The sequence below is a fragment of the Varroa jacobsoni genome, unplaced genomic scaffold (assembly GCF_002532875.2).
Source record: "Varroa jacobsoni isolate VJ856 unplaced genomic scaffold, vjacob_1.0 scaffold_1063, whole genome shotgun sequence".
Classification (NCBI taxonomy): Eukaryota; Metazoa; Arthropoda; class Arachnida; order Mesostigmata; family Varroidae; genus Varroa; species Varroa jacobsoni.
This window is the reverse complement of record NW_019213965.1, coordinates 776,623-848,711: the sequence shown is the minus strand read 5'-3', so window position 1 is coordinate 848,711 and position 72,089 is coordinate 776,623. Positions and strand designations below refer to the sequence as shown.

Genomic DNA, 72,089 nt, shown 5'->3' with positions numbered 1-72,089 from the left:
CGTAACTGGACAGATGACCATAGACAGAGTAAGGGCAGTTGCGTTCACAAAAGCGATTATCACGGTGACATGCCAGTCACACGTCATTGAGGGGTTTGCAGGAATAGAAAGAAAGAAATGATATTATTTAACCGTACTTATATCGTGGTAATATCATGGGCAGTTCTGTAGTCGAGTGCATTGATTATAATGGTTTCCTAATATAGAGTGTTTATTAAAATTCAATCACGATCATACGTACACGCACACATACGCAAAGCTAGATCTACATAGAAAATCCCACTAATATTTATTTCACGATTGCTCAGTATAATCCGCTTGGTTCATCCACGACAATCCAGCATCCTTTCAGGGACGGACAGCGCTCGGACACGTTGATATTGCCTCACAAAGGTAAGGCGTACCCAAGTGCGAGACAAGCGTATCAACAAAGCAAGTCATCTGCATTTAAATTTATACGACCCCAGCTGCTAACATCCGCTGCCTGCCGTCACAAAAGTCCGCCGGATGCACCTGATACATCACTCTTAGGTCGACTTAAGCGCCCTGTTGTGCAGGCGTTATTTCATCTATTCGTTATTATCAAGTAGATTTACTGGGGAAAGTTAGATTTGATCGAGTACAACAATTGTACGATGAGCGGCAAAGGAGGCTGAAATACAATTGAGAAGAAAAATTGCGGGAAAACTGTTTAAAACTCGAGATTGTTACAGGCAGCTCGTGAAACAGAGTTTATATGAGTATACATTAACTTCATAGTTTTTTGGATTTATTGTCATCATTAGGTTTCTGCAAAATGTTTTCAGCATCATCATCACTGCTTAAACAGGGTGCCGATGATGTGTACCCGCCACGGATTAACGTTTGGCTTGAAGTTGTTCGTTATTAGCATGCCATAAGCTTCGTCACAGGATATCTAGTGCTGTATATTAAAGGCGAAGTAAATGGATTTATGTGTAAATGTGTGCATATTTGGGTGCGATATGAGTTCCTATAGTTGTCCCTGCTATAATATGGTACATATGTACCTAATATGTACACTATAGGATCAATACTTGGGGTGGATGAGGTGAAACGAAAATCAAACACGTCTTTCAGGCTCCCATGCTGGAAGTCGCCTTTTCGGACACGAATGATGATACCAACAGGCTCCGGACAGACAGGCATCATTGTGGCCTATAGCCATGAGCACCATAATGGCATCGTCATCATTTTACAGAAGAGCGCACTGTCAATACTGTTGTCCCATAATATCACAGGTGGTGAATCAATCATCTTACAGCGAGTTTTGATGCTGATCTTAAACAGGATTTTGTTTAATGAGTTATAGTTGGTTCAAGTTGAATGATATTGGTTGGCTGGCAATTTTAGGCGCTGCTTGTCACGCGTCTGCCATTTGTGTATAACAAACTTTCTAGCAACATCCAGTATTTATATAGGGGCGTCAAACAACGCGGAAATAAAAGAGCATCGCGAGCACTTTCCCACATGATCTGTCTTCCTGTCCTCCTTTTCTTTCCGTATGTTAAGTACTGCCATTATAGACTCCTTTCATACCCAGCACAATTTAATTGTAAAGGAGCACGATGCTTCAGTTGTTCGATTGTGCCGTGCCTGTTAATTATTGTGTTCTTATTAACCATTATATCAATGATAGCTACGCATGCTGATCGATTTGGATTCGTTTACGGTCATTACGTACTCTTTTAATGGCTCCATGTTGCTATGTGTTCATTGAAGTTTCTATGTATGTATGTGTGTGTCTGTATATTGTGCCTTCACATTGTACGCAGTTATGTCATGTAGGCGATTTTGTAGAGCTTGTCTACTAGCCGTGTTAAACGACGCTTTTCTATTTGCGTAACGGTATTGTACCCCTTGTTGTTGAAATTGTGTGCAAGGGTTTAGCCAGTGTGTTTGTTTGCTGGCTCGCTGTGCGTCTGCTTACTTTTATCTAGGTAACGAGTGTCTTATACGTACAAGTGAAGTTGGTAGTAGCGGAATTGGCCTGTTGAAGGTGGTTACCGCCGTAGCCGGCGGCCCCTCCGGGGTGTCTATGCCTAGTTTGCCACAGCTTACAAGGCTTACATGAGCAGAAGAGGTCCTGCAGGGTCTTCTTGAACGCCATGCGGAAGTCTCGATTGAAGTACGCGTAGATGATGGGGTTGAGTGACGAGTTGATGTATCCGATCCAGAAGAGAAGGTCTACCACAACCTCAGGACAAGGACAGTCGGTTGGAGCACACAAGGACGTTGTCACGTACCACAGAAAGAACGGTAGCCAACATAGAATGAACGCTCCCATGATTATGCCTAGTGTTTTGGCTGCCTTATGTTCACGCTTCATCTTGGTGATGTTGCGCTTTGTCGGCGTCGACTGACCTGACTCGGTGTCCTCTGCGCCGTGCGAATTTCGATGAGGCGGCGCGTGGATCACCTGCTGCTCGCCGCCGCCAGGACCCATCTGCGTTTTGCACAGCATCTTCTCCTGTCGGGTCGCTTCTAGATAGATGCGCCAATAAGTGAATAGCATTACTGAGCACGGTATCCAGAACGAGATCGACGACGATATAATAGCGTAATACTTGTTAACTTTGAACACACACTCGTTCGGATGGTCGGCTAACCACTGCCGATGCTCTTCCGTCGTGTACCAGCCGGTAAATATGGGCACGAAGGATATGAGCAGCGAGACCGTCCACGCTAACGCTAACATGATGAAGACCCGTTTCGTCGTGATCTTCGTCGGGTACTCGAGTGGCTTGATGATCGCGTAGTAGCGATCGACAGATATGCAGCATAGGTGCATAATCGACGCTGTCGAAAAAAGGACATCGCACGAATTCCAAAAATCGCAGACCACCTGATTGAACATCCACTTGCCCGAAATGGTGAACGACGCATTGAATGTCATCGCGAACAGGGCGACGAGAGCGTCCGCTAACGCCAGCGATACGATAAAATAGTTGGTGGTGACTCGCAGCTTGTGGTGCCTTATCACTGATGTGACGACGAGCAGATTGCCGAAGATGGCCGTCAATATGATCGAGATCAGCACCACCGACTTGGCGATCGTCTTTGCCAACGTCTGCCATTCTGGGCTGTCGGCAGCGGCGGCGGTGGCAATATCGGCGGGGCTGGTTGCCCCCGCTTCTACCGACATTCGGTATCACGTCCAGCGTTGGCCAGCGTCCGAGGCAACGTCGCGGGGCAGCCTGGCGCCTTCTTCCGATTTCAACCGACGCAACTACTACCACGACCGGAAGAACCACCGCGACAGGGACGACAATGTAAGCAACGAACCTGCCTCGTTGTTCCTGTTGTTGCTGTTTTTATTGCAGAGGGCGCCAAGCAAGAGTACCTCGGGCAAGCGTTATCGAACGGGACAGGTTGAACGACGAGCTCCTGCGCGGACCGGTTTTGTCGTTCGTGGTAAACACCGTTAAGCTTCAGATAGGTTCGGACGCTAAGAAACGGAGATAGAGAAAGAAAGAGGGAGAGAGAAGGCTTTAGGGACCACTGGAAACAGCAACAAATAACGAAGATGCGAATGAGAGTTTGTTTGTTGCTAATTTCTATTGTATTTTCTATAATTATTGTGCATCCGGGCCTCGGGTTTCTGGACTTCTGCAGCAGTTGCCCACTGTGGCACACTCTTGTACAAAAACCTTTTGGGGCCACGGCTGCGTTGAACTTCGCGAGTCCTTTGATCTATCTACACACAGGCTCGGTGATGCGCAAGCATGGACACTCGTACTTGAAGGGTTTGCAGCCTTTTCTCCTACAGCTTGAATGGCTTCGTCCACCAAGGGACGATTGATTTTATCTACGATTTTTGCCTCTTTTGCTGGAATTCATAGGGATAGTGACAATGACGCTGCTATTCGGCCGTCCATCGAGACAATTGTTGCAAACGGTTTGAACTGTGGTCTAATGCTATAATTGATGACGAAATTGGTGATGCGGGCGCGTACGTAATGAACAACGGCCAGGACCGAACACGTCGGTGTTGATTCTATATACGGTGATGGCAATCAGATAGTCGAAGTTGTTGACGCAGCGATGCTTGTCGTTGGCGAACTGTGAGAGCACACTATGGAATAGCGGTGTATCCAGGGGTTAGCCAAAGCACTCCACCACTCCACAGAAAACGATTCACTGATTGCTAATTTACTCGTTTTTTTTTTCTATTCGTGACCTTTACTTCAACCAGCTGAACCTTCCTCTCGTTGCTAAGCAACTAAAATGAACCAGCTAACTGAAATTAATTCACACTATACAATATCTACAAGAACAACGAGAATTCCTTAGTCGTCGCAAGGTAAATTTCTTCGGCTATCGCACCTAGTGAATCACAGTTTAGCGAAATCCAAGGAACGAGCTAAGATCCGATGAGCAAATACTAACAATCATCCAACCAATGGCAAAAAAGCAATATCCAGTATCCAGTCAGCATATTCAAAATCCACTGGAGGATATATGGAGGCCAGTGATAACCTACTGGAACCGAGGATCGGGTAACTGCACTAAAGCACACAAGCAATCGTAGACAAGGAAGAAGAAACTGTCGAAGTGGTGCTAGTAATTCCTTATTGTTGTTGTCGTTGCTGTTACTTTTGCTGTTGTCGTTGCTGTTGTTGTTATCACAGTGTCGTAGCAGTTGGTATTATTTTTCCGAGAATGAATCTGTTCGCTCGAAACACTCACAACAACGATATCTTATCCGTCATGCTTGAGACACTCCTTCAGACCCGGGCCTGCTTCTAGATCTTCACGAGATAACTTAAATTTCGGTGTCGGCAGTCGGAATCGGTAACGATTGGTCGTGTAATTTTCGATCGCATATAGTAGACTATCTGCTGCTTGCTGATGGCGCCCTTTGTGCGTTGCGCGGGGAGACAAGGCAACCGCGAACGCACTTCAAGTTCTGGCCGCGCGGATGTCGCTTAGGCCTCGTCCGCTTGAGGCTCATCGGCTTGCGGTGAGCCGACTGACCTGCGATTCTACTTCGCACCTCACCTCAGTAGAGGATCGCTCGCTCGGTATAGCAGCGAGACAGCTTTATTCCTTGCATACAAGATACACACTACTAAGAAGGCAATTCTGAGCGATCTGCCTTTTGAGGACTGGTCTTGCTGTCGACTCGTTCTTTTTTTTTAGTCGGTTTCTCTATCGTCTAACCGCTTTGATCTGTTTTTAGCCAGGTTCGGTTCAGCGCCAACTCGGCGCGTCTGAGCGTTTGCTACTGCTGCCGCCAGTGCTGCCTCGGCTTTCCACAGTCTCTCATAGAGTCTAACTTAGCCTGTGCCGGACACGGCCGATAAGAGCTGTTACCGCTGTAACAGACAGGTGCAATGTGGTGTGAGGATTCCAAGCTTTCATAACTGCTTCAGAATTAGCCGATGTACCAGCTTTTTCCTTTCGTATTATTGCTGGCGTATGTCTCTGTACCACCTTGAGGCCTTCGCGGTTGTCCGGTCCTCGAACAGGCCCGCCGCGAACGGTTGTGTTAGGTCCGTCCACTATGTGGCAGTAAAACTAGTCATCTGTCGGTTACATTACAACAATTGATTCGCTCGACAGGCCACTGTACCATTCACTCTCACTTGCTTGCCTTTTCCCTCTCTTTCCCTTACGCGCGGCATATACATATATATATATATATATACCGTATATATATGTGTGTGTATGTGTATGTGTACATAAATATAGTTTAGTCAAAGTATTAAGAACTAAATGGGCAATAACGTCCTTTTGTTTTGTGGCGCAGTGTGTTTGTAGCTAACTGTCACAAAACACGCTCACTGGCCTGCCAGTGTTCTGGGGGGGCCAGATTCTGAACCGCGCAGCCCCTTGAGGTGTTCATGGCATGTGTAGACGCTTGCACGTCGTTTAGTTAAGCGTTCGGTAGTTGACGCCACGTCGATGAGCTTAATTATCCGAAATAAAAAAGATATGGCGACGTGTATTAGCCACTCGCTAACGATCACTTCGTGTACGGCGTATACCTGTACACACACTTCGAGTATTAATAGGCAATAGTACTAGCAGTAGTGGTTATGTGACCGAGATACCGGGTACACGCTTTTTTGGGGTTTATTCTAGGGTTCGAAGCCTTTTCAAACCTGCAGCGATTTCCACGTTTTTCGTTTTCAAGTAGACTTTGCCCTGTTGAGCAATTGTTACTATGCCACCTTGACCGTTATGCCGCAATGAACATAACAGCAAAAGCGGAACTGACTTAGCTACACGCCACCTACCCCGGTGCGTTACCACTCCAGTGCTGCTGTCACTTTGTTTCGTTGTTGGTGTTGGGTTTGTGATGGCCAGCCGTAGCGGTAGTGATGATTTAAATTGTCAAGCTCACACAGGCAGTTCAACCTGTGCCGTACTTCGCTTCTGAGCAGTTCGGTCTGACAGCACTCATGTCGCACACAAGAGCTTTCTTGCCGCTTGGCCACTGGCTGTCATTGCCCGCTTGGGCAATGGCGCGTCGTCTCCCCACAACGACGGCGGCGCTACGGAGATCTAATTGTCTGAGTTGTAGAACCGCTGTTGGGCTGCGTTTTTCCCTAACTCTCGTATCCTCACCTAGTCAGACAGGCAGTGTCAGTTAAGGATGGGATTAATCTTCATATACAGCCAATACTTCGTTGTAGACGATGCCTATCCGCGCAGCACTTTCCACAGTGTCACGTCGCGCATCGTTCGGCGTTGAACGTTTTGTCTATCCTCTCTTGTGCGGTGGACCAGCCTACCGGCTAATGACCCGCGCAAGTCATCGCTATATGCTCGACCCTTCTGCCTCACGACTTTCTTAACCACCGTTGTCGTCGTTTAGTTCAACTCCAGTTGCTGCAGTTTCTGTTACCTGCACAGGTATTGCCACTATCGTTACTGCGGCTGAGAGGTGACCAGCACGTTTTTCGCGGTCGTCATTTTCCACTGGCTGTCGCCTGTGTCCGTCCTCCCGACTCGACTCCTCTTCGCTGTCTCTCGGCGTCTGCTGAGATCGTCTATCTTTTCTGTATCGGCCGCTTGCGACGATTTCTCTGCCGATCAACTGTTACGGGTGCGGCTGCTACTGTCGTTGCTGCCGCCGTTACCAGTCGTATCCCTGTATCGCTCTGGTCTCTGCGTCTCCCTGCCTGCCGACACTGCGGCCCTGTCAATTGCTCTCGCACATAGAGAGCATTCGCGCGCGACTCACAGTCGCTTAGCTGCTGCTGTTACAATCGCTCATTTTTTCTGGGCGCTCAACACTCGCTCAGCGCCCGACACTTGCCCAACGCTTCGTTCACTTGCCAACGCGGAGAAGCGCCTGTAGATCGCGCGCTTTGTGCGGCGGCGGCGGCGGCGGTGGCGGTAGTGGCAGTTCTCATGTGTCGATTGCTGTGTCGCACAGTGGACACGGCGGCCGCCGCGTTAATAGCAGTGGCGAGTGGTTCGGTGTCTTGCTAGACGCGGCGCGCCGCTTCAATTGCTGACGCGGTCTTTACTAACTCCGATAGCCAGCACAGCAAACGTCCATCGGCCAGACAATTGACCAGAGGATGACTTTCTGGCTGCTGTTACTGTGCGTTTGAAATTGTTGGCCGTTGACTAAGGCGACCGCTAGTTCCCAGTGACACCAGTCATTTAGTTAAAACCAGTCTTGAAGTTGGTTGACTGGTTATAGCGGCTGGATGCTGCTGCCTCTTGCCTCGCTCGTTGGCCGTCGCTGCTGCTGCTTCTTCGATGCTGCTGCTGTCCTCTCGGGCCGTCTGCTGCTTGGCGGTGCCAGGTTGCCTTGCTGCTGCTACTGCTGCTGCTGCCGCGGGCCAGGCAGACGCGCCAGCGGCGCTGTGTCGGCGTGCTGGCTGTGTGTAAGTGCATCAACGATGTTGGGTGAGAAGGGACCAGTGCGCCCTCGCACTAGGCGCAGCCGCGCGCGCTCTTTCGACGGCTGTTTCAGCTCAAAACGGCAGACCGCTTAACCCGCCATTGTCGGAGCCGACGCCGCTGCTACAGTCGTGCGCTCGCCCGCGCATCGTTGGTTCGTTTGTTCGTTCGTTCGTTCATCCTGTGCTGGCTTACCCTCTCACCTGCTGGCGGAAAGTTCACCCCTCACAGCGCTCAATCGAGCCTCGGCCAACCCTCAGCTACCATAGCGCGACATACACTCGCAGACGCGCGCGTACATAACAAGCAAAGAGACCTCTCAAGTACCCTCCGCCTTTCCCTCTAGGTCCGTTGACAGGCTGGCAGCAGCCGAAGCTGCTGCAGTAAACTTGAAGACACAACGAAGAGCTCCGAGCGGCCACAACCAGCTGCGGACGCCCGTGTGCAAGCAAACAAACGAGCAGTGTAGCTGACAGCGAACTGTGCAGCGATAACAACTACTATACTTCCACCGACGGCTCTTTGGTTCCCCTGTTGTCTCTCTTATAGCTGCGACAGGAACACTGGCTGGCCGGATAGCTTAGAAGAACAAAATGTAGCGGAGGAAGAATGAATGGCAGGGAGGGGTGTTCACTTGGTGGTAGGAGAGATGAAAGCAAGCCTAACGCGGCGACGGTTGTTATGTCCATCGTGGAGGCCCCCGTCACGCACACAGCTAAAGGGAAAGGGAAGTGGCGGGGACGATGTTCGCAACAGAGGCGATGGAAGTAAGGGGAAGACTAGAAAGGAAGGGTCTTTTGGCGATGACATCAGTGAACGCCAGCCGGTTCCTGCTTGTTCTCTAAAGCAGCACAGAGATTGTGCTCTGCTGGGCCTCCTATTCTAGACTAAATTATGCTGTAGCGCACTCTCGCTCATTTCTTCGCTGTATAGAAAGAGGCCTGGAGCCGTCGTCGTCGTTGCTAGTTGCACGTAGCTAGACACGCAAAGAAAGAACAAAGCAGGTGCCCGTCTGGTTCAATCTACCGTACGTTCCCCTAAACGGCGTCTCGCAGCCTGCATTGGCAGCAGCGGTACTGGGGCCGACTGGCCCTCTTAGGCCGTTCAAGCCGGCGTTCTATAGGCGCCACTCTACGTAAAACCCGCCGACTGTGGCCGTCGGCCAGGTCGGGCCGGATGCGCTTTGTCGCTGCCTTTCTCTTTCCAACGCGACGCCGTTGCTGCCACTACTGTTTTGCTGCCCACGTAGACGTTGTGACTACTCAGTCGCCCTGATTGGATATCGGCATCGCTGATTCCTCCGACCGATTATCGATGTCCGCATTGCCTTATCGGGCGGGATCTCAACTTAGTGGCTTATAACGCTTGCGAAAGCTCGGCATTTGAGTCCTTTCACGTCTTCAACCCCTTGCTTTTCATATGACTGACTTTTTTCTACTTCTATATGGTATTGCTATAAATAACTAGTAAGTTCTGCTGCCCACACTGGGCACATTGTCGCATCGGCAGAACACGTCTAAGGGAGGAATCGAATAGCGGACGGATAAGCGAATAAGGAGCCGTTAGTCCGATTAATAGTAGGAGTGGGGTCTGCGATCGCGTGCTGCTTCGCTCGGGCGTGGATAGCAATTTCGAAAATTTACTGATAGTAACTTAGACCTCACACATGCGACACACATCAGTTGAGCGACACGTCCACTGAAATAGCTGCAAATCCAAGAGAGAAAGGTGCATACGTTTAGTTACGACTAGCGCTTGCTAAGTTTGCCTATACTGCCAAGTTACAATTGACAGAGCTGCGCCCTACCCTGAAAGCCGACTGTTACCAAGGGATAGCAAAAAATAGGTTAAACACACAGACACATATATATATGACAGTAGCATTGAAACGCAAGCGTAGGTTGTGAACTGCAGAGACCTAAAAAAAAAGGTTAGTTGTTGTTGTTGTTGTTCTGGTAAGGTTTAGTCGCCTGGAACATTTCTTTTTTATGGACTACTAACGTAGCAGCAGACGCACTAGATACATAGAGCACACCGAGTAAAACAAACAGCGATCGTATTACTTCTGGAATGACTGTTGCTGCTCCTTTAGGTCGTTCGGACCTGGACATGTACATAGAGCCTGGCCAAGAAAGGGGACGTTTCAGACATCCAGGTCGACTGGAGGAGACAAATAACGAAAAAGAAAAACAGAAATGAAGAACAATGAAGGGTGAAAGAAAAGTTTGCTTGTTAAGTTACCGGTAAACTATCTGCTTACTCGTCTATTACAATGTTCAAACATCTATTACAGTTATTATAATCAAATTATTTATTATCGTACTTTTGCCTCTGTTTGCAAAGAAACAAAGGATCACTGCGTACCTTCTGTTTCATTACATGAGTTCTCAGTCACAATTTAGCACTAATCTCAAAACGACGTTTTTCTCACGTTGGACTAAATCGTGCTCCGTAGACAAGTAACAACGCAGTTCCTAAACCAGGCGTTTTTTTTTCAATTTCTAATTTTTACTTATCGGCTACAAAAAGAATGGGTCGAAGCACCGTGGGAGAAACCTTTAACGCATGCTTGCCAAACTCTGAGAAGTAATTGAGAAAACCTTTCAATGAAACAGTAGGTAGTGTTACAATTGAATCATATTTTAAGAACCTTTTCGAAGCAGCTTCCCGAGAACGCATGAAGCCAGTACAACTAAAAGTGCCCATGGGGCCACACATATGCCTGCAACCGTGCGTTGTATTAGTACATCAAAATTACAAAGTGCTGCTGAGGTGTATAGGAGCAATTCTAGATATACGAAAACATCTGTTAGGGCTGCTTGTGAAGAAGTTCGAACGTCAAGGAAAATCCGTTCACACAACACGTAGCAAATATGCCTCAGAGTACTTCGCGCAGTTACAATGTACCTCAATTAAGCCGATCGACCTTTCAATGAAATGTCGTAAGAAACTAAACAATATTCGGTTGCGTCTGAGTGAATTTGTTTATTAGGAACATGAAAACGAAGCGAAAAAAACAATCACCGTGAACCTCTACGGGAAGCTGAACTGACTTCACTCACGCCATTTGCTAACAATACGAGTGTGCAGAATGTTCCGAAGGAATCGCTAATCTATAGAGCTGTAAATCTTCATTTCCAAGAAATCGAATGTTTAAAGAGATCGAAAACTGAATCGATAAATGATGCCCAAACAAACCAAGGTTGCAGGGTTTCCTGAAAAGTTCTTGCTGCTAAGTGACCCGAAGGCTCCTGTGGTTTGCTTGAAACATACGCTCTTACTATTTTAGAGGGAAAACTGGATTCGCTAATGGATGCTTCTTTCTGCTAGTGTCAATGTAATTTGGTTCTTTGTTCTAAAATAATTAAAGCTCCTTGAGAAAAGGTGCCCTCTGTGTCGGACGCTGGCCAATGTTCCCAGACGCCGAGACGGTTTGTTTTCTAATAGAGCAGCAGATTAGGGCATGCTGGTATGTAAACAGCGTTCAGTTACACGTTCGCGCCAAATCACATCAATATAAGTAACTTAAATAAAAAAAAAATGTGGCGATCCAAGCTACCGAGTTTGCACGATTCGGTTTTTTACGCTTCACGAAATAGTTAATCGTAAATGGCGTCAGGGGCTTAGCACTGCGAATCGTCGAATAAAATTAATTTCGACATGAAGCCAACATCGGTTCGCAGGTTTGTTTCGACCTGATGCGAAAACGTACCGCAGTTGGCACAATTTATAAATTTCAAGTCCTTGATGGCGTAAGCCTTTGACAGCGTTTGAATCGGTACGCACGTACAACGATATACGCCCTAGCAGGTAAGCATTGAAGATCACAATGCTTTTTGTCGGATGGCTGTTTGACTAGATATCTTATACTTCTGTGCATGCAGTTCGTTTTGGCATAAGTCCAGGTATCCTTTCGAGCTGTCGATATTCCTTGCCTACCAAGATGAATATAGCATTAAAGATTTTAGCATGGTATGACCATTAATGACAGATATATGTTTGTAGGGAGCGAGAAACGAAAATACGTCGTCAGTTCGGGAGGGCGAAGGCGTAGAAGACTCATTTTAGCTTTAGCTGGTCACGAATTTCATTCGCGCAACGAGCGTGCAGTCGTACAGGGAACACCAAAGATGTCGCTTAAGAGAATACGAATAGTGCATTGTACGCGCATGTGGCTTGAATGAAATAGCGCCCCAAGGTGCTTTAACAAAATAACAAACGTCCGACAAAAAAAGAAGAAAATAATATTTTATCTGCTTACCGTATTGAAACGTGTACCGTACAATGCGGTTCCGTCGTAAGATTGACAGGTAGATCATTGAGCATCGGTAGTAGGTGTTTATATACATACTTAATTGATATTGGAAATTGTCCTGATCGATTGCGGACAAATGTCTAGGCTACTTTTTGCCGGAGCCAAGGCGATTTGCTAACTTGTGGAGGAGCATCATTTGGTTATTCGTAAATAACAGATAGTATGTAGTCTCTGCCGATGATCTGGAAATAATCACCTTGATCAGATTTTGTTTTTGACCACAAAAAATAAACAATACAGTGTGTGCAATTTCTAACTAATATTTTGGAAGCTTTCTTGTATTCCCTCTTCGAATTTTTAGTTTGCTTTCTAGCTTCTAATAGCTAAAAATTCAGCTATGCTCAGGAATAAGTAGCTGACTGAACAACTACGGCGGTGATATAATATAAATAATAAGAGAGATAAATAAATGTGGTATAGAAAAAAAAACAGACGAAAATATGGTAGCTGACTAATTGTGCTCGTCGAAGTACCACTTTTAAACTTCTATTTATTTTTACGGTAATTTAGACGTCATTTTGTATCGAATATCACACGTTTCTTTAATAACTAAGAATACACAAAGATGCGTTTGTTCACCGTTCATGATGATTTACTCCAGTCATAAGATAATGGTATCCTTGTCTATGAAGATATGAATTAATCTTATGTCCATAAAAACCAATCTAACCAAAATATAATGATAGTTCGAGGCCTATAAAATTGAAACTAGAACGGGCAAACAGTTTATTCGTGTACTAAGAACAATCGTTGCCTGAAATCTGCTTAAAAACAGCCAGACGAAGGACCGTGTACCGCAAGAAATGATGCTCCAAAGACACCGTAAGTCGAGACCGTTTTTTTTTTTGCTTATATACATATTAGCCCCAATCGCTCCAAGGCCTCCGTTTGTCGCTTTCATTAAGGCAGGGCAGTTTTATTAACTACTATAAATCAGTAAAAGTTGAGTACGAACGCGTTCTATTACGGGATTATATCGGATAAAACGAAACGATGTGTGGTCGCAGTGTTCTTTTCCAGTTATATAACTGAGCTGTAATACAAAATGATGGGGCTAGATGGATCAGCCTTTATTTAGCAGGACTGCTAAGGTTACCCATTGCTTCGAAGGAAAAGTATGTACTAAGACACTTCGCATAAACACCTCTACTTACCTCTACTTTATAACTGACAACAGAAAATATAGCAGTCATACAACAATTTTTTACAGTAAAGCAAACAATAATTAATTTACCTTTTTTTTTTTTTACCAATTGAAGATGTTTATGTCATGGGTTCATATTGATCTAGAAGATGGGGTTATACACTTTAGAGATATGGATATACACCTCACTACTGTTTTCTTGCAAGAAAGCCAAAAATTCAATTAAAGTAAATGAAAAAGTTCGTCTTCAAAATAGGCTATGATTGTGGCTAGAGACGATACTTCATACTTAACTTAATGGCAAGTTAACCATGTCAAAGGTTACGATTCGTTTGCCACAGGTTTATATTTTGTCGTATAGTCTAAATACTGGCATGTTCAAAAGAAAAATTCACTGCTTCGGAATCTTTGTATCATGGTTGTCCATAATTCCGTGTGAGGCAAGTTTTCTGTAGTTAGCCGCGATCCATGATCGCTGGTATATGAATGTCATGTACTGACGGTATTTCCTGTTCGAACGGTGCGCTATACCAATATGGTTATTAGAACTTCTTTTGAAAACAACCACACCGTGCACGTTGTTTATAACAATGCCATATAGCACAACAAGAACGAACATATGGCAGCCCAGTAGATTTTTATACATTTACACATATATACAATCCCTCCAGTTGTATACTAAGACAAATCTATACCTTTACTGTTTTAATAATGCAGGAGTAAACGACATACAACCGTACATACATATAGCTTTATCGTACTCTAGACCATAGCCCCTAAGGGCGGTCAACCCAACGCAGTAACTTCTACGGAATCGCGATTTATTTCTTTGTTTTGGAACATGTCTTCCTGGCTAGGTGAAACCTCGACAGAAGAGTGGTTCAACAATCTTTCGATAAGCCGTGAAAAACACTTAGCTGTCTTTACAAAGAGTAATCGAAGATAAAAATCTAGCGATTTATAATGCACCATTTTGTCTTCGAAGACAGAAGCAGCGCTTATAATATGTTTCCCAAAAAATGTATTAAAAACTCTCTGTTAGTATAGATATGGCTTTGTTTTCGACTGAATTTTTCCGAAACTATTATTTCTGCCATTATTACTCATGGTACAGGGTTAGGATTAAGGTAGAGGCTAGCAAACTCACCAAAATGGTGTCGTCAATTGGCCTGCTTGAGTAATAGACTTGTATTGCGTTACTGTGGAATGCCGAAGAACGACTGGAGACCCTTATCCTAAATGAAAGCTATTGAGGAAATTGGCCTTCGCTCGAAAAACCTGACGCGAAAAAAAATGAATTGGGGTCGCCGCTTTATACCTAGAGCGAAAGATACGAGTAGAGCAGAGAGATCGTCGGTAGTTTCACCGTTCTTTCTAAATGATCTGCCCTTTATCGGTTTGTCGGCTGAATCGCATGCCGGAAGGCCAATCTTTATTTACCGAGAAACAACCACCATGTTGACATGAATCCTGTCGTCCATAAGATTAATTCCACTCAAACGTGACAACTTTGGAAGAAGTCCTCATTTTAAAAAAGACATATTGAATACAGTAACAATGTACGCATAGTAATATGAACAATAATAGAATAATATGGTCACGTCTTATACTGGTTGTCCGGATCTCTCGTGACTGTTACTCTACTTTGCTTGGCCTTACCACTGTTCTTACTGCCAGGCTCGCATCTAGTGTGGGTCATCCCATTTAATATGATTCCATACGCTAAAAAAACACCTTTATGTTTAATGTGAGCATGTTTGACGCCATTGCTGCGGACTGAAGAAACGCTGTGAGGGCAGATCGCTTTAATTCTGCCTTACGGGTCAGATTACGTATGGCAGTAACAGAAAAAAGAGTCCTTTGAACCAACGTTAGGCAAACTTTTGTAACATTGTATATATCTTAAACTGTGTATCAATTAAAATAAGACGTGTCTCCGATTGGAGAAGTTTTGGTCAGTGATTTTTTAGTCTTTTTTGTCCTATCTTTGTTTATACCTCCTCACGGTTAGAGAAATGTAAGCATATGCTCACATCATTATTAACAGAAATTATATATCGATTTGCTGAAATGATAACGACATTTTTAAAAAGTCCTAGTCTTTTCGTCCTTTCATAGAGTACTAACAGGACGGCTGTTGTCTCAAAATCAGGCAGCGTTGCGGTGTCTATGAATAGTTCCTTGAAACGAACATCTCGTTGATGGGTAGGGACGAATTAATACCCCTTTGATTTTATTTCGTGTCAGTTTGCTCTAAACGAAAGATAAGGTAACAGACAAGGTGCCTTTTTCTATGCGGCCTCGGCGCCTGATTCGTCGTTCACGATGTAAGACATCTATCGTGAAGCTATATAATGGTCTATACCCATCGGTCTTTACCTGCTCTGTCTCTAACGGAAGGGCAAAGTGGGTTGATTGTCAGCAGTTAAGAAGTATAGCAACTACAATGAAATTGAGCCTGAAATTATAAAATAATCAGATGTGTAAAAGAACTATAGATAGGCCAAGCCACCAAGCCTATATTTGTACCCTTAAATGATGGTGAAGTAGATGTTGATAATAAAAACTACTATTGACTGGCCTAGTGACCAAGTAACCATCCTTAAACACCAAGTGTTTACAACATCCCGATTCATCTCGTGGTCTAATTTTATATATGCTTACCGCTAACACATACCTGGTTTTATCCTAATCGCGAAAAAGATCAGCAATTGTGCAATTGTCCGAAAGTTATCATTTTCAGTGTCTCCGTTTAGTTCGTACTAGAATGCAGGAATTATTCATAACTCTTCATCTTTTAACTTTCAGACGATTTAGTTCTTGTGCATGTTGGTGATCCGCAACCATCCGCGTGATATCACTCGTTTAGCACGCACGCTGATTCTCGTGCCGTTTCAGTGGAAACAAATCCTACGGTCGAGCTATTTGTAAATTACCTAACTTTCTGGGTTGCGTAACCCACCCTCAACGACTTTCCATTGAGCTGTTGAACTGGGTATGTTTAAAGGATGCACGGTTTTTTTTTTAGTGTTACACGATCTTCAACGGTATTTCATTGTAGAACAGTTTTAGCTGTGTAACTATAGAGATCCGAGCTCCATCATAGCCAGCCGCTAACCAGTAATTTGAACAAGGCTAATAAGGGGTAGGGATGAGATTCCGCCTCTAGTCAATCGACGCACCTTTTGTGCTGCTTTACCTCCAATGGCCGATATATACAAAGATAGTTTGTTTGCGTAAATAGCGAGTATGCAGATCTAAGCAAAACAGAATAAACCTGCTCCTGCTTGTCCACCTTTCAGTAACAAATCTTGTCAAACGATCAAGCCATATAGGTGTGGTTAATAGAGAGCTATATGAAGTTATGGCACTGCGTCATCTCCTAGACAGGCTGCCGTGTCCATAAGCGATCCGAAACCTATTCAGCAAAATAGGCCTACGCACTGCACGCTGATTAGTCGCATTGCGTCCATATTTTTTTTTACATGCATTTCTGTATGCACATTCCAGATCAATGACGTTACGTTAACAAGCAACTCCAGGGTCTCTCATGGCCCTTCGTGGAACTCATGGATAGTATAACCCGAAATGAACAACCCCTATGATCCTCCACGCCCGCTTGTGAAGCACTGGGCAGGCTATTCTTCGCAGAAAACAGGACCAAAATTTATGCTGTCCAATTTTATTGCATGTAGCAAGTAAGAAGCATAAACAACTGATACAATAAACGAAATTAAGATTTCGTAAATTAAATATGCACTATTTAAGCAATTGATGTCTGCCGATGGTGGCTTTTGACACGATATAATATAGGGCTGCATGTTCGTATATTCGACCAAAATGATATAATCATCCACTTCGAACTAAAACACACCTAGCTCTTATTGACTTATTGCAAAACGACCACTTGTCGTCCATGTACCTGTTCGCATTGTAGCAAGGACATGAATTTATGGAACGCCGTAGGTACGAAGGACAGCAAACGATCTGCGATTGATATTAGATCGGCCTCGAAAAAATCAATCGTATACGGTTAACGACTTTCTATATTTACACAATGACGTAGCAACAATTAAATTGCCCTATACGATATAGCACTACGGCGAAAAAATATGCCCCATCCTCTAAGTTAAATACGGTTTGTTCGTGAAATCGGTTTCAATCTGACTTTGTTTTTATTCAAGTAAAAGAGAGTAAGGTAATATTCGAGCAGATCCGTCACTCTGTTGAATGGATATGAGTGAACAGATTTTCATCGAATTTGTACTATTTCGCCCGGATGCATCGCTAAGTTCTGTCTGACATAAGTTGGACCTCAGCGTAGTTTATGAATCATACTTCAGCTGATGCGACGTTGCATAGGAAAATAAGCTAAGAAGATCGTCTTTCTTCGCGCCAATTTTTGTTCCAGGCAAATCGTACAAGATTATACAAGATGTTTGTCGTTCTGCACGACAGAAACTACGTTTTACAGCATAAGCAATTAGGTTTATGCAGTGCAGTGTCGGGGATTATGTGCTACTCGATAGCGTCAATATTTTTGCCTTATTGGACCTATTATTTATTATTATGACCTAGTGTAAGAAGGGCGTGTGGTGAAGGCTCAAGTCTTCTTTAATTTTCTTTATTCGCCTGTACTACGTTGTCCTTGGTGCAGAAAAAACAGTATATGCATTGCGTTTCGTACACTGCGACCATATGTCTTCTAAGGTTGTCCATTCTGTGATGGCTGAGAACAATGTAGGTCGTTCGACCTAGAAAGAAAAGAAATATGTTGATCTGGTACAATAACTATTGGCTGTCGATGAGGCTGCATATCTATTTGCTGATGTTCAAATGAACTAAGGTCAGCAGTTTTCTCGTATTGCAGCCTCAGCAATCAAGTCCAACACATCAGCTGGGATTGCTTTCAAAGGACGTTCCCAAATTTTAGCGCGGCAAACAAATGATTGTTTAAACCGTGCCGATATTCCCGCCGCCTTTCCTAACTCAAATGATCGTTACTGTTTTAATCTATTTCGAATACTTAAAACGGTATTGTAACCGTTACTTTTATCCACTGTCCGCATCAACGTTTCGTTAGACCTATTTGACAACCGCTTTCGAAAATTATTTCACCGAAATCACCTAAAATGCTTGTAAATCTGAATGATCCAACAGCCTCATTACCGTTCGTATTGCATTAGTATATTTGTAAATCACAGATCGAAACCTCTAAAACATGTAAATATTTATTCTATTGATTACTGTTCCCAGTGTGGTTCACGGAACAGCTCTGGCTCACCTCTAATCGGCGAACCTTCTGGTCGGCTGAACGTTCTGATCGGAATCGTTTGTTCTGTGATCTGTCTCTTGAAATTATACCAGAGCTCGCTAACAGCTCATTGGGAAACGTGCCTACTCTTGGCTCGCACTCCGATCCGAAGCGATCATTTATGAATGTCATTTCATCTGAAAGATGTTTATGTTGTTTTGATGCCGCCTCGAGCAGATAGAAGGCAACTTCACACAAAATACTCAATTTTAGCCTTTCAGAAGTTCCAATTGAAGGACGACCAAATTTCTATGAATGGTTTATAAGACAGCAACATAAATTTCTAATTAATTAAGTGTTACAACGCTGTCGACTAAATATAATCGCAGATTAACGAACATCGGAATATACCACTGGCGCATATTCGGTTAGAGTAAAAAGCGACATATACTTAGAAGCACTGCTTTCTGACTAAACGTCTTAGCTTTAAATATATCTTGCAATTGTAAGCTGGGTTGAGCTCTTGTCCGTGTGTAGAAAAACGCTCAAGCTTTCTCTACAGCTGAAGCTTCAAAAACTTACGTATCCTAGTAACCTATGATATGATCATAATCAAAATATGTAACTTCAAACAGCAGTAGGATCACAAGTATGATTACATATCGCTAATGTTAGACACCTTGGATATTGGTCCTGAGCTTCTTCAAGCAGAGACATGCCCAAAGGACAGCGTTTGCTATACATATCTCGTTGCTAATGTAATGACAATGTTTTAGCGGTGTACACATGAAATATTTTCGACTGCAGAAGTTTACTAACTTGGTTTTTATCTCTACAGATCATGTTGTTCCAGTCATTATGGGCTGAGGCCTCACATGTCGCACCTTCTTACTGAACGTCGTTCTTTTCACAAACCTACTACCAAAATGGTGGACGCTTCCTTCATTGGTAACTATTTTGAATAAATAGCGCAGACGTTTTTCGAGAAAGGCGCAGGTAGAGACAGAGTGGAGGGAACGAAACGCATAAACCGTTCCTCCAGGAATCGGTGAGTTCGATCTCACAGAAAAGAAGCTTTTGTCGCGGTCCTCTACGAATGCAATGCCCATCAACAATCCCTGCCATCTCTGCGGCCCCAAGCCAGCCTAGGGCTGCCCCAGGCTGGCGATATGCTCGCTTGTCTTTGGAATCGATCAGGGGAAGCTTGCCATTTTCCTGCAGCGGAAAATACGACAACTTTGCGCGCGCAGAAGCGAGTAAGGGTGATACAGCTAAAGGGAAACTGCTGATCGCGTCACGTCGCTACAAAGGCTGTACAGCATATAAAATAGGCTGTATCTCTGGTAGCATATGTGTGTATAATACCTAACGAAAATACATGCGCTAAAATGAAAAGTACGTATATATTAGGAGTATCCAGTCCACCGAGAGCCCACCTAATTAACCTATTTTTGTGCTATTTTTTTTAATTTCATCTATCAATATCAATCTCAATGATCTTGCATTCAGTTGCAGATGAAACGTGGTGTGGTCTGCTCTATTTAGCCATTACAGGTGAGACCAAAAAAGGCAATGCTGCCCGGCAGTGTCACTTACCACAGCCACATATATATCAACAGAAAAGTTCTGTCTGACTGATGATATCAAGTGCTGACCTGCGCTAAAGTCCCCCTACTGCACTCGTTGAGCAATACTTTTGGCCTATCTCCCTCTAGCTGCTTGAACGTTTAGAAATCGTACCAACACACGAATAAGGCCAAACATTGTTGTTATTAGACGTCTAGGACATTTTTGTACCATAATTTGTCATTTTCTAACTATTAACTCACTGCTCGCTTAAAACCTACAATCCATTCACGAGCCGTTTCATCCTCGTTTTGAAAACCGGACATACTTTAATATTATTACTGAGACTGCGGATAGTAATTTGTGAAAACCCGGCACTAAAGGTACGGGCCAGGTCGTTACTGTCGTTTAAGGCCATTAGAAATTGTGATTTCCTCTTAGACTTAAAGTGAGTTGTGCAGTTCCAGGCGGCCTTGATTACCGATATGGTTTACCAAGCTTTTCGATAAAAACCGTATCTCCGGCATACATAAAGTAAAGTAGACCTCTTACGACGTTTTAGGGTGCCGCCTATATTCTAACGAGAGGCATAACTAGTGAAGGCGTAAATTAGGGAACAATAAAAACTCTTGGAACTTGTTACTACAGTCAATGCTATTCAACGAAAGTACATTGCTGAGATAAATTTGTTCGAAAGGTTTTTCAAACTATCGCCAGTGAAATAAGATCAAATTTGCTATTATTTAACTTTCGTTGTCTCAAAGGTAATCGTTTAGTCCGATAGTTGCGGAAGACGACGATGATGATGATGATTTCACTTCAGGAAGACATTGCTAGCAGTCGTGTGGTCAGTTAGATCGTTGCAACAATTAACAAGTACTTATTGTAGACCCATATAGAAATACGAGTAAAGAAAAAATTTAATTTTGGAAAACGCATTTTTATTAAACGGCTTAGTTAGTTGCTGACAGTAGAAGTCCGTTTTGTTTCGATCGAAGATACGATCAATTCGCGTGCCAGCCAAATATCGAGCTTTTTATAGTCAGCTTTCTTCGAATCTTTTGAAACTATTTGGTTGTGGATTTTAAGTCCTTTGGCAATTTCATAACTATTTAAAGTGTCAATCTTGTTCAACTTTCGCAGTAATTCTACCAACTTTTTGGAAACTTGTTGATCACTACGAGAAGTATCTTTCACATCTGAATTTTCAGAACGAAATCGATAAAACTATGTTTGGTCCATTTCCTTCGATAATACGTTTAGGCCATAAACAACATGCACTTTTTTATGGGCCTGGTCAGCATTCGTACCTGCTGCGTAATAAAATTGTAAAATTAGCGAAAAATTGTTCTTCGACGCGCCCTATCCTAAGGCTGAGTAAAGGCATCCCAACAACGCTATCAAATGTCAGCTTTCAAATGACACCAACGTAGACCCAACGTAACTCATAATACCTGAAACGTATGGCCTGAAAGTCAGCTAACTAGAAAACAGTCGATAACCCAATATATTTCGCCTTCCATAAATCACTAGAGGTATAAAAAAGTACAACAAACAGAGAATTATTTATTATACCTTTTTATAAATGCGTTTATTATTAATTTTCCTAGCTTCGTTCGATACCCATTTGATATTTGCGGATCAGATCTAAGATGATATGGGTATCTCGCTTTAATCGGTCATGAACCACACAACAAGCCTTCCTTATTGTTTAGCGTAACAATTGTGCTTCGAAAGAATACCATCGAGGGCTGACCCGCCTAAAGCATTGGTACCTCACACACAGTTTGTATCCATTTAATAACTTCGACACTTAAAACGTTCGTGAGCAAATCGCCGGTTTTCGTTTCGTTCCGTTTATTCAGGTAGTACACGACTTTTTACAGGAAAATAACCTGACAAAAACCAAATACTTGTAAGTGCATAGATGTGTAGCTAGATAAAAACCTTAGGGTGAAAACTCGTCCAACTTCTGTATATATTTCCTTCTCTCTATAAAACGCAATGAACATTTCCTACGGGAGAAGTTTCGCAAACATAGTTACGTTGCCTTATATTCATCCATCTATAATACTTTACTGTTTATCTGTTTTCATTTATCTATTGGGTAGTCAATGTTTCAGACGCACTGGAAAAGACCTTGTTACATTTGCCCAGACAGTATGAAAACGCAAAAGTCACTCTACGGAGGTTGTATCGTCGACCCGAGGGTGGAGTTCCCAAAAATCATAAGAACCTGTGCGAACGATTATAGTCACGCAGGTCAGCAGCTAGGTCTTTGTTTGCCCTGTTTCTATTATCTAAATCCTTTTCGATCATTGACATATGATTTTACCGAGGTATACGTATTTTACCGAGTAAAAGTAAAATATTAAAGTGGTACTTGGCAAATTTAGATTGACTAGATGAAGCGCGAACCCTTAAAACGCAAACGTACGAAAAATGGGAAAATTATTACAAAGAATTTGCTTGAGAGCTTTTGCTTCACTTAAGATACATTCGGCTCGTTAGGACCAGCGAAGAACGGATGTTGCCAGTTAGAGTTTACTGTCTTTACAATCACATCATTCTGTAATATTTAATCAGTGATTGTCGTCTACCCGTTGACTGGCAAACACAACGAATCAGATGGACCAGCGCTAAGTAGGGCTCTCGTGCGGTCTGACCTGCTAAGTTTAAAGCGAAAGGCTGGCTAAGTTTAAATATTCTATGCAAACAAGTAAAAGTAGTGACCGAAATAAACCTTAAAAACGCCACCCGAAGCGGATGGCAGCACGATGACTTGTCATTCTAGATACAAGGTTTATACCACGGGCGCCTACTTTACTTTTGCGGTTCGGGTACACCCTATAAGCTATTGGCATCGGCATTGTTTTAAGCATAGCTGAACGAAATTAGAATGAAGCATGCTCATAGTTAACAACAATTTCTATCATAGGCATAGAATAAATACTAGAATTAGGCATAGAATTCAAAATACCTACACCAAGGCAATCTAGTCCTATTTGTGTGATATCGAATTTGAAATATACATGTATGTACACAGAGCAAACATTTGTATCAGGCCTTGTGCGGCTGCGACTCAACAATGTTGTTACAAGTTTTAAAATAAGCCGAATTAGTTATTCTTGAAAAGGTGGAAAATGTTGCTCAGTTAGTAAATATACATTTTACGCCTTTTGTCGGCACCTGCCTATCAGCTAGATGCGTCCCTATTACTTTAGCGATATGCCAACAAAGAAACTTCATGTTCATTTTGGTTCATAATAATACTTGCGTTTGATCACGGTAGTTTTGGGCAGTCGATACGACAAGCCGCTACATACTTCAGGACGAACCCAATCAGCGATGTCCTGCTTGCCTAATCTTTATGATGTTTTGCATTCATTATATAATGGGTCCTACTGAATGAGACAAACCGACAACTCAAATGTAATAAATCAAATCCAACAAAATGTACTAGATGAGATGAACGAATTAATGCAATCTGACCATATTATACTAGCTTTTTCTATATATCCTCTGTAGTATTTTTAAAGCTCAACTGTGTGTTCAGGAAGGTCACAGACGTATTGTTTTACTGCATAGTCACAAACATGAGGTGCTTCCTAGCGTTCTGCTATTTTCTGTCCACGCATATACCGCAACACAGTACGTTAATCAACACTTTTCAATCGATGGGTCGTGCCGCAGTAGCGCAGTACGTTAATGCCGTTCAAAGCAGGTTTTCAACAGCATCAGCATTTAGTAGTGCAGTCTCTGCGAGCTATGAGCTCGTCGACATTTCCCCTGTGTCCTGTGTGTGCATATGCAAGGAATCAAAAAAAGAGGGTACAGCTGGGCGAGGCAAGGCTCAGTAAGCGGTTACATGGCTCACGGGGCTACTGAGAGTGCAAATGCTCTTCCCGCCATCTGACTCAACTTCCGCCGCAGACCAGTCGATCAGTTTTCGGCCGTCCGAAACTGACTGCTTTCGCTAGCGGATTTACTCGAACTGTATTCCGGAACCGACCCAACGACCCACCTGGCTGTCTTCGATCTGAGAGGGCCTTGTCAAGTTGCTGGTTTAATTATAATGAACTGGATAACCGCACAGCATTGGACAGCCTGACTGCTCTGTGGGTTAACTTTATTATGAAAATCTCTGTTGTAACCAACGTCGCTGTTATCAGGTTGCTGCAGGGGTGGGATAACGAGAAAAGCAAGGCAACGTAGGTCACTCGAAAACTTCAAAGCGATATTGGACTTAGTCGTAACGGGCGGTCGACAAGAGTTTCACGCGCAGTAGTAAAAAACGCAAAAGAAGGTTGAAAAACGCACGACGTTCTTGCTGTCGGTCATCGGCATATACAGGTACACGTATTAACACGGATACGTCTGAAAACAACTGGCAGCCAAATAGGGTGTTCATGAACAGATAATCGGACATAGCTTCTTTAACTTCCGGAAGCCTTTTCCGATTGGCAAGTTTCGATCTTGTTGGCACTGATCTAAGTAATGCTCGAACGGAGCTAGGTATGGCAAAAGGGTTGCTTTTAAAGGATCAATGCGGATAGGCTAGTTTACCGTCATACATATTTGCCACTGTAAATATCACCTTTGATATACTTATGAAAATATTTATTACAGATAAATAATTCTTGTAACCATAACGCCTTCGAAACTACCTGGATAAACACAAATTCTACCTTCTTGTGAACACTGAAAACCTTGGAAATTGCAGTTTGACCGGAAGATAATTTCTCGCGTTTTTGAAAATATTTAAGCACCAACGTACTCATATAAAAAAGTCACCTTGTATTTTCCTAAGCCGGCAAGAAACGATTTCCTTTCTGTTGAATTGCCAGTATATGTGGTTAGTCGACATTCACAATGTTGTGGAAGCACCAGTTTCTAATACCCATAATAAATAGTATACCCTTCTTACATTCGAGACACAAAGGGGAGCCTTTTTTTTTTTCCGTAAATACCTCTACTCTGCGATGGTCCGCTAAACGTGTGCGTCCAAAGTTTAAGTCGACTAATGACCCCAGTTACGGACGTCCTATGGATCCGCGCTAAAATGTATATTAAAAACACGATAAACTATGTTTCCGTTTTAAACACCACATAGATGATAACCTTGGAATGGTGCCCCTGAACACAGAAATATGCATGTAGATAGGTGTCTGCGTTTAGCAAACAGGATGTATTCTTCACTAAAGGACTTTTATCGTACAACTGGTAAAAGAAGATGATTCCTTGCGGTTAGCAGACATATATTGGCGAAATCTGCGCGAAGTACAAGGAGCCAGCTAAAGCTTCCGTCTCTATTGTTACCATAACTGGCTAGTTGAGACACAGTTTGTATACGTATTAATTTCTAAGTAGTACGTATTTTAATATTATTTTAATATATTATTATGTAGTACTGTATTAGATTGTGTCTCTGGCATTTGTCAAAGATCCCTATTACATGCATGTGCTTTTAGATCCATGCGTTGATTAATATTATTGTACCAAATGGTTAATTAGCGAATCTAGGGGTGCGCTCCCCCTTCACCTGTACGCTTGCATACATACGTCTACTCGTTTATGATATACCGCTACGACGAATTTAAACTACGTTACGTGTTTCTAAATTCAGAGCCAAGGACCTTACCAGTGCCCCGTTAGGGGGAGAAACGGCTTGTGTATATTGCACGGCTACCGACAATATTAACGGACGTTCGTTAAAAGTGTAGATTCACTAGTGAAAAAGTAAGCCAACAAGAGCCCTTTAAACCGTTACTTACTGTTTTCAAACTTAAATCACATTTGGCTCTGTTTGCCAACTTGGGCCTTAATCAAAAGTAAACCTGCTTTTGAAAGCTTGATCTTTTTTTTATATGCCTCGGTCCAGAATAGGATATGGATGCTTTGTCATCTTACAAAATAGGCCTTTCGATAACTAATATCAAATCACCTCGAGTGGAGACAAAAACGAGATAGGCCTGCGCTTTCAGCGTGTTGATTGATAGTCGACTTATTAAACAAAGCTATGCTGAAGCAAAGTGCCCAGCTCTGTAATAGCCAGCGAGTTGTTAAGCGCATCAATGTACTTGTCCATTCCAAACTTGGGACCTGCTTGTCGGAACTTGCAGATGGGTACTCGAGTTGGTGAGTATAGTACCTAATAAATGCTGCGATTATTTCCACTTCAGCTTCTTTGCCTTCGTCTTTGGTTAAAAGGACCTAAGGGCCGCTGCTCAAATACATATTACACCATTTATGTACTGTGTAAATAATGAAGACTTTTAAGCGTTATTAAAGGGTCGGTGATCAGTTCGAACAGTGCAGATTGCGTCCCTATTATAATCACAGTCGCAATGTAGACTCTGACCCAAGGAATACTCTTAACGTGTTTTATAATTCTCGGTTGGCAAATGATTGCATCGTATAGAACATGTGGAGATGACAGCTAGGTGTGTATTAGACAAACCTTGTCCAAAGTGCTTCCAGTTTGAAAATAGGTTTTCGTAACGGTTCCCTCTTATTCGACCAAGAAGCGGATTAATAGCCATATAAAACGGTGGTTACGCCCGGCCTTGAACGGTGCCCTGGAGCAAAACGTACACAGTAACTGACCAAGAAGAAATTACAGAAAACAGAACAGAATGGTGCGCTTGTATATATAAGCCCATAATATTCTCTTTCCGGTATTCTGTTTCCGTGTTGGTGACAATGCATTCTGTTTTTACTGGCTAGAAGTTTAACGAGTAATCGTATATATATATTCGCCTACCAGATTGAACGAGGCGCTCCGCGTGTTCGCTGATGGCTTGTTTAAGTGTTATTCTGTTTCCAGTTCGGCTTCTGTTTACTTTTTTTACAGTTCTACAACTGTAATTAGCCGTGTAACGTCTAAGCCTTCATGAGCCATTGACACTTCATATGTCTATCGATGAGTCCTTAAAGCTGTGTGGCGGCTAGACTTCGAAAAGTCATTGTTGGACTATACTACGCCGAAAAACATTTTGAGACAAACAATGTTTTTTTCTTAACACAAGCCTCTCCTATATGACGTTACGAAAGTAATTCTACTACGTTGTGTATTGAACACTGTAGCAACTTTTCACGTCAGCTGACTCATTTCTATGATTTAGTGGGGGCGTGGTACGTTAACGCCACCCATGTATTAGATACCTTCGGCATACACGCCCTTGGCGAGCGGGAAATACTGAAGCGGGACAGGCAACGATCTAAGGCCTAATATAGCCTATAGAAGGATAGGGTTTTTACGTTAAGAAACATACACACACAACGGCCGAATCAGTCTCAACCACACCCGGAGTGGACTTGCACCACGAGCAACCGGGCTAGACAGCATGTGCTGACTTTAATGTAACAACTTAGACAAACAAGCGCCTTCGACTAATTTGGCCAGAGGTCCATACGTGAGTCAATTAGTCTCGTCCGTCGAGATGAACGAAAAGGCCTTCCGAATGATCGTTCGGAAAGGACAAGCCACAAAATTATATTGGCTTTTTAGCCATACCTACTATTGAGGATTTTGTTAGCATAGTAAAATGCAGTTGGTTAGTTGTCGTATTAGTGTGCTGGTGTAGAAAGGCTATGGCAAATCGATGAAATAGGTTTCTTCTGTCAAATACAATAAAAAGTATATTATGTATGGACAAGATGAATATTGATATATATATATATATCAGTTGGCCCATGACTGACTGGCCAAGACCATCCGTTTTATATACGTAATGTATGTTACATAAGAAGTAAATAGATAAAATGTTTGCACTCCATCAACGCGCCAATACAACTAGGTGGAATTACGTCAAGCCATTTGTCCTTATCGATGAACTCTTGATAGCCAGTGACTTCAGCGGTAAGATATGGCAGTGAGTAAATATTTCGCTTATGTAATTACTGAGCTGTGGAAAAATTGATCCCTGAATATTCTGGAATGCGCCTAGAAAACTGCAGCTTGTTCCACTGATTCCGCTCAGTCGCTCGAAGGGCTGCCGGCGACGTGGCCTGTATACGACGTCATCCCTTCGAACAGGACAGAATCAGAAAAGGGGTAGCAAAAATGTGCCACTGAGGAAAATTGATACAGTTCCGTTCAGCGAAAACGACTGGATAAAGATAACAGGATAGATTGAACTCCCATCTTTTCAATTGGAAAGAGAGAACATTCGAATTACCGTTGGCCAACAATAGTCTATTAATGGGTCCTTTGTTTGTCAGTTCCCCCGGTAACAAGCAGGCAAGAAATCTAGTAATAAGCCTAATAATGCATCTTGTATAAAAGAATCCTTTGTCTGTAGATGCTAAAAAGGTTGATCTTCGTAGCAGTCGTATAATGCGTTCGAGTATCAAAACTCGATGTCCAAATGATAAAACACTCATCGAACCACACGATAATATGAAACGATCTCGAAAGAGAACCGCTTGCGTTCTTACCTGCTTATACCGTCGACGACCTGGCGGCAATCGATATCGATTACGATGATAGTCTGTCTGCGTTCCCGACAGTACTTACTATCTCTGATTTTTCCACTTCGCTGTGTTACCGTTAGTACAACATAGGCTGAGATACAGTCGTAGTGCATAACCTAGTACAATCGCCCATACAGGCGTACAATCTATATAGGTAGACACGAATTGCAAACTGTAGCCGCCTCGTGGCCTCCTCAGAGCCTCCACAAACGCGGGACCTCCCCGCGCAGACATTACAGCGTAGGATGGAGAAACAATTTTACCCCATAAGGCGTTTTAAGTCTTTGAAAATTCACAGTAAGCTACCCTTAACAACACTATTCACTGTAGTAAGCCGAAGCCAGCCAGCCAGCCAGCCAGCCACCCACTAGCATCGCGACGACGGTCCAACGTCCCAATCGTCGAATCGTTTTGCCAGTTGTCACGGAGTTAGTGACTCAACGCGGCTAGGTGCAACGCTAACCCAGTCGGCCCATGGCAGAGGGGAAGAAGATGAAAAGTAAGAGACCAGGAACAACGAGAAGATAGAATGGAGGAAGCGACCGCTAGTGCTGTAGAAACGTCCGTGACAGCGGTACCACCAGAGGCAAAGCGACCTATCGATACGTTTGACATGACAGAATCATGAATCAGGAAAGCCAAACGGGTTTGCGTTTGGCGATAGCTTGGACCTCCGTTGAATCGAGTTCCTGGTTCCGGAGTTATGGTAGGGATGCCGGAAGCTTTGCTGACCTTAGCTAGGGGATGTACGACGCGAACTGAAGGTGTTCGCCCAGAAGGGGTGGTTGGAGTTGACCCAATGAACCTTCGCTGCATAGCTGAGAAGTTAGGATCGGCCCGAACCGTTCGCAATTCCGGTAGCATAAGACAACAATATCCCTTCAGAACTTCTTCTTTTTTCGCTTCGTCAATACGTTTCAAGTGTTACCCTTGGCCTCGATGCCCGTTGACGTCTTCTACCCATATGCACTGCGTAAGCTATCAAATCTAACAAATTAGTCTAACGACAAAGAAATTTCACGCAGTACAGATAAAAGGGCAAGTTTGTGCAAAATCTGTGTTTGTAACTTTGATCTTCCTTAGACAATATTGCTTAAGTATGCATATCTCCAATGGAGGTGGTCGTGCAAAAAAGTGTACGCGTAACTATTCTGTGCGTGAGTAGAAATAAGACTGCTTACATCTTACACGTAGGCTCGTTAGAAATGAATAATATTTTCAACCACCCGCGGCCGTCTATTCGCTGAATAAGATAATAATGTTAGTGTATTGTGGCACAGAAAAGAGAACGCGACGACTCGAGTTCGTGCCGAAGTTTTCTAACAAATGTATTCAGAACAGTCGTATGCAGACAGCCAATACACAATCTTTTCTTCATTTGCATATGTATCCGAATAGCATTCGTCCCGCAAATTATCGTCCTTCATCAAGCTTGGCCCTTACATCTGTAGAAATTTAAAAAAGTTCCCTGAAGTGGACTACGCTGTGTCATGAAGTTCGTCAAACAATGTATATTTCTCTGGTATTTAGACCACGCTGTACAAAGGCAGAATTACTGTAACTTTCGCGCTTACCGCTGCCGCTGATAGATCTGCTATTGCGGCAAAAATTCTCAACATTTAACCGCGCACAGCGAGCTAAAATTTAATGTAGATGTGCTATAATCTAGTGTACAAGTGTACTCTCAACCCGGTATGTGCTACATATCGCATCGTTCTTGAAATTCATTACGTAATTCTAATCCTATTCAGGGACCCTTGCGGCTGACAAGGATAAGCACCCAATGGACGTTGAAACGTTACGGTAGTTTAGTTTAGTAATTCATACCAATATTGATATACCTTTTCGGTTCATGTACATATGTGACCAGGCCTGTGCACTTTTATAGCGTACACCTAACGTTTAAGATGACTTATTGAAACCCAGTCAGGTTAGATCCGAAAAATTTAACTTTAATTTAATTTAATTGCACGAGCTCGCAAGCTGCTTGTTAGACGTAGGCCTCCAATTTTGGAGGCACGTCTAAGTTTACCTCGATCCATTTGTGGGACCTTTTGGCCTGCTTAGTATGTAGATGGTGGACTGGTTTGTAGCTGCTGAATAAAATACTGCGGTCGAACGAAGACGCCTTATTAAATGACGGCCTTGTTGTACCAATACGAAACGTAGCAAATGCCACTCTACCGCGATAATGCAGAAAACCTGCGTGACAAAGCTAAATATACTGAAACAGTCTGAGAGCACAATAGCGTGCAGCACGCTTTGCACGCATTAAATGAGTCATTCAAGGTTGTCTACCTGTACAACGTGTGTTATATAAAACATATTTTAATCGGAAACGCAGAAAATATGCCCAACGTATACGATACACTTATCTTTACTACACAATAATTAGCAGTTTCCTATTCTATGAAAAAGGACTGCCACTTACTGTATATCATACCTAATTAAAGACCGGACAACTATGACGTAGCTGCAATTAAGTTATTAATTGTGTCGTATAACACATTACGACCGGTCTGGCTGGCCACTGCCACTGATATTGCTGCTGTTTCTATCAATGTTATGTTTCATTTGCCTCTATATTTCTTCGATTTCACAAAAGGTAAACATCTTGTCGACAGCTGAGCCTCCCTTCTCTAACGTCTAGATCACACTTTCATCCAAAAACTGCTCAAAGATAAATATCAAACCACACATTAGTAGTTAAAAATATAACCATAGCTCACAAAAACAGGCCGTTTCGGCCAGGCACCGGCAGATAAGGAGCGGCCCAAGCGCTCATTTTAGCAGCAGGTGCCTCACTATACGATTGCAGCAGAAACCCGGATGCCGTTGCACCCATCGATGTTGCCATCGGGACCGCTGCTTCATATGCTATAAGGCTTTGCTGCTGCGGAGCCTTGTCCACCGTTATGGTCCAAGGCTGTAGTCTTCCTGGCAGATTGTAGGCGACGAAAGTTAGACAACCTGCTCGTTTCTCGCATTACACCTCGTTCCCTCTGATTCAATCAAGGTTACTCGATATAATAGGCATTTACTCCTGATCGGACGATCGGCCCTGCGTAGAACCTCAATATTGCTATATTACGCCGCAAGATGTTGGTTTGGCCCACTCCCTGAAGCTGGTTCCCTCCCTTTTCTCATGAGACAGTTAGAGAACAACTGAGAAAATCGTAACAAACAGCAGCTGCCCTTATGATAAGTGCACAACCGGCTCAGCCGCTAACACTTCAATACGCACAACGTATCCACAGGTAAACCTATTCCTAGCAAGGGACCCAATTTACTTAGGCAAAAATTGTAAGGCATTTCGCACTTGACTGTAGTTGTTTATGTTCAATTTAATGTTTCGGTTGATGTCGCTGCTAATTTAATTCAATTTTGTCCTTCCAACATTGGCTTCGCTAAAATCTCAAATAGATTAAATTACTTCGCGTGGTTTAGGCCATAGGCTTCCGTGACTCTGCGGCCTCTAGCAGAGCTAGCAGCTGGGCCATTTAAGGTGCTTTAATTGCTTGGCCGGCATAACAGTAATGAAGGAATGAAATTGCTATACCCGTGGATCCATACGTAACCTCGACCATGGTGGTAACAATAATATGACGGACCAATTTCGTCGTATGAAGTCCGACAGAAGGACAGAGATCTAGTGAGCGTCGAGTTGTTTACACCGGAAAATTTACAAGCGATTGCTTAACTCAGTCCTCATCCCATTGCCTACTAGAGCGTATCGTACAGCTTGCTATGATAGTAATCCTAATAGATTAAGCGTTGTAATGGACTTATATGTATATATATATATATATATATATATGATCATGGTGTTTCACTTCTATTAGTCTCACACATTGGGGGACTCTATGTATATAAATTGTATCAATAAGAATGACGGCGTGGATCGTTGAGGTCTATTGAGGATTAAACGTGAACAATAGATGATTGATGAACTGCGAGCTATTCATAAAGGCAAGACAGCGTACTTTGCCTCACCGATCTGCCGACTTACCTCTCCGGCCGTCGGTCGATGAGTTCGAGTCAAATGTCAGATATGCCTTCGTCCTAGTATAAATTCTTCTATGATCAGACTAGAAAACATGTGAGATCTTTGTATCCTGTGATCAAACAGGTTTCTTGAAAAACTTTGAATGAATAGAATAGGGTCGCGAGCGAGCGAGGCTGACAGTGTGTAATGAAGGCTAAGTGAGTTCCATATGATAGAATTATTCGTACATCGTATGTACAATTGTGACACGAAACACGAGAGCCACACACGAATAAATTATTCGATTCAATAACGAGTACACATAAATGCGACGGTATTAATATTTAGGGGACGATGTCACTTTTATATGCATCGTCTATGGTTCGTTATAAGATATTCACTGGTATATGAATAATATATGGGGCGCCCCACTTTTTTCCAGCAAGGGCGCGATGGGTTCAGATCTCGATATGTCTAGTAGTTGGAACTTACAGAACTTTTCGATGCACTCGGGTACGCAATTCAGTGCAGTTCGCGTAACCGTATTTCTGTTGTTAAAATGTTTATATGGTGACGCTGTACGGGACCGAAGAGTATTTTTTTGACATTCTATTAAATTTCTGTTGACCGATTAAAAGTTAAAGAAGATAAAAAAAAAAAAAAAAAAAGGCTGTTCAGCTTCCTCTCTCGGTTTCGTCAGTCCTGAAGCTATGTTTTTAATGGCAAACTAAAAGCAAGTTATATTTCAAGTTCTGTTATATAGTTGCTCTGTAGATTATATGACCCAAGGTGAGATGGAGCTATATGGTCCGTACATTTTGAGCACATATGAAATCAGATGCTATTTTTACAGAGGAACTAAAGGAAGCAACTAGCCTCAAAGTACTACTTAGCTGGGTAGAAATGCTTATACGTGTATTTTTGCCAAGTTCAATCTGGATTTCGTCTTTCCGCGTACCTTATCACATGTCATTCGTTCTAAAAAGATGACCCATATGGTTTTTTTTAACAGAAATTTTCTTTTGACAGCATCGTTCGTTGTATACAATACTAGACAACATATGTATTACATTGTGAGTAACCACAAAAGTGGTTTAGAACCTTGCAATTCCCTATTTCAGAATCGTGCATAATCACGATAGATATAAATTGTTCCGTGCGATCAAATTAGCTTTGGTGTGCATATCATTGCCGCTCTTCGAAGCTTCTTCATTAAAATTCAATTCTGGTCAATGGGTTCGTATGTGAACCGATCAAGACCCGGATTTACACTCCGAAACAGAATTCATCTGGGCTACAGTAAACAAATCATAAATATATTAGAAATCTTTCTCAAACAATCATTTTCGACCCGCTTTGCCTGTCAGGAAGTTTTCTCTTTAGCGTTGCTAAATGATTCATTTCTTCGGACGTGGGGCATAGAGTTACCTCTTTGGTCCATATAACTCCGTCTCATAGAGTTATACGGGCCTAGGACGTAAATATCTATCTTCAGTTCATATTTTCTCAATGATTAATACGTTTATTTAGTGCTGATTTGGATCATAGAAGATGAGATTCATGTTGGGTAACATAGTTGACTAAATACTTAGGTATCTAGTAACAACTGAGACATGCATGCGAGCTAACTTCTCAACCTATTCGATAGCATCGCCTATTAGATTTCGCTCTACAATATATTAGTAGTTTTAGATGCATCAATTTTCGTGAAAAAGTAAAATTTTCAAATAACAGCTTTATGGATAGGATGAATGAGGGACGAATATTTAACGATAAAAGATGTTAGGTAGATTTTCTTCAAATTCAACTCTACTTCCACTGGCGTCTCATAGATTCATATCGTAATGCTTTGCCGCTACCCTCAAAAAAACTAATCATGATTTCTATTTTTTTTTTTTTTTTTTTTTTTTTTGCTATTTAAGGCAATGATCGACGCTTCGATCCATGACGGAGTTAACTCATATGCTCGAACTCTTTTCCCTTTTTTTTATTCTCTCAATAATATCTATATACGAATATAATTACAGTTTATATGCGTAATACATCTAAAATTTATATGTCATACATACGTACATATATATATATATATGGACAACCGACAAGCGTTACTATCTGCTAATCACTGCTAGCACCTGCTATCTATCTCATGTTAACGCCTTTGAACCGTCGTCGTTTTGGTGAGCTGCTTAATTGGACTGCACTATATATTTATGAGGAAACCATACCTAGACCTTAATATCGAGTTTTGAATAGTAACTGTATAGGCGGCATTCTATGTTGCTTAGAACTTTAATTCCATAGAAAAGAAACCAAATATAGAAACATTTGGTTATCTTTTACACTCTTACTTTCCCTGTCGTTGTCATTTGCTCCATATTATTTAATAGTAGGCCTTAGGGAGAGCGAAAGAGATAGAGAGAAAGAAGAGGAAGGTTAAGTGTATAAAGCCCTGCTACAAGAATGTGCGTTTGCGTGGTTTTCCAATAATGGTTAGGCATGCTTTGTTATAACGTATAATGGAACAGAGAGGAAACTGATTCAGTAAAACGGTGTAGCCCTGAACACCGCTGAATGTTCAGGACCTCGCCTAGTCTCATATTACTTTATCATACTCTTGAATGACCATAAAAATATATAGACAAATACGACAATTAGTTTAAACGAATGTAACCTTTTGTGCGTTGTAGTATATAATAGGAATATATAGCTCAGATAGTTGGGAGAGGGCTCCGAAGGAGGCAGGAACAATTAACTCAAGTCTTGCTGTCACGCGCGAACGCAAAAAACAAGCAAAAAATATTGTCGCTAATCTGTCTACGCGAACACACGTCAATAATGTCAGATTATTTAAGACTGGAGAAATATATTATATGTCTGCCTCACTTACAAAAAAGACGTTAACAGGAACGCACAAAGTCAAGACAAAGCCGTTCCTATCCTGAATATTTGCTTTGTGTATAATTTTCTAATCATATTTGAGAAGTTGTATAAAGTCGTCTGCTACTTGCGTATGAGCTTATTTTCTGAATAGTATCAAAGTTCAGCTTAGCTACAGCCGGGCTTCAGCGAGTTCAACTGAAGTCAATGCCCTGATCAATAAATCAGAAATTGATTCATATCGAATTTTGTTAATTAAGTAATATAAATACGTCAAACTTCAAAAACGGTTGGTTACTTATACATTTTAAAATTCGCCTTTGCAGACAACTGATTAAAGTTTGATAGAAAAGCCCGGCGTACAGACGTAAAGCATGGGCGCATGTCCATATAGCGTAACGGTTTATCTTCAAAATTTTCGAAATTATTATTCGCTTCATTTGACAATGAGATTTGGCTTGCTTCTGTGATCCACCGAGCGTTGTTTGCGCTAAGCGTCCGCCGTTGCAGCACGGTCGATTGTCCCGTTCAGGTTGAAAATTGTATTTAAAAATTCGGTTTTAGCAGCTCTCGGTAAAATGTGGCATAGCTTAACCCTGTACGAAATAGTTCTTCTGCAGGCAAAGTCTAAATAATTAATACCCATTACGTGCGTTCACATTAGCACGGACAAACGTCGCCTAGCGAAATTCACCGGAATCTTTTCAATACGTGCGTTTAGTGCGTTCCATTTTTTTGCGAGCCCAGCTCCGTTGTACCCGACACAATGAAAAATATAGCCAAGAGCTTTGCAATGATCAAAATGATTACGGTGTGTAAACAAAAGCGACCAGCTAATTGTACTCTATTTGTCTCTTTCAGATTATCATGTTAGCTCATTAAGTTCACTAGACGAGTCATTTCACCAACAGGAAATTATATAGATCGCTTTAGAATTATCAAGCGATAAATTCCGCATAGTATCTCACTGAAAGGTCGTAAAATAAAAAATTATCTCACGTATGGAAAGCGCACGATACGATATGCTGTGTATTAACGTCAAAAAAAAGTGTCAGACATGACCCGTGATACTGATAATGGTTAGACGACACGAGATTCCTAAAAAAAAAAAAATGTTCGAATTAAATCAAATTTTCAAGCATCGAAAAAAAAATCAATTGTTGAATGTTTTTTGTCATCTGAGGCTACTACGATTTTTAGGGAGACGCATGCAAGATAGTAGACTTCATATTGCAATAAAAACATATCTAACCCGATCAAGTTATTGACAACTCGAGAACTGTACGAGGTTGTCTCCTTTCCAATTGAATACAGCTTTAGCTGGTGCCAGACAAACGGCACTAAACGATATTTGTATTAGTGGGAAAGAGGGCGCTGCAAACCCCAGCTAAAAATAATATTTCCGCTTCTAGGCAAAAAAATGACGACATAGCCTGCTAGTCAGATCATCAAAAGTAACTAAACATTCGTTAATGCTAGTTTTACAGGCAGGTGTCAATTAAAAGTTTTTTTCTTCGAAAATTACACGTGACTTTTTTAATCTATAAATTTATATATCTTTAATGACCGAGAGCTGACAATTCAGGCAAAATTTCCCAAAGAACCCTTCGCGCCGCACGCAGACTCGCCTGTTCACTTGCGTGGTTGTTGTGATTTTTCGATAGTATTTAAATTATTGGTGTTTGAAACAGTTTGTGCTGAACTCTTTTTTCTCCCTGATTTACTTTAAAAAGCCCTCCCTTTAGAAGAGGTCGTCCTCATCATTTAGATTTGTGTCTGTCTAGTACTTTAGGTTGACACTGCCGGAGGCTTATATATAGCAATGAATCGTCTTCATTATCTTCAATTCGATTGTAGACCAGGTCAGAATTATCTGACTGTTACAAGCCTAAGCTAGCATAACAGGCAAGTCTCAGTGTAGGCCCCTCGTAGTCATACGTGGCCAATATGGTTAAACGTTGTAACGGGTCCATCCGGGAATCGCGTACCGAGTTAGTAGTCAGCGACCCACTCACTGATCAAGGAGACATCTTCCTGTACTCCTCGAAACAGGCAATAATGATGTCGAAAATTAGACTCAAGACAATGTCGGGTGCATACAAGACGGGGATAGGACTTTAGATAGAAAAGAGTTAGTGCGACTACGTCGTCTCATCATTTGTTCTATCCCTCGTCCGCTTTCCGCTTTCGCAAATTAAATTAACTACAAAAGCTGTCTCCTATTGGCGTTCGAGCACTCCAGCACTGGCTGCTAGTACACGTTGTACAACCGTGGCACACGTAGTTATAGCAAAAACGTGGCGTTCCTGCGTGGCTGCTTCTCGGTGCCACAAGATCATGAAACCATGCCCTTTACGAGAGGAGTTACATACTTGGGATTCGCGATTGGGATCGTGACGACCAAAGCAACGGCGAACTTAGCTGTAACGGCAGCACCTAACAGGTCACCAGGTGAAGCAAAGAAAAGACCCTGCTCTGTTTACTCATTAGATTATCCATGGCCACATCGCATCTCCAGATCACGGTATCGTAGCTAGTCTTCCGCAGCTATACTCCGACCAATACTGTATACGGCCACTGTAAGGGCAAGTGACGCTGGGGACTGCCGAAGTCTACTGCCACCCGGAGCTTGAGAAAGAACTGCTGCATACTTGTTTGTTTGTTTGTTTGCGATTGCGGCCGCTGCCGTCGCTCCTGCTATCGCGTAGTTTTGTCTGCAGGTAGATGAGTTGGCGGAAAGATAGATATATGGCTGATGACAGTGAGGAGACGAGGCATTATTATCCGTGTACAAGGACGGCCGGGCCCGTCCGTTTTTTCCTTGTTCATTGTCGTTTATTACTTCGAAGCATCTGCATGTCTTCCGTAGGCGAGGAGGCACCCTACTGACGTTTTCTGCCGACAGCCAAAGAAGCCATAGTATACTGCATGGCAGCGTAAGCAGCTGTTGCTGCTGCTGGAAATGTCATGCCCATATTGTTAGGAACCGACAGGTGTTTACTTTGTCTTTTAGAGGTTCAACCTTTGGTGACAGCTATGGTGAAACAATAAATAGGACGGATTAATGAGGCTGGCTGAAAAATTTACTAGATTACTCAGACAATCATTGGAAATAGCTATGAGGTGTTATAACAAGTCAGTGATCACGAGCGAAACGAAGAATGAAGCCTGGAACAATTTAAGTAGTCTAGGTGAAGGTGGCGCATGCATATATATGTATCTGTTACTTCTACTTTGTCAAATTGTTTTTAGCAAGAAGCCAGAAGCATAAGTGGGCCAAATAGAAAAGTATCATCACTTTAGCTCCGCGGGAATCTGCTACGCCGCGTGAGCAGAGTTCTACTAACACGAAAAAGGAGGATCTCGTGTCCCTATGACACAGTCTCATTGTGCATGCTTCTTAAATAAACAAATACAGAGAAATTTCGGCTTTGGCTGCTCTGCCGTATCTCTGCCTCAGACACTTGAATGCCTCGGTTAACTGGAAATGGTACCGATGAAATGCTCATTCTAAATCTAAGTCTCAGCCAAATACATACGTGCAGACATTAAGCATATGATCACCTATCTTACAAGTAGAATAAGCATATTGCATAGTCACATGGTATTCCTGCTATTACCCCCGAGAGTTAAAGACTGAAAAAAAGTCTCTTTATTTAGACTACAGCATAAGCGTAGCTGATACTAACATTAGCTATGATTGTCACCGTAGAACGGAGAAGGACCAGCATAGCCATGTAACATAACGGTAGCCGTTTTCCGGTCTCACGAAGCCTTGCGGACAGGATATTTCTGGAACAATGATTTTTCCTATGGGTGCTTCAGAAATCCAACCTGAAACGCGACATAAGAACAATTGAAGAGCTGCTACTGTCGTTTTTGCCGGGGGCTCTTCGTGTCCCATTTGCTGTTCTGGCCGTCACCAAAGGATACACACATACATATATATAGATATGCATGTATATGGAAAATATATATAGAAAAAAAAGCAAAGTAGCATGCGTACCCTTAAGAAGATAAGCGCAATTATCGACCGACAAGACGTTTCTCCCTTGACCATACCGTGTCGCTGTGACGCTCCTGCCATCCCCGCTTACCGGTAAGCGAACTATTAGAAGCGATTTTCGCTCTCAGATTGAGTGTGATACGCGCTCTTACAGCCGCATGCATCGTTCTGCATAGGTACACTAGCGCGTACCACTGCTACCGATCATTATAACTTGCGCCATTCGGTATAGCAAGCTCTTCGTCGACGCGAACATGTTCTAAAATTATACAGCATATGTTCACGTGTCTCTGGGTGAATGAATCTGAGAAGTTGACCGACCACTCTGGGCGGTAGGTTCATAGCAAGCATCATCCGCTGAGGTGGCAAGGTGCAAAACACCACTTGTCAGCGTGGTTACGCTTATCTTGGACGCTTCGTTAAATGTACGAGTTTTGACTTCGACCGTACGAAGATCTAGATATAAGCAGAATGGGTTTGCTCGCGAATATGCGTGCGGTAACGGTGCAACGAGGCATGTCTATCCATCAATACGTAAGTTACATAGCTCGTACAGTAACTCTCACAAGACCGATGGGTAAAAATATACCTTGCTGCCCTTTCATTCGCGATGCTTCCTTGTTACGAGGTCCTGTTTGCACTGATTATTATATTAAGAATGTAAGTTTGGGTTCTGTCTCATTCAAGTTGTACGGTGTGCAACTTGAACGAACGTAGGTCAGTGTGCCTTTACGATGGATCCATGTTTCTTGCTCGTGTATTGGCATATTCATGAGTATGTTCTTCGAGCGATATCTAAACTCGTTGCTCTGCATTGGCGCCGCCAACAGCGTAGCCCATTTTCTAGTTCCTGTTTGTGTTAATTTCGTCGCCGCTGTCGTCATCTTTGCCATCTTCATCTTATTAACGTCGATTTTAGTATACGTACCCGCAGAAGCTGCAGCTAAACGAGCGTACCCAGGGATACCGCGGTTGCCGTTGCTGTCGCATCTCGGTGCGGAGTACGGTGGCGGTCTCGACGGAGCCAAGCTCGCAGCCAAAACGACATTAGATCAGAATTGCCGCTGAGCAGGCGTAAATGTCATCAAGCAAGCGAGTTCGTTAGCTGCCGATTATCTATCTGAAACAAGTGAAGCGCTTGTACGCATTAACTAATAGACATTCTTAATATTATTAGGAGAGTCGCCGACCGCTAAGGTTCTGTAATGCGACGCACTTGAGTGAGTAACATCGGACACACCGTTAATTCCTCGTTCCTTTGACAATGGTAAGATTGCTTGTGACGACGACGTCTTAAATATGCCGGTTATGGTTCGTTAAAGCTCCGGCGCTCACCTCGACGCCACGACGAGTTTTCAAGGGTCCGATTTGTCCTAGTATTCTAAGCCTCTTATAAACGCTATTTTGTTTGGCTTTTCACTCCATTAGACAGTCCGTTGAATATTTTGACATATCGTAAACGCTTGTGCGGTATAAGAAGCTTTCAGATTATTCTGTGATGAATAAAAAAACCTGCTTGTTTCATCTCTTAGAGCATAGTTGTATCGTTCCTGTATGGCATGAGGAGTGCCCCAGGCTCACATCAGCCTTAACGCAACTTTAAAAAGCCAACCACTTTTCTTAGGTGCAGGCCAACGCTCATCCAAAGAAGGGGAGGAGTATTCGGCTGTTTTTGATTCTTTGTTCGCTGTCACTATTGTTACTCCACAATCAGATCAACACCTTTATTAGTGTACTTGTATCGTACGAACCTCGGAACACCTTCTTGCTTGTCATCTATGAAAATTCAGGTTTTCGTTCATCTTTGGTCACTTTCAATCGTAACACAGAAAAACGTAAGAAAATCAACTTAGTTCAAACGCGAAAATGAACGGGCTAAACGGTGAGGAACGTAGCATAAGCACTAAGCACTAAGATTTCTGATTCAGTCTTTGTTAAGAAGAACCATACGGCTACGTTAGTGAAACATTTTTAAGGCAAATCCAAAACAACGTCGCCGTCTACAGTGCGTACGTGCATGCATCGATGACATTGCACGTGTTGCGTTTGAGACGACAACGATACCTCGATTATAAATTCAAGTACAACAGCTGTGCTGCTATCGTTAACTGTAGTCACACGAATGAGCTTGCTCGAGTGGTCCCTTGTTTAATTGCCAGCTACGGTCATTGCTTACACAGACGCGCACGATGTCAGCATACGAAGTGTGGACCCTATTAATTTAACAAGTCAAGCTGCCCATTTATCAGGTTATTAAACGGGAATAAGAACACAGACATCTGCACGTTCAGTTAGTTGTCTTGCCAACTTCTGCACAAATGGATACCACAAAGCCTCTGCTGGTGTTAATAGATGTCGCGCAGGCACCCATTAGTAAGGCCACCTCCGCACTGTCCCGTAGCTGACGTACGTTGGCATCGTTCGATAAATTCTGCCGGGTTAAGACGTCGTTCCGTTCAATGTAACACTTTTCAGTGATCATTAGCGTCATTGATACGGTCTTTATGCTTGATTTGTGCTGCCGAATCGTGATGAACGATTTTTGCGAAGTGATTTTTGACCAAGTTTGACCCTGGGCAATCGCTGGACAAAAAACCGGTTTCTTAAAGAGAAGCTCGATTAGCATAGCTATGATGGCAAAGGAGCTTCGGTATTCTGTTTATGCTGTTGTTATTGAATACTTTTACTGATGACAACATTTTGGAGCGTGGACAATAGTTTATATAGTGTCAGTGGATCTGAGCGAGAGAGATAAAGAGTACCAATCAATAGGGAGGAAAATTTAGCCAATGCAATGTAGCTTGATTGTTCAGTTTATAAGCGTTCTTGGTTATTCTTCTTACTTCAGTAACCTTGATTTGTAATAAGCTTTGTAAAGTTTATTGTCAGTGAATGGAAAGACTTTACATTTTCCTTCGACGGTAATTGAATCACAAACTACTTATAAATCTTCGAAACTAAAAAAAGCTCTTGTGTTCCGACATGATACCAATGGAATAATTGCAATCACTGCTAAGGGTCTGAATAAAACAAAAGACATTAGAGATATTACTGTTACCCACACAAAACACAATAGCATCTTTGTGTCCAGCATGATGTAGTACTGCCTTTTTGCGAAAGTTGTGCGCAATGCTTCTTTTTTTCTCCGCCAATTTTCGCTGGTACGACATGTTCCGTGCCTTTTAATACCTGCCATCACCAATGCAAGCATTTCTAGCAGTATCATCGACAGATCTTCCGTACGTTTGTATAGTGCGCATCTGTTTGTCGTTATCATTCGTGACTGCGGCAATTCTCAGTATTGAACGATGCACAGATGCACCTAGGAATTAAGAGGACATGAGACAACTATAGAGTGGGAAATTTTCGGAGCGAACGCACCAAAGCGGGACTACCACACAGGACAGCTGGTATTCTTGAACCTCAGCTAAATTTAGATTGCACCTACCTATGTAACTGGCTACATGCCACAAACAACTTGTACCAGCACGATGTATATATATATACACGTATACGTATACCTATGAGCACACACCTCCCTTCGAAGCCACCAAGGGCAAAGTGGCGGTGGCACAGGATACAGCTGCAATGGCAGTTGGCGCAGCAGTTAACGTAATGTAAGTCTAGATCTCATAAAACCCGTGTTAGAAGTAGCAGCGGATACAGATAGTGCTACAGCGTGAAAAAAATGCTAGATAAACTAATACAATGACCAATCGGAGAATATCATCGTTGTTATCGCATTGCTGTTCGTTACTATCTAGCATATTTTCAGCAGTTTGGAAGGCCCTTGTTTCATGGAGCTCAGCAGGGGGTTACGTGTCCTGCGAGTGGGCGAACGAACCTTACGAGACCTGTTCAGGCTGTCTCACAAGAAGCCTAGAGAGAATTATCAGACAGGTTTCAAATCCGAAAAAAAAAACGAGAATGTTTGCCCCTTGCGCATTGTAACCGGTGTATGACGCCGGTTACAACGCAATGACTCGAAACTTCGGAACGAGTAAATAAAGCGCGATTTCTTTAGAAAAGGGCCGTTCACAGCAACAAAAGATGATGTTGCTGGTAGGGCTACATAAATTTGTAGGATCTGAGTAGCGCGCAGGTGCAGTCCGCGCTTACCGTCGTGTCAAATACGCATACAAGCATGTTTAAACTTTGAACATTTTTCTTTTTGAACTTGAAACATTTTTCTCGATGCGAACTCCATCAGAAGGCTAGATAGATAATAAGCTAGAATACTCAGGGGGACATGATGAATGCCGACGGCTTGTGCAAGCTAGAAAATTAAGCTTGCTTACCCGCTGTAACATCGATGCAAACAAGCCTGCTCATAACAGCATCTTTATGTTTGTCAGTACTAAATTTGTTTTCAGCACGGCTCACGAATACATATGAACGTAATTATGGATAAAATTGAATTGACAGCCAATTAATTCTCGTAGCGTACACCCCGCTTGGATTACTAAGAACTTACTTAGAAAACAAAGGTAATAAATACACCACGTTATCATAGATCGTTCAAATAAAACGTTCTTTCTATGATACTGTGCAGTCCCAATTTTGCTCTTTGAACCACCGTATGTATTTCGGATTGAGCGGAGGGGGGGGGGGGGGGGGCTTTCATTCGGTATCTGCAATAATTGTTGTCTATCATTTAAGATTATTCCATATCTGGGAACGTTACCAGCAATGATATTAGCTCTTGGAGACACGCACCTCTCAACTAGATCTACCCGTCGTCTGCTCCACTAACAGCCGCTAATTGCTATTAAATAGAGTTGAGCAGTGGCACTGTATTCTAACTAATAAAATAGTTTCTTTTATATGTATACTGTGCTAGAATGTAGATCGTCTGTATGTAGCTCTATTTCTAACTGTACAGTAAGGAACTATTGATACAGAGAGCTTGATCATCTTAACGTCGTAAGCAAAATCGTAGACGTCATCGTGCCACAAATACAGTGTGCAAGTTATTACGTGCAAAATATCCGACTACGAACGTACGTTTTTAGTACGCTGTTTGTATAACGTATACAAATGCATAGGCGTGTTCCCATCGCTTGCCGGCACCGATTGCCTTCAGTTTATTAACCGAATAAATTAATAGATTACCCAGAATAGTTATTCGATGCGCGTACATATTTGCAGGTCGAAACGCATAAATCGCATTTAGCACGCAACAAAATAGGCCCGCCCTTTTCTAAACGGAGACCCACATACAACTAGCACTGCTGTCTGATCCTCTATACCGGCTCCCGCTGATTCTCTTCGTGTATAGCTAAGCTCCTTTAATCGTTCATCTAATCGTACGTCCTGGACACACACGATGCCATCTGTTTATTTCTATCTAATATAAACAGATACAGTGTTAGGTAACCAGCCAACGTAACGGCAGCCTAATCCGTGGCGTGACAATGAACACGAAGTTATCGTTCCTTGCGATTCGTTTTTTTCTTTAAGCTGTATATACGGTGTTCGTAACTTAGCCGCCAGCCTTAATGGATAATTGCTTTAATACGGCCTTCACTTTACGAGAGCGATCGATAGGAGTGTACTATTTGTAGTCTTCTCGTTAAAGCTGAAGGCATGAAGGCAGAGCTCCGTTACTTACCCAAACTCATCCGTATGTGTCACTGTTAACTCGAGCAATAACATACTAGATATTTTACGATTGTCATCTAGAAAGGACGGTAATTTCAGCAACTAGTAAGCTTATTAAATGTGACGATTCAGTATGAACTTAATACACCTAAGTTGTAACAACTTATCTGTACTTAAATAAGCATACAGGTAAGCGGCTTCGGTCAGACAAAGAATAGCGAATTCTAATGATTCTACTTACTTTTAAACACTGACTTTTATAGTAGATTAGCCATCTTCCTTCTTCCCCTACCACTAATTATAATTTGTTAATGATGAATTATAATTTAAGAGCTACCACGAATTGGACCGAACTATAAAAGCATTTTTTACTATAGGCCTCTGTACTTTGTAGGAGGTTCTTATTCATTCGTGGACCGCTTGTCGGAATAAGTCAAACTGATGGATAACCCCTAAATATACATATCGGAGCATATTTAAATACTATATGATAATACGTAAGCTGTAACGTCCAGCCTGATTCTGTAAATAACCTTAGCCTTAATAATATGTGCCTTATATATACAATATTTAAGGTTAGAGTATCGCGTAGACACCTCACAGTAATTAGGTGATAACGAGGCTGCGTCTGACGATTTAGCTGAATATTTTAGCATTACTTACTTTGGCAGCAATTTTCCGAATGGTGGAGTGAAGGCGGCTGAGGTGATCGAGGAACCAGTGCCAGGGAACGCACATGCAGGCGACTGGATAATGCATAGTTGACCAGGTTACGCTTAGATGGCTACGAAAGCTGTTTTTCAGTTAACAATAATACCTCACAAGAGTAGAAATGATTTTGATCAAGTTACAGATAAGTTTTTAGCTCTGGTGTTCGAATTTTTAGAGTCTGGGGTACGAAAGTTGTACAGGAGTGCTCATTTAGAAAGATGTAGTTTATGTCGTTGGATTGGGCAGTAGTGGCCTCTGGAGCGGTTGCTTAGGTACATTTATCCAGTTGCTTAGAGCCTTGATTGTTATGAAGCCTTGGAAGGAAATCTAGAATAATAAACAATTGTACTGGGCTCCCTAATAATAGAAATGTTAGGCAATTAGCTGCATCATCATTAGAGGTAAAAGCACGAAGAGTATAATAGGGTGATATAATTTATAGGGTTTTATGATAATTATACCAATAGGCGCGATAACTAACACGAATTTTCATGGCGCGTACCGAGTCTTTATCTTTTCTACGTTTTATCGTAGTTCTCTCATATCGTCGATCATCGACCCCTGGATACTTATATTGTCTTTCAAAGCATCTGCAGGAAGATGGGAGCTAATGTAATATGTAAATACTCGCAAATTGTCCTATCCCGCTCGAAAAAATATATACACACTGGTATTATAAGCACGCAAACTATTTATGATAAACACTATTTAAAAAAAATGCCACTGGAACAGTTAAGTTACCCAATCAAGTATGTAATAAAATCAAATACATCATTTGTTCTATATCTGTGCGATAAAAGATCGTACAAGAATGCGCCTTTGTATAGGAGCTCTCAAATGTGCGACGCGATATCCCACAGTGGTTCAGGACGCTAGGAACGTTTCGACAATGCAGTAAATTATATGTGACTGTTGCTATCCAGGACACACACAGCTTCGCTAATCTATACCTCTGGAGCATTAAAAATTGGAAACGTGTTGATTTTTATGGAGAGAATCAGCCTCGTACATATTTTACTATCATACATTAACACAAGGTAAAACAGATCTAATTTCTAGAATTTACACATTTAGTGTATAGACGTTACTTAATTAAACCAAAAGCTATACTATATTTATTTGGTTTATTATATATACACATATATATATAATGTTGCTGTTCATGACTTAGTAGCCGGTGTGAAACCTAGTCAAGTCTGTACCTTGTGGCCCACAAAGCAATAAATGCCCCTTTTCTATATAGAGAGAAAAGACGCCTTACATAAATGTAAAGGCCATCGAAAAATTTAGAATTTGGGCGAATAGAAACAAAACTGATAAAGACATAAACCAGGCTTCATATACTTACATGTTTAGATAGAAATGCTATGTATTTGGTAGACAACGAAAAAAAAATACTTCGATTAATAACATTGATTTTAAAGTATTGTGCGACAGATGAATGTACAGCAGCAATTTCTTATTCGATCCGCTTTCCCTAGGACGCTCCTTACGCCCGGACGGCGCGGGTCTAAATTTGAAAAACCTCCGTCACTTTGATATCCGGTCTTTGTGCGAATTGTACTTCAGCAGGGTTCACTCGATTATTATTGTTATTAGCCAGATTGTAGAACGATCCTGGTTCTCTTGGCACTCTTGAAACGTTTTTTTTGCGTCACCTCATAGAATCAGACAAAACTAAAATGTCTATCATCGGCAGGCAAGCTCCACCATAGCCGTCACGACCAGTCATATGTGGGAGTTAGCTAGTCTTTGTAAACGTGTTGGCTAGTAGGTAACCAATTAACGACCCCCATCTATATCCATTTAAAGCCAATGGAGACAGACAGGGCGTACGATAAACACTGTGTCGCAGTTGTGCTTATTTCATCATTTTTTCTCGAGTATTGGAAAGATTCTTAGGGGAACTTGTTGACGACTTAAAAGCGAGTTCAACTACTTGCTTAAATCAGCTTAAACAGATTCAAGAGATCAGATTCGAGGCAATCAAAGGCCGTTGACAGAAAGGGCTGAAATCTCTGCCTGTCTTTTAAAAGGATGAAACGAGAAGCGTACGACGCCACCGACAAAAACGATAAAGTAGTGCAGACATCAGAGATGATTTAATGAACTCTGATTTGGATGCTGTCACAGTCAGTGCTAGCTGGTAAGGATATTACAGCGATGGCTCTCGTAACGGCAGAAAGAAAACATAATGGGTGGGTTTAATTTTACTGTAGGCAGTTTATCCAGCTCCGCTGTCGTAGGACATCGATAAAGAATATGCTGCTAGACTGATTGATAGTTTGATCTGCTTCCATTTTTCCCCCAATAGATGAAAAAAATACGTTACTCAGTTGAGAATTGCTATCAATTTTGCCCCATTTTAGATGATCACTTCTTGATCTACCATTTGCAACGTGGGTTCGTAGGTGTCTGTAACGTAACTGCCATGTACTCAACGCGCCGGTCAAATGAAGTAGATAGGTGTGATAGCGGAAATCAAGCACTAACTGATTCATTATAGCTAGAAAATTGTTGACCATCTCTCAGCTAGTCCTAGTATTGGCTTGACTAAGCAGTAGGCAGGTGGGATAAACGTGCAATAAGGGCCGGCTTTTGGTGTTTAAGTGGACGCCGTGCATAATGTTAATTGAATCATAGAAACACTGAATATTTCATACATTACTTGTATTCCATACATTTGGCCAATTCGTACCTTTTTTTTCAGGACCGCATGCGTTATAAATCGCTGTATTAATTAACAGTCTCTTCATTTCATTTCAACGAACTAGATATAGCTGATGCAAAAAAGCCTTGCCTTGAAGTTCGAAGCACACAGAAGTGAAAAAAATCGCGTTAATTGTTTTCGATATAACCCACATACTCCGCATCGAGTCGAGGTTAATAAATGAGTCCTTTGGAGTCAAAACCGGAATTTCTAGCTGCGGCCGTCGATGTACGCACACTGGTCAGACGCCGCCGTCGTATTTGTAATAATAAGCATGATACGTGGTATAATCCGGGTTAGCTAGCAGATTTCCGTTGAATGGTATTAGGTAATAAATTCGATTGTATACCAGTGCAGGGGTGCAACGGTCTATAACGTTTCTGTCAAAACTTCTAACTAGCTGTTTAAGCTACGAGAACTGTATACGCTGTGTCAAGCAGACAACGACATTTTTAACTTTGTAGAGACCGCACATATCTCAAACTTGCAAATCGCGCTCATTTGCCTCAAAGTAATCCCTATTGGTATCAATCCATCAGCCCCACATTTTTTCACGGTCGTAGGAGGTCGATTGTGGTAACAATGGCAACTGAATTTATAAAAGCGCCAAGTTGTTTCAATAGAAAAATCTATACAAGAAGCGGCGTATAATCCTGTCTATTACCATAGCGAAGAATCTACAAATCGTTCTTCCAGAATGTAGGCGTATTTTGGCAGACAGCATTACGCAGTAATGATCCTTAATGGCAGTAGAACCACTCGGTGTCATCTGAGAATGCGCCATTTCCCAGTAGACGAAAAAAAAAAAATAAAAACAAGGGTGGTTCTTGGCGTGGGTCTAGCAGCTTTCCTGCTTTTCTGCTGCTGCCACAAAAACAGTGCTTTGACGATTGTGCCTCACCCTTCCCGTTATACGTTTATTACCATATTTGGAATATTAAAAAAATTAGGCCCCTTATTGGGTGCTTCAGGAGTCTGCTGAGACACGAAGCTTGACCGACCTTCATAGGCATTACAGAAACAACTGTCAAATGTCACACGAATACTTTCCATTTAGGTCGGTACGGGTATACATATTTCTACATTTGCTATGTAATTTCTCATACTAAATGTTTTGCGAGTTTTGTCCAGTGTCTGTTCTATTTTCCAACAGCAGTTTAATTTTAGTGAGAGCAACACATGTCACGCACGCTTCGTTTTTGACAGGCCACTTTAGGGGGACGCTCCCCGGTGTGCCTTCGACAAGCTTCCATCACCGATTTGCTTGATTCAGCAGATGATCGAAGAGGAGGTCGTCGCTGGCTATAGGGATAGAATCAGCTTATTAAGCAAGGCAGCATTGAAGTCTCTATGCACATATGTCAGTGTGTTTGTACATGGAAAAGACACCGAGGACATAGAACTGCTATTATTGCTGCTTCCTGAACCCCCATCATTTGATTCACAAAAATCAGATGGGACTAAGGGGAGATAAGAAAGAACCTTTTTAAAAGTAAATGGTCCACTTTTGAGCGATTTTATCGCTTGACTACGTCTGGGCTTCTGTTACATTCCCTACTTATATATTGATACTATTGAGGTTCCACGCCGTGACCCACGTCCTCTTATTGTTTACATACACAGTATCTTAATAAACCATACGCCGTTCATAGATACATATTTTTCTTTACGCAGCGACGGTTACAGACGACCGGAAAGCGGCTAGCTTGCCGCGTCGAACTGACCTTAGAGTTGGAGTTATCCTGAAAAAGCAGAAGTACCGAAATTTTAGCTCGTCGTCATCCTGGTGCATCTCCTGCTTTGTTTTACATTATCCCGGCGCTCAAACGTAGCAAGAAAGCGTTTTACATTGCCGCAGCGCTGGCCTAACGGTAGTCCCATCGGTTCCAGAGCGAATAAAACGAACGGCAAACCAATTACGCTTTCTGGTAATGCTGCTTCTGTTGTCACGACTGCCGTGGCGGCGGTTGACACTGCTCTGGAAGCTCAATAAAGTCTCTCATGCAATACGAGCTCTGATAGGAATAAACCAACGCTGGCTGGAACAAGCTGTGTGGGAACCGGTGCAGGACTGGATAAAGCATGATCCGATAGACACAGCGGATAATACAGGAACATATCGATGCAACAAGCCGGCAGGTGCGGTGAAGTCCAGCTGCCAAGCGATGGTTTACTGTTCGATTGATTATACGATGTGGAAATGCAGACTGGTGGCTATGGGCCGAAGCCGTAGCGGAGACCACGAGGACTACAAATGCGCAGCAAATCGAACGCCGGTTTCACAGACAGCGGTATTTGTAGAGAATTTCAATGAAAGACGGTCAGTTTGAAACTGATAGTCTGCAACTAGAATATAGTAGGTCTTCTTGAAACGAGGAACACCTACTTGCGTTCAGCAGAATATTTTTCCACTGTGTATCAGTGCATCTTCAACCGAGAAGTTTCTGACTTTGTAGCCATTTCTCGGGATAGTGAGGACAAATCTTATTTGCATATATATATAGTAGTGGGTTGTATAGAAGAAGTTCAATGTTGGAAAACAATGCTCAGCTGAGAGTTACCTGTGATGGCAAAAATAGAACCACATAGATGTATGTTGACGCCATTAACTCGTGATAACTTCATGTATCTATTAGGGTATGTCGTTAGTGTATGAACTGTAAATAAATAAATACATTAATGGAATACACACACCATCACGGTCACTCAGAGAAATCATGGCCCTACGCCCTTGTCCGCTCACGAGTATTATAGCTAGCTGAGAAGAAGCCAAGCAGCGTACTCTTTAAATATACGCCAGAACCAAATTAATGTACAACGTATACTTTATATTTTAGAATACGTAAATATTATGCTTAGTTCAGGTTTTTTGAATCCATTATTGTGGATAGTATGAGCCCTGATTCTGAAACCAAATCAAAGCATCAGTAGCATCTATAGGGGTTATGAACACGCGGAGTAATTTCTAACCTTATTACAAACCAAGTAATCTAAAAGTGAATTTTTAAATCCCATACGGCCCAGGACAATGTTGAAGATGAAAAACAACTCGTCTTATTTAGGTATCATATATATGGCCGGAAGAATGAAGGCTTTTACAGCACGAAGGAAAACAGTAAGACATCCATCGGGACCGTTTTCTAAAGCGAGTAACATAACGATGTACTGTCCTCTATTATTGTGCTTAGAAGCATCTTTTAGAAGCACCAAGTCAGCATCTATAATGGAAAAAGACATTTAGACAAATATGACTGTCACATATTCAATTATGTTACAAACAATACCTGCGAAGCCTTCTACTTGATTCGTCTCTAATTCGAACTTTAAACTTGTAACCACTTTATAGTTACGGATGTTTTAGTAGGACGCCGACAGAGATAGTGAAATCATTCATCGATTCTGAACTGGGGATATTTTGGCCAAATCAATCAAGCTTGACCTGTACGAGATCCCATCAGACTTACTTTTCGGATCAGTCGATTTCGGCCGACAATTAACAGATAGCGAAAAAGCTCCAAAGCTATATTAAACAGCATTTAACTGTTAAAATTTTTCACTGATGAAGTTTTCTATTCTTCTACAAAATAAGATTTTCGCAAAAAGCTCACTCAGTCTGAGCATAGCTCTAGTTCAGTCAGTTTTTTGTTATCATTATTTGCCGCTACATATACAGCTCAGAAAAGTTAGAAACACGCTTTTTCCATTTAGTCTATGCTACGTTGCAGACGACAAGTTACCCATGATTATATATACTCGGGCTGAGCTTGTGTAATAGCAATATTTCCGTAACTTCTTGATCGGTTAACCATACAGTCATCAATAATAACAACTGCAATTGCCTCCTCTGTTAAGCTATCCAGCTGTATGAATAAATATTCTAACGTATGACCATGAATGCGACCTCTTTTTTTTTGTTACCATCATTAAGGGCCATAATGGCTTTACCAATACAAAAGAATGGTCCGAGGGTACGATCAGTGTTCTTGCTCGCCTCACTAAGTCCACAATACCAAAGTTTTACATTATTAAGTACGTATATTGGAGATATCTAGAATAGCATAATTCCTCTTTCTAGCTGAGTTATGCAGGGTCATTCCTTGACTGTAGACGATGATGGGCTGCGAGTTTATATTTTGCCTGCTGGTATCGTTGTTTACATCTATGACAACTTCCCCATCCGCTTTTCACACTGATAAGATTTCTGTTTGTGCTAGAACGAAATAGGCAAACTCCAAAGAGTTGAATATTCGAATGAAACGGAACAATATGAAATTGGATTTTCTTTTTCTCTTTTTCCTTTGCCGACGCTGAGGTTGACTAAAGGATCCGTTGCTCGCGGCCTCAGACCCATAGTTTGCCTTTCAAAGGACTGACATTCTAACGTCTAGCACAATGCGCCCTTTGCCCCCCGACCCCTCGAGACGCCTCTAGTGGGAGGTCAGAGATACACCGCCCAGCCTATCCCACCTATCACGTCTCCTATCAAAGCTTCTCTCGGGAGTCATTCGTTCATTCAAAACAGATAGCTTAGCGATTAGTTATACTTTATAAAAGCAAAACTAGCTAGCTAGCTAGCTAGCTAGCTAGCGAAAGTCAGCGGATCTAGGCACTAAACAGTGTAAAGGTAGTTTTCTGAGAAGGGGATTATATTGAGCCCTAGTGGGAAGGGTTGCGAAAAGCCGCACGTATACAAAAATTATAGGCATGCAGTGTATAGAGTGCGAGCGAATGACGATGAGGCGAGGGCTGATAAGGGGTTATGCTATGGGAGCGCTACAATAAATGAGGCTTCGCTTCCCCTACTAGTAATGCGCGAAAAAAAAATTAGGTCTTTTTTTACGGTCGCCCATTTGGCTGTAGTAAGAGCGATGACATTCGTCACCTACTTGTTGTGATAATAATAATATAGGTAGCATTATTTGTTGAGTGTATGTGAGAAAAAGTGCCGAGTAATTGGGCAAAAAGGTCGCAGTTAATAAGGGAGAAGATAAAAAAAACTATTGACGCTCAACAAAAATAAACACTGTTTATGCAAACGAAATGTTTTTAATCCTTTTTAATTTAAGTCTTTTGACCATTAGCAGTACACTTAATAGTGGATAGGCCGTCGAGCGTTTCTGTCTGGCTGAGAACGAGCTAAAGAAACTGTTACCCATGCTGTTATCATAGATGGCCCGTGTGTACATATAATCCTATATATACTTTACGTTTAATTTTATATATATGTATTTTTTTTTATTTCAAACAGCCTTCGTTCCTAACATAGTTTAATTAAGCATGTGACAGAACTGATTACACCATATGAAAAAACAACGATTTTAAGTTGTCTGTTACACATCATTGTGTGCTCGTTTTTTTTTTTGATAAAATAAAGTCAGTAAAGTGTCTGTAACGTGTAACAAGTTCATCTTATGAATCAATAATCACCCGCATAGGCTGGTTAACAGGCAGGTGGATGCGTCTAGATTCTCACATTCATATTGAAACCATATGTGCAAGTATAGTTATGCTGATCTGAGATCTCGTAGGGTGACTTCATATACTCAGGTCGGGTCTGACCTATTACTATTACCAATTGAATGTTTACGGAAAACGATCGCCATATATGCGACGTGTTCGGGTGTATCCCTGTAATTTGAAAATGTGCACTTTATCGCCAGATTGGTCATTGGCGGTATTCAAACAGAAGGACATACCTTCCCTTCCCGGCCAAACTTTTAATCATGATGGTTTTGTATATGGGAAAGCACATAATACATACTTAGCGCATACGGTGATACCGCGTCTGACATACGAATACATGGCACGCGGAGGCGGCTTTCCCAGCGTGCATGACCTCAATGGTTTAAGTGGGTTTTAGGAATGAATTGCCTACTAGGTAGACGCATCTTGAAACGGATAGCACCCTCATGTTTCGTGACGTACCGTTCGTTGGGAAGCAATCAACAGACTGAAGTACTCGAATCCCAGCAAGAACTCTCAGTTGGCTTCCCTCGACCATGTCCTTTGTGATTTCCTACAAGCTAATGATAGTCGATGTTGAGCGATGGCAGCTGACTAAAACGCTAAACTTATGGATTAATTTTTTGTATTTGTTCATGAACGACGTAAGGATGCGTATTCAAACTAGGCTAATGATGCCTGCACCATCGCGATATAAATTTAGTGAAGACCACCTCTGAGGCCATACATGACAGGACGCTACTAACCGCTCGATATAAATAAGTATAAATATATAAATCAGTAATAAGTAAAAATATATAAATAACCGCTGAATAATAAACGATCTTTTCATTCATCGCCTAACCTCTACACCGTTTAGGGACGCGAAAAAGGCCCAATGGAAGAACGCTGATATTGCTAAGCTAGCGCGCTTTTTGAATTTGCCCTTTCAAACGCCCCAATTCGACTTTACTAGAAGTTGTCATGACAACGCCGAGGTGTTGCATGTACTTTGAGAGGAACCGAATATATTAAAATCTAATAAAAAAATGAACTGCCTTGGGGCTATGTGGTCGTTAGGGGGCAAATGTTAAGCGAAGTGTACCTCGCATGGATGACAGCAAGGGCTTACAGGCAAGAGTCACCTCAAAGTGCACGCATAAAGCTACGGTTTTCATCCACAGCATCGAGTTCACGTCGGCTTCTCTTGAAAAGCATCGATATTTTGCTTTACTTTTATCTATGAAGGCACTCTGCTCTAGCACTATTACGCGTTTTATGACAGATATGTCTAGGGTTTCGTACGCCCGATTTTCATTAGAGCCGCGGTAATTGACGCTATAGGCGATCCTCTAGTACTAACACAGACTATTGCATTGCTCAAATTAAAGCCAGTACAGATGCTCATCAACAAGGCCGAATAGGATAGTATTTCATTATTTCATGTTTTTAAATAAAAAGATTGAATTATTAAAGAGAAAAATTAGAAATTATTTTATTAGCGGATCCGTATGTTTTGGAAATTCGAAATTATTATATGTGTCAAACATACTTTGGTGGCAATACTATTTCTCACTGGCTGACAGAAATTCTGCTTCTTCAATTCAGTACTTCTAGCGTCTGTTTGGAACCGCTTGTCGTGTCAACTGAGGCACGTATAAGGTCGACCTTAGTAGGCTTGAACTAAATTTTTCAAAACAGGATGGAAGCATTCGTTTAATAACGCACCGATTCACGTTTAAGCACGACGCTGTCGTCACGGTCGTCGTACTTCATACGAAAACAAGCGTTCTGAAATTTCTAGCGGAAATGTCGACGAGTTACGTTTTATCAACTGGTAGAAAGAATGTTGCAATAGACATTGCTCAATGTACCCCATAGAAAGAGGAGTTGGATCTAAAACAATAAAAGCTGATCTTGGCTGAAGAGACGTTTTACTCTGCACTGTAATGATAATCTAAAATGAATCTTCATTGTACAAGCTATAGATCTGTTTGGCTTTCCGCAGCACGACCTTTCCTGCAAAAGTTGTTTCCAGTTGAAATTTTATTTGGAGAGGGAGTTTGCAAAATGGCCGCATAATTATTTGCAGTGATATCTAAATATGCAGCATGTACCACACGTTTGATTGCCTATCTGACTACGAGACATGAGTAAATTTTTTTGTTGTAGCCAAGCGAAAAAATAAAATTCAATACAAAAATACAAACAATACGGTAAATCTGTGTAGGCCCTTCGAGTGCGATGTTCTTTCCACTTACCTCAGCTTTACTCAACCCTTTGGCTACGTGTCGTGGCTATACACTTACGATCGTTACATAGCTTGTGTTAGGCTGTACATCGTATATTCGTCTGTCAAGTTACACGCTGAGACAACCCTACACTCGGCACGTAGTACTGAGTAGCATAGTCTCTTTTCTACTGGGGTAAGCCTGGCCTAAACCCCTGGTTCATGTACGAGTCAGGCCTGAACAGGCACATCTCGTCGTAACAGGGAGCCCCATAGTTCGAATCGTTCTGTCGGATGGGTCGTTGTTAGTTGAGCAGTGGACGCGTACATGTGCTAGACGGCAGATTCAATTCGAAAGTTTGGCCGCGAGATACCGTGGGATGAAAGTTTCCATAGGACGTGAGTTTTACGCAGTAGTAGCCCTAGCCACATTCAGACGGTATTCGTGGTAAGCGCGTAGGAGGAGCATATATAGAAAGATAAAGAAAGTTTTCGAATGAGACGTATGACTATGTATTTGTCTGTATCTCTAGGTATGTGCGTGTGACTGTGTGATTGCGTGCCAAGCTCTATCGAGCACATTTGGCCGGCTGAGAATGTTTCAGACGCGTCCGTTGAGCGACTACCCATAGGCTATTCCTAAAATAGAGTACCAACTAAATTACGCTGGTTTCTAGGCATTGCTACTGCTACTAACGTTGAACGACAATGGATGGCAACTTAGAATGATTAACTTACCTACCACGGCGATCGAGGTTGTCCGAATACGATGGAGTCGAACGAAGGCTACTATATAGGCGGGCATAACGTGGAAAGCCCATATTATGCATATATATTAATTTCGTACAAATGTGCCATCTTCAGTCAATCAATATATAATACATCGACAAGCTAAACTGCAGTTTAAAATCAAATTATACCAATGGTTAGAGTAGCGCAATTGGAATCTAACGAATAGCAAAGCTTGCAAGTAGTGCAATGGTAACATTAAAGAATATAATATTTACAACTAAAACGGACAGTTTAACAGTGATTAACAGGTAGAAAGCACCAGACAGAGTGTGCATAATGCTGCAAATAGGGTACCTAATAGGGTAATTATCCATACCTCGTATGAAATGACCAGAGCCATATTTTATCAAATGTTACTTTTCAACTGCTAATTAGAATATCTTATAGCCTGAAGCTGATACACTCTTTTCTGTTAGCGAAAAATGTCCCGCTACCGGGATCTTTTCCTTTCGAATTCGGTCACAAGCGTAACTGGCAACAATATGTAATGTATGGTACACAGTGGTCGCGTTCTAAATGTAGCTCATCCGAAACTGATGAAGATGTCTACGTAACCATCTTTCGCCTTTAATATCAATCTTCCTCTCTTCTTTCTTTATCATAGAACAAAGGCATCGCGAAGCATATTTGAGAATTTTAGATACTTCGTGTCGTTATTTTATCGTCCCTTATCCATAATGACAATTTGATTTAACAGGTCGTATCGTTCTAATAGCATCATTTTAATCTATAGTCGTTGCTATTTAACGCTGGGTAATTGTCAAAGGAAGTATTAGATCAACAAGCGTCTTGGGTTAGAGGACGCCTTCCGTGTTTTGCTGCAAAGGAAGGCTCAGCTACGGTCCTGCTAGCAGACGCCGTCCGTTAACCAGATAATTGTACTAATGCTGCTAATCCTGCAGAGTGCAGCGCGAAGGATTATTTACAAGGCGAGAGGGCGCATCTGCGCCGACCCTTATAGAATAGATTATCGTCATTATGTAGCGATTTGAGAAATTGTATTGTATATATTTGTCGGTAAAGTGCGGCCAAGGCCGTTTTCGGGCGTGTCTCACACCTCTCGAGTTGAACTGGCGGAGTGAACTAGGTCTAGGGCTATGACGCACCCAGTTTGCGTTTATCGCTATCGCTAGTTGTCCACCATTGTGTTCAACAGCCTTCGTCATCTTTTTGCTTCATTGATGTATACTGTTCTCACACTATTTCCTTCGTTTTGACCACAATCTTTCCTGGTCAACTGAAGCCAAAAGTTTTCATTTCATCGTCCACAAATTGTCTTGACTGTTCGTTGGTGCTATAGCATTGTGCCATGGCCCTTCACAGTGAGTCCGGCGATCGTCGCGGCCTAGATTAAGCAGAGGGTCTGGCGGCGGGGTGCGACCTAGTGTGGCATTCTGTTTTACGATTTTCCTTTTTCCTAATCTTCTCTTGCCTTGCCCTCAGTATCATTTCGGCATTGTTGCTCTTCTTTGTCCGTGACTCTAGACGACATCGGTAGCCTGGGGCCTGCGATAGTCGCAGTCGTTCGGTAGTAACAGAAACAGTAGCGTTGGCGATGGCACGGAAAAAGAAACTTTGCACTTTCTTTTCCGGTTTCCACCGCGCACGTCAGCCAACGGCTGCCGTTGTGCCGGGAGCAGCCATGGTGTCGAGACAGCGACCATATCGAGCGTCCATGTCTCCTTCGACCTTATATTTTCCACAGAAACGAAGACATTTATTGGTTGGTTGTAATTTCTTTCCATTCCGCTGTACGTTTGGCAGCAGACGCAACAATATCAGAAGGGAATAGTAGTAGCAACGAACGCCATCTACCGGATAGTTTAACTGATTAGCTGTTGTAATAATCGAGTTGAACGTAAAAGTTTGTCTCTTGACTTTTTCCCCGTTTGGCTTTCAGCACACGTTTCCTGATTTTTTTTCCAATTTTTCGTGATTTCACTAATTATTCCCCAGTACTGGCCGAAACTCTGATCGCTCTGACGCTTCGGAATGACTTCAGCTGAATCGTACTGCACATGTCTGTCGATGGACGCAACTTGTGGCAGCTATTAATCGGTTTCGAATTAACGAAGGCCCAGAAAGAACGTCTATGTGGAGGGCCTAACACTGGAACAATATAAACGACAGTACTTTATTTATCAAGATTAAAATAGCGTTGGTATGGTATAGCGATCCGCGGAACGAATGCCAGAAATGGTCAAATAACAACTCGACCTTCGTATTATTAACAAAAAATTTACGAAAAACAGAGATGTGCCACTCTGTGGAGTAACGAATAGATTTATTATTACTAACTAAATTTGTTATATGGGTTACCTGTATTTGGGGGCTTATTCATAAAACTGGATAACAATTACTCTGTTTTACGTTGAATTTCGTTGAGATTTCTCGTTATTAATTTGATATTAGAACTGAATGAAGAAGTCAAATTTATAGATTACTAGTGTCACAAAAATACTGCTTTTTTTTTGTGCTATTTATGATGAATGGGCATTTGGCTCCGAGGCACGATCTCCTTCTAGATCAATACGATACTAGTCAAGATCGTTTTTGCCTACATCGAGAAATCTATCATACTTGACGTATATTTTGTGATGCATATGAATGAAAATCCCCAACAGTGAGGTTCCGTTTATCCTTGTCCTGCAGGTAGGGGCGTCCATCATCATTGCTATCCTTAACAGCTAGCCATAACATACTGCTTTCAGGTTAGGTTATGTAAAACAAAGCACACCCGCACATGATGGCCATTTTTTTCAAGGTTTAGAAATAACATCTGAATTATTGTTTTTTTTTTTACATATATACGATACATTTTATATCGGTAATAATTAGTAAACAAATAACAATGGACGCTCTTATTTCCCATCACGATTATTTTATGTGTTATTTTATTTAGTTTTCAACTATAACCTGCGTGTTCCTACCACTATGTAATGCATTTCTAAGCGAAACTGAATCACTCATCAAACAAGATACAATTATCAAAGTTCAGCTTCTTCATTACTCCATGCTGGAACAGCGGCAGCAACGATGACGGTGATTAGGATATACATTACACTATATTTAGAAATGGTATTTTGCGACCTTTCCGTCAGTTTGTTGGATACTTCATACGCCACGTAAGGCGCGCCGATATAAGAAAAGAATTTCGTAATCAAAATTGCTGTCAAGTGGTGAACAAGCGATATCGACGCGGAGGACTGAAAAAATAACGATCGTTTTTGTTGACAGTCTTATTTGTTTCTGATTCAAAGAAACGCTATCTGATAGAGCTGGCTGATTTGTCACAATACAGGCCCAGCTATAGGCCATGTGTGTGGCCTCTCGCGATTTCAACAGCAGTCAAGATTTACGAATAGAGCTTGATCATTGGCTTGGCATCTCTCCACATATTCCAGCCACTCAAACAGTACGGTGTTATTTCATACCCTTTATGAATACCACAATAGTATTCGTTTTCAGTAAATGTGTTTTATAAGTGTGTGTTTTTTGGTAGGTTTTACCAACGACTTGGATTGAAAGCAAAAAAAAACATGGCTTCATGTTAGCTGTCCCTTGAAGTTGATGATGGACACTTGATCGCTATGGAAACGGCTGTCCTTCAAGGACGTCTGCAACTGAAGCTTGTGTGATCTAGTTGTTTGTTTGGTACCTACGACATTAGTACGTACACCTGGTACTACAAGCAAGAGAATGTTATTACTGAAGAAATATCGTGAATTAATAATGTATAATATAAGAACAATAATAGTGAGGGCAATAATTATAGTAGTGAGTATCATAACTTACGCGGTTATATCTATCCTACAAGTTCAAAAAACTACCCAGTTTTTACGATCCGATACCCACAAAGTACCCACAAGCAGAGAAAGATGCACGAAGTGGCAATGTTGCCCTCGGCGTGAAAAAATCTTCATGGTGTTAGTGTAAAGTACAAATTTTTGCTAAATATATAATCGAAAATGGTTACTTTTGAGCTTGGACTATATCTATATTCAACCTATATGCCAAGCGAACACTGTTAATTAGTGCATTTGAAATTAGAAACAAAGTTTCCATTAGTCATAACAACTCACAATATAGATTTTATGGTAATCAGATTAAAACTTGAGTAAAACAGTTTGATGAACTTGTTATTTTTACTACAGTCATTCCTGACTTATCGTTCTATTCATGGTCCCTTATCCAATATCATCGCCTAGAGAAGTTCAATACACTATTTGAAACGCTTCATTGATAACGAGTGCTCGCACACTCAGGAAGCTTGTCTGTTCCTTAATTCCGGCCAATGTTATCAGCAGCCGCCGCGTCGTCGTCGTCGATATTTTTCATCGATATATACGCTAGGAATCGTGTAAGCTCCAATGCAATCAGCGTTTGCGTCTTCGTTCATCGCTATTCTAGGCGGTGCTCTTTCTAAGTATGATGTAATGTGATTTAATATTATGTTCTTACGTTTGCTACACCAGACATTGATAGTCCATTGTGGTTCTTTTTTTACTGTTTATATGTTTCGAACCGAAGCAACAGAGCGATCGCTGTTCACGTAATTCGCACGCTTGACCGCTGACCCGCTTGCTCGTCGACCTTCGTCTTCGAGTTGCCGATACCAGTCATTATCTTGTTGATATGGTCAAAACGAGCTTAAGGAGGCGAAGACGGTCAGTCGATAGAACAAGTCGATGTCTCAGTCCACGATACTAGCTTCCCGGTCAGCTGACCGAGAATCTGTTCAGTGCCCCTGCTATTCACAGCTGCTATACGGCGAACAGCCATTGTCGAGGAAGCTGATCGTAGCTCGTATACCAATAAAGGTAGCCTTGTCCTTGCGAAGAGTACTTTGTCCAATGCGGCGACAGTCGAATGCCAATTCAGCCGATCCTGTGGAGTTATTTTGTACAGACACTGTTTTGCTTAAACTATCGGCGAGGGCCCACGCCACCGTCGGGCAAATCGCGTGGAAAAGGTAAAGAAAAACAAGAAAAAGAAAAGGGACACTGCAGACGAAAAGATGTCTATCCAGGACTCTAGCGGGTAGGGATATTCCTTTCGTCAACAGAATAGCAAATATCGAATGTATAAAGGTTATTAATGGTGAGCAAAAAAGGTCCTAAAGGACGTTTGTACCTGCTACTCGTGCTGTACGAGTGTAGAATGTAAGCTGGCTATTAACACTTGTGTAAACGTATTCAAAACAACAGCTTATTCATGTTTCATGAAATACGACGACGGAATGCTTTTAAATGTTATTGACACAAGTAGGCTATTTGTGTTTTTGAGTTCTTTGAAACGGAACAAACAGGTAACTTGGAAATCTACGGGTAGAACGACGAATGCTTTAGAACTTTGACTTTAGCGTATTTTCCAATAAGTGTGGCCTACTTCGAGTTTCGAGAACGCTATTACACTCAATGATAACTTTCGCCAGCTACTATATGTAACAAAAAAACGAGCCATTGTCCACCCTGAATCTAAAACAAATATTTACTATGTTATTAGGCTCTTCAAAACAAATCCAGTGGACTTTATAATTGAATAACTTTTGAACGAGTTGTGGTAGAATGATGATCTTTTACTACGTGTTCCTTGTCCTTGTCCGAGGGGCAAGTTTTGGCAGTTTCTCGATAGCCAAATAGCTACGGTTCGCATCCCCATATGTAATTTCCCTAACTATGGCTTCTCGAAGTAAATCGATAGTAGAATGTGATTGCCCACCAACTGCCTTCTTAAAGGCTTGCAAAACTTCGTAGTCATGTGGGCTTGGATAGCGGAAATAAGCACATTGAATATTTCTTTATGAAATCCACAATGTAACTGAGGCACGGCGATGAGGGCTAATATTATCATTAAATAACCCAACTGCGTACTTTTAATCGCCGCACCAGAGGTCCGTAAGTCTCTTAAGAAATTCGAGATAGCGGGCTGCATTCATTATTTTATATTTGAGGAATACTTCATACTAATAGATGCCCTAGATTGGGATACGCTGTGGTGTAGATTCGGGCATAGACAGACTTCGTTTCGTGCTGGGAGCCAGCCGTCTGATAAAATATCGAATAGCGATACCGGACGTAAAAGAACTCGAAACATAAAGATGCCCCTGATGTACATTGCAAGTACTCTCATCACTTTACGTCCGAACCATCTCAACATTGCCTTCGAACTCGATTTTTCTTCAGAGCAACGCTATTTCCTCGGCTAGTCCCTCCCCGGCTATCGGTGGCAATTGAGCCACGTGTTGGCTACGGCGGCTATACTTTCTAGGCGGGTCTCGATATCTGGTCACTTCCTTACTAATCTTCAACGCTCCTATCATCGTTCTTAGAATGTTTTTACCATTCACTGAGCATACTTTAGCCTAAGTGTTTTTTGCATAATATCGTCGCCAACGTCGTTGATGAATTTCCGTAGCGTTGTGATCCTTAAGGAGCAAAAAGTTGACCAACTAGCATTCGAGGCTAGAAGACGCTTTTACTTTTGACCTCATTCCCCTTCACTGCTTTTTATTCACAAGCATCTGCTAGTGGCTTATAGTTCAGACGTTCGCTTATAAAATCCTAATATTAAGCTTTGTCTTGGTGATACGCGCATACGTATGACCAAATTTATTGTTGAATTATTCTCAACGGCTAATGCCTTGCCCCGCGTATTTGATTTCACCGCCTCTGGACTATTTCACAAGAAACTATTAAAATCAATTTACCATAACTGAAGATAACTGCCAGTGTGTCTTATTTCACCAAATCAACTAATGCGCTGAAAAATACCAGTCGACTATCAGTATCAGGAAAGCTAGCTAATCATTGTAATGCTCGCCCTTGAAATTGTTTCCCGCCAGCAACTCTACAATTATCCTTAATGCAATGCATGTTGCCCTTGCTCAAGTTGGCATAATTCCGACGGCCAAACTTCGAATGATAGAAAGCCTGCAGGACCACAGTTCTTTCTACAAAAAAAAAAAAAGATGGAAACGGAAAAAGTTGCTAACAAAGCAAGCGTTAAATCGAATAAACTGCGCTTTGCGGTAGCAGAGGCTGGCCATGCTGCGAAGGTTGAGGCGCGGGTAACCCTCAAGGCGAACACTGCGTGATGAAAAGATCCCCTGCGCGGGCCTTGGCCCTACTGCCCACTACAGACGGCTATTATATAGCTTTGTCGACGCAAAGGGGCCGTCAGCATTTCTTAGACTGAATTTCTTATAGTGGCTGAAGACGAATCGGCAGATCTATCACAATTTAGAGAGTCTGGTTGTTCCGAATTCGTAGCGATGATACGGAGGATTTTTTCCTCTGAATTTGAGCGCACGTCAGACCAAGACAATGTCTTCTCAGCGTTTGCTTATTTTGGGCGAAAAAAATTGTTCCATCTTATATGTCATGGGCTTCTACCCGGGACGTAAAAGTTAATGCTTTCTCTTATAAGCGCTTGGATTATCAAATATTAAATGATGGTATTTACTGTGATGCTAAAAAATACTCCGCTTTTTACGCTCGGCTCTATTGTCCTGGTTGGGCTTTGCTTTAGGCGGTTAATTTATTTCAATATAAAGTATATCTGTATCCGATTTTGAACCTGGACCATTTTACGTATCGCCGCTTCTGTGTGTTTGCACTATAATAGTTGTTTCGAGTTTCATGTCTGGTATTCCATTAATCTTCCTGATAGCTTAGTAGCTAACAAACTGAATGCTAATCTCAGGGTCACGTTGTAACCTAGGTTCGAATGCGGGAATAGACAGGCTTTGTTTTGTGACGGGACCCAGCCAGCCGTCCGTCTGACGGAATGCCCAGCTAAAAGCCATCTCGGACATAAAACTCGAAACCTAGAGGTATTGCGTTAATCAAGCATTACTCTAGACTACTGACTTCCAGCACGAAATGAAGTGTGGCCACGGCCCGTTTCACGTGTATTTTAGCACTACTACCACTGCTATTAACAGAAGTAAAGTGACCAACTAAACAGCACTAAAAAAATTTCTAAGTTTGGCAAAGATCAAAGAAAAACTGTGCCTTCGAGTTGCTGCCTTAAGGATTTTCATGAACTATTTGAATTGGAATAATTGATTAATAAAATGTATTTTGAAAGCGCACAAAATAAATGATGACTAGAAAAATATTTATCCGCATCTGCGTCTGCGTCCGCATTAGAAAAAGATGCTTTACTAAATAAGCAGGATGCATGAATCACCCTTGCTTCTCTCGCACAACCGCGTAGCGTACTTCTGATGTATTCAGTTCGATAAAGCTACGACTTGACAGATGTCGGAACACGTCTATAATCCCGGCCATATTCACAGACTAAATCTGTGTCAATGTCGCTTTAATCCTTTTCACCCTGTCTCTGGCAAAATGATGTTCAGGAAGCTTTGCCACCAGAGTAACGTCACAGGTAAGCCTCCTTTACTCACTGTCTCATTGCTGCTTCGTGCTATAACGAACCAAGAAATGAAGAAGAAAGTTGACGACTTCTTGCCTCCATTCTCTTTTAGTTCCTTAGCAATGAGACGTTGAGGACCCCAAACCTTTGTATTCGTTCCACCGAACATTTCAGCAGGCCGCCGAAGGCGGCCGAGAAATATCTATCGTCCGCTCTTCCTGACACCCCATGGAGTCACACACTGAGTTGTTCTCTAGGCGTAACGCTTATGACGCCTCACGACGGGGGTCCGCAAACCCCTCGATATCTGCTGCCACCGCTGACAAGGTGGCATGTAAATCGCTTTAGTGCCAGATGAGGCGTACGAACTTATTTGAATACGTAGCTTTGATTACGTATCAATATTTACACTGACTAACGCATCGCGCCACGTGACGGTTGGTAAACCAAGCACACGGTGAGCGAATCGACCTAAAGCAGTTTCTCCGGTCGTTCTTCGTCTCTTCGAATCATTAAGATCCGAGTTACATCAAAATCATTAAATATGGGTCACCCACGACACTTTCGCTTTTTATCTTCTTTCATTTTCGTCTTCCTCCCAGTCTGGAAAGGCTAGAAAAATAATTATGAAAAATTTGTGTCGTGATTCGCTAGTCCAACGAAGCCAAGCGAAGTGATGTCCTGTTCGGAAGTTTTTAGGTTCGTGGGCCGAACGAACCTAGGCATATTTATGTTCTTCTGCGAATGCAGATTGTGGCTACACGAAGAAATAACTGCGTTAGAGCAATTCACGTCATGCTGCATTTCAGGCCATGATGATGATGATGACTAAATAACCATTAGTGGGTGCTAAAAGGTCGACATGCCTGTAAACGTAACTGAAAACGAAGCGCCAAGGAAACAAGGCACTGAGTCGTAAGGACTATTTTTGAAGTGATCGCTGAGTTGGCAGTAGTAGCAAAAACAATTCCGATAGCTTCACTTTATTTTGACATGACGTTGAAACGTTGAATGAAATGAGCACTCGTAATTAAACCAAATTATCTATACTTAGAAAATAGTGCTGGCAGTGGTCTACGTATTTTTTGCAATATAGACTTACATTCTACATTTATGCTAGAAAAAATAAAGAGACCTTTTGCATAACTTAAGTGGAAGTTTCTCTGCTGTATAATGTATTTTTAATGATATCTGGAAAGTACTACTACAATGTTCGCAGACAGAAACCTGTTTAGTATAATAAATCTTTTACTTTTCGAATACATAATTCATTTGAATGACAACTAAGCAGTCTCTGAGTCAATAATCAAGACACGCAAAATGTATTGTATATGTTTGCTCGGCAAATATGTACATTTCGGAAACAGTATCGCGTAACTTTATGGTCCTGGAATTTAGATGAAACTAAGGGCCCCAGCTGTGAAGTTACCATTGTTCGTTTCTGGTTTATGTCCATCATAACCTCGCCATCGGCATTGTAACTGTAAGGACATAGCGAATATATGATTTCAGTTGCATAAAGGAGTGGCACCTATTTAGGACGGATGGTCCAAATTCCGAAGCAATAGACCCCGAGGATTACAGCGCCCCAAGCGAGATGGCTGTTTGCGCCCTAACGTGGCAAATCTATTAATGGGGACTTACACCTCTGTAAGGCCTGCTTACACATGCATTGTTAAAATGCATAGATTTCCTTATTGCAAATCTTTCCCCCATTGTGAATAAATTGGATTTCTGCCGATCCTCGAGCAACGACTAAAACTGTATCCTAGTAATGGTATGTATATGGACGTTAAGTCTGCAGACGGCTCATGATAATATAAGAAATGACATCGTACATACTTACGAGATATGAAAGAACTTAACCGATTCATTGGCCTTAGGGATGAGCAGGACGCAAAGTCACAGGCGCATTGGTAACCTCGCAACATGGAAATATTCATTCTAGAGGTTAAGTTCAGTACTGGTGCCCGTCCGTTGCTGCTAGCTGACAGTTTCGAAATATGAAAATGCGTTCGTTTAACACTTCAAAGCTCTATACGAACACTAAATTGTTTATTGCTCTTCCGCCTTAGAACTTCAACGTTTCTGAAGCTGACTCTGAAACAAGCCGTCAAATCAATTAGAATCGTAATGAGTTACGAAGTTTCTATACTAGCGTGGCCTAGTAGTTTCTATACTAGAATGGCCTTTGCAACCTAGCCTACTTCATCCAGATCATCCTCTAAATTTCCTTGGTCAGCGGTACTGATTCTAAACACTCGAAACACAGCCAGTCGAAAAGGCATATCGTCGGACAGAATAGCAGCACTGTACCAAAGGAAGCCTACGGTGGCTTTTAGGCTTAGCCGCGGAGACCCAACAGCTTCCTTGACCACTGGCAATTACCACTAAGTAACGACAGCTCTAGCGCGTTGGACGCATGGCATCTCGGGTAACTTCAATAGGTTCAGACGCGGTAGCAGGTAGACGAGGTGTATCTAACCGCCATTCTGTAAAAGGTAAATTAACGACCGGTACAGATCCTTCCAACGAACGCCACTATCCGCCCCATAGAGGCGTCTCTTTGAAAAGCGAAGGCAGATATATACTATCTGGATAGACTCACTCGAGCTCAAGGGTGCTCATCGAAAGAAAAAAGCAAGAAGCAAGCAATAATAAAAAGCTAATAAATGCGTACAATTGTCATCTTAGCTGCAACCAATCTCGGATTCGATAAAAAATAACATACGCACACGCACATACCGGTTCCCGCGATCTGTGACCGACTTTCAGATCATACAGAAAAGCCTTGATGAGTTTCTCCTTTCTACCTAATACGCGGAAGAAAAAAAACTTCAGCGATACAATAAGATCAAATCTAATTCTCGCTCATCGTATCTATTCCGCGAAAGGGAACACGACTAAAGTTGTATACGAAAAATGGATTCGATATGAAGTCGCTCTGAATATATATATAATTAGAAAATAAGAGTCGGAATCTAATTCTTACAAGCGTTTTATTTATTTATTTATTTATTTAATCGCTGTTGTCGCTGCTATTATCTCTGCGTTATTTATTCATGTAAACTAGACCAATTTCGCCAGTTTAACTTCTATTGATGTTAACCACAATAGAATGACTGCAAGAGAAAAGCTGTTACTCGAACGGACGAGCTCGAACTACCTCACAACTTGGCGCTTCAAAATGGAGATACAAAGGAATGGAGTTAGCTTTTGGACAGTTTCTATGGCGATGAAACATATCACGTGGCGATCCTTCCAGAAAAATCTGTAATCGTGAAGCTGCATCATTTCTGGTCATCGATAATTATTTCTTTTAAATATATTTAATATGTTTCTCGAGAAATATATACATATATATGTTTCTCGCCTTTTTTTTTTTGCTTAATTTCGCGACATAATTTAGCTTTATCACTCGTTACCCCTATCCAACGAATACAGTGGTTTTGTCTTTCGTTCGCGCTCGATTGTTTGTTGTCTTTGGCAGCCCTATGCAAAAATAGAAACCGTCTTTATGATATTAGCTGCCTGGCCAGCTGTACCCATGTTAATATCAGCTCTATCATAGATCAGAACGGGCATGTCATACCAGGCTTCAAGGTGTTTCTCTATTCTACCTTTTCATCAAGCGCCGCTGGTGCGGGGAACATAAACGAGTTCACAAAGATACAATGGCGCTGCGTTGTTTTGAGCTATTGTCACTTAACTCATCTTGATAACTATCCCTATTATTACTAGATAAATTCAACATAATTATACACGCGCGTCATGCAATTGTGTATTGTTTCGTAAGAAATCATTGCACGACATTACCGATCCAAATATTTCTAAATAATTATGCAAGACCGCACTGCTATCAGGCGCTATCGATTATCTAAATGCTACGAAACTTATCGTTTTCCCCTTAATAGTTTTCACGTAATCTCACCAAGTTCTATACGTATGCTATGCGATCATCTACGAGTAAAAAGCTTTAGATATAATCAAAGACGTTTCAGCGTTTCTTTTTTCAATAAATATAAACAATCACCAATGACATTTACTGCTGGATTACGTCTGATCATTAGAACGATTAAATAGTAGGTACGTATTGGCTATCTTTCTGGCTGCTTTGAATCAATTTTGTTCGATTTCGCCATCTACAATTTGCTCACATTGAATAGACCTAAAATTCCGGCTTTGTTAGTAGAGCATTATGACGGCGCCTTGATTGACCTTCGGATGTACGGGCACTGTGCGCGGCTTGAGCCATGGTTTTTTGTCGGCAAGGATAATGACGACAACGTTGCAGAGGTTAAGGAGAAGGCCGAGTACGACGAGCAGGAATGACCAGCCGATGGTCGCAAGTCCCGCAGAGTTCCATTGTTGTCGCCGTTCATCAGGCGACATGACATTGTGCGAGAGCTTCCATTGAAACTCTAGCGTCCAGCTTGTCAACGAGGCCAAGCAACACAGAGCTGTAAATAGAAATAAAAAAAAAAAAGCTAGAAAAACTGTAGAGAAAAAAAAATCTAGAAAAGAAAATGTATGAGAGAAGGGAAACATTTCGATTAAAGGCATTCAAACAAAGAAGGCGTTGTTGTACATCAGTCAGCATGAGGGTAGATAATGCGCTTCGTAAGTAAGTGACTCAGCACGAAACGAAGCACCCTTGTCATTGCAGTTTAATTAGGGGTACAAGACATTATATATACGGATACAATACGGTAAAAAATTAATTAAAATGGAGGAGTTCAGTCGATTATCGAAATAAGTAATTAAAAAAAAGTTGCCCGAGTAGCTCAGCCTCATTTTCGTTTCCATCGTTACACTGCATTGAGGTGAATGAACAAATGCATTGTGTAGTATGTTGATTGATTTAAATCAACACGTTATTATATATATATATTACCATATAATGACATGGTTAAATAAATATATCTAATTTCTTAGAACACATTAGAAATGGTACCAAAAAGTATTAGCAATAAGTCCTCAAGCGTATTTAACAACAAGCTAATGCGCGCACTAAAAACGAGTCAGAGAAAGCACAGAACTTACTTAGTCGGCCGAGATTTAATAGAAAAATGAAAATATTACTTTTATCAAGCTTATATGTACACTGCAGAAGTCATAAGCCCAGGTATAGAGACACCCAGACGCGCTGAGCTGTGCTTGATTGCGAAAAAGGACCAAAAAGCTTTCTACTGCGTTGCTGTCTGTTTTTGTGTATATTTATAGAACAAACTTATGATGTATCCGTCTGTTGGTTTAGCTCAAACGTCAGTTGTTCCTATAGCAACATAAATACGGATTTCTATAGTTTTTTTACGAGCTGTCGCCAATCGTCACAAGGTGAGAGTGCCAGAAAGCGTTCCCCGAGCCCACTTACCGCGACGATGGAAAATAGCAAAGACTAATGATTGTAACAGACCGGTCGGACGGGGCAACAGCGGAGATTGCCTCGTGATAAACGGCGCCGTAATGCTTGCTGGTAAAAGTGTCGTCAGTGAAATCGGAAATTACGTCGGCGGGCACTTAGCAACTGCATTCTACAACAAACGTACGATGGCGGAGAAGATAGGCGATGGCCGTAAAAAAACAAGAAGAATCAGCGAAGATTCCCGGCATGTCGAGTGACGAGAATCAGGGGACGTAGGACTGACGGGGAATAAGCGGCTGGCGTCATCTCCGATGCATTCCAGTAGACCTCTGACTTGAACCCCTTTCGAAGGTTGAAAATCGTCACCGTTAACCCCAGAGCGTCGCTTCCCTCTACTGAGTTTCGTCGTTCGAAAAAAGCATCACTTGTTTCCGGCGTATTTTTTTCTCTCTCTCTCTCTCTCTCTCTCTCTTGATCGATCGAAGGATTTATGGTCCCCTTTTCTCGTGTAAACACTCAATTTTTTTCTAAAATACGAACGACGGCTTTTCCGTAACACAGCGAACTCGCGGGAACGATAAGGCCCGATCTCCAAGCCCTATTCAACGATTTGTCCTTAATAATTGCTGAGCGACGCTTAGTTTATTGATAGTGCATCCCAGCTTACACAACTTTGTCGGATGATATATCAGAAACAAGAACGGATTAATCTGTAATACTTCCTCTATCAATAACATCGTGCAAGACATTCATGCGTTTGCCTAATGGCCTGGACTTCGTCTCGTCGTTCATTATTAAAACATTCTGCAGTTAGTCCTCACTGCACGCAGGACTGAGATCGAAAAATTGTATTAGGAAAAATGGATTAATCTAAAGACCGAGACCCGTCAATTGAAGGATTTAGTGCGATAACAATTAATGTATACGTGCGTTCATCTTGTTCATTTGGTTAAATATATAATCTCGCGAGGGGTAACAATGCAATCTTTTCATTACATATAAACTGTGAAATTTTAAAGAAACAGACATGTTTACAATGTTTCGAGCCTTGTATGCATTATGTCGCATAATCTTGATGTGAACATCAATGGTATTAGGATACAAAATTTCAGGTGGATATCATAATCTTTACATAACTTCATTTGCACAGCAAGGAAGGGTCCTGCGGTGTGAATGACTGCATGTGCGCGCAGAGTCCGCTCAGTCATAATGGAAGCTTATCCTGTAGAAGTCCTGAATTTGATACGGAGTTGTCCTCATTCATCTTAGCTTTTCATATGGTTGTTGCTTTGGGTGCGCTAAACCGTGGATGCATCTATCGCAATTAGATGCATGCACAGTCTTCTAAACGAC

General features: G+C 41.9%; 2 protein-coding genes and 1 long non-coding RNA gene across 21 annotated transcripts in view; all 3 read right to left on the bottom strand.

Annotated features, from left to right (window-relative positions):
* LOC111266205 (octopamine receptor beta-2R) overlaps nucleotides 1–7,715 on the bottom strand; it is a 136,359-nt gene extending 128,644 nt beyond the window's left edge. For 6 of the 11 annotated variants that reach the window (XR_015313331.1, XR_002683930.2, XM_086970808.1 and 3 more), the window contains exon 1: nucleotides 1,981–7,715. Coding sequence is in view for 9 of the 11 variants with exons in the window: in XM_086970808.1 (XP_086826934.1) it covers nucleotides 1,981–3,163 (1,183 nt within the window). In the remaining 2 variants the exon portion in view is untranslated. The remainder of the gene's footprint in view (nucleotides 1–1,980) is intronic. The other 5 variants (XM_086970810.1, XM_086970812.1, XM_086970811.1 and 2 more) reach the window with 1 other exon arrangement.
* Nucleotides 7,716–34,500: 26,785 nt separating this feature from the next.
* LOC111266194 (uncharacterized) lies at nucleotides 34,501–41,453 on the bottom strand. Of its 3 annotated transcripts, none has more exons than XR_002683926.2 (3): nucleotides 39,504–41,453; nucleotides 39,187–39,331; nucleotides 34,501–38,453 (listed from the first exon to the last, which is right to left on the bottom strand). It is a non-coding gene; the product is annotated as an uncharacterized LOC111266194 (long non-coding RNA). The 3 variants fall into 3 exon arrangements; XR_015313326.1 differs by having other exon boundaries at nucleotides 34,501–38,450; XR_002683925.1 differs by lacking the exon at nucleotides 34,501–38,453 and having other exon boundaries at nucleotides 39,127–39,331.
* A 26,900-nt stretch (nucleotides 41,454–68,353) lies between these two features.
* LOC111266186 (clarin-3) overlaps nucleotides 68,354–72,089 on the bottom strand; it is a 121,743-nt gene continuing 118,007 nt past the window's right edge. For all 7 annotated transcript variants that reach the window (XM_022843440.2, XM_022843439.2, XM_022843436.2 and 4 more), the window contains one exon: nucleotides 68,354–69,831. In XM_022843440.2, the coding sequence (XP_022699175.1) occupies nucleotides 69,557–69,831 (275 nt within the window). In that variant the 3' untranslated portion in view covers nucleotides 68,354–69,556. The remainder of the gene's footprint in view (nucleotides 69,832–72,089) is intronic.